Source organism: Pteropus medius, unplaced genomic scaffold (assembly GCF_902729225.1).
Source record: "Pteropus medius unplaced genomic scaffold, Ma_sr-lr_union100, whole genome shotgun sequence".
Taxonomy (NCBI): domain Eukaryota; kingdom Metazoa; phylum Chordata; class Mammalia; order Chiroptera; family Pteropodidae; genus Pteropus; species Pteropus medius.
The window spans coordinates 1,072,728-1,144,325 of record NW_024351732.1 but is presented as its reverse complement, the minus strand read 5'-3'; the positions used below and the strand labels follow the sequence as shown (position 1 = coordinate 1,144,325).

At 46.2% G+C, this 71,598-nt stretch overlaps 1 protein-coding gene across 3 annotated transcripts; it reads right to left on the bottom strand.

Moving 5' to 3' along the window:
- Nucleotides 1–36,598: 36,598 nt before the first annotated feature.
- TMEM92 (transmembrane protein 92) lies at nucleotides 36,599–43,948 on the bottom strand. 3 transcript variants are annotated; one of them, XM_039846302.1, is made up of 6 exons: nucleotides 42,872–43,948; nucleotides 42,174–42,424; nucleotides 38,687–38,712; nucleotides 37,778–37,852; nucleotides 37,420–37,615; nucleotides 36,599–37,200 (listed from the first exon to the last, which is right to left on the bottom strand). In XM_039846302.1, the coding sequence occupies exons 2-6, from the start codon at nucleotides 42,240–42,242 to the stop codon at nucleotides 37,087–37,089; spliced, it is 480 nt and encodes a 159-aa protein (XP_039702236.1). In that variant the 5' UTR covers nucleotides 42,243–42,424; nucleotides 42,872–43,948; the 3' UTR covers nucleotides 36,599–37,086. The 3 variants fall into 3 exon arrangements, with proteins under 3 accessions (XP_039702236.1, XP_039702237.1, XP_039702235.1); XM_039846303.1 differs by lacking the exon at nucleotides 42,872–43,948 and adding an exon at nucleotides 42,622–42,735; XM_039846301.1 differs by lacking the exon at nucleotides 42,872–43,948 and having other exon boundaries at nucleotides 42,174–42,735.
- Between the last annotated feature and the right edge of the window lie 27,650 nt (nucleotides 43,949–71,598).

Below are 71,598 nucleotides of genomic sequence, written 5' to 3'. Positions count from 1 at the left end.
CTTTGACTGACTGAAAAGAATCGGCCTGTATTTGGCAGGGCTTAACTATGTCCAGACTCTTGATGCCCTCGCAGAGTGGTCTTTGACCTCAAATGACCATCACTGGGAAAGGTCCTGATGTTGGGAAATTCTGTCAGGGTTGGTTGGGGCTAAAGCCTAGACTGGTACCCCTCGGTGTGGAGGGTGGCCTCTGAGGAGGGTCACCGGTTCCACCAGCAGGCAGGCTGGGAAGAGCTAGTTCCCACAGAGAATACCAGAGCCTTGGAGATGGGCCTAAAGCTGGGAGGAGGGGAACCTCTCCCCTCTCTGGGTTTCTGGACCAGGACTTCAAGCCAGGAGGATATTCAACATTTAACCTCAAGCAGCTTTTAATCGAGCACCTCCTATGTGCCAGGCACATTCTAAACATTGGGATACAGTGGTGAGCAGAACATAGTCCTTGCTCACATGGGGTTTACAGTCTACTGAAGAGAGATAAATAAATAAGAAAGCAGAAACAAATGAATAGGAGTGATTCAGATAGTGATAGAGGCTATGAGGACCATACAACAAGCTGAGGTGAGGGTGGGGAGCTGGGCAGCTGCTGTAGCACTGGAGCCCATGTGACCTGTGCCCATTTTGTAGGCCCTGGCTGGTGAGGCCAGGGCATGCTGATAACGTGACTGTGACAACAGAGTCCTCATATAGGTAGCTGTGTGTCCTAGCTGAGCCCGGCTGAGCTGTAGAATTGGTGGGCTGGGGAGTCTGAGGGCTTTCTTTGTCTGAAACGACCCATATAGCAGTGTGGGATTTTGTGCCAAAGGAGGAGGCAGGAGGATTTCTTAGATTCACTTTTTTTTTCAAGCATTCTACAAAATTTCTTGAGTATTTACCATGTGCTAGGCGCTATTCTGGGCACTAAATATACAACGGTGAATAAAATGGGCAAAAGAATCCCTGCCCTCAGGGAGCTTACATTTGTGTGTGTCCGCATGGGTGTGTATGTGTGCATGCATGCATACGCGTGCACACACACGCACACACAATCACGCACCAGCATGGCGGGAAATCCAGGAGAGGGAAGTGAGAAAGGAGAAGAGAGGGAATGCAGTGGCCCATGTCTCCTGGCCCCACTGAAAAAACTGGTTTAGAACCTTGCCAGAGACAGGTGCAAGGCCAGAGGCTGCAGGATGTGGGGACCCTCTGCCCCTTTGAGGTCCAGGTGACAGGACGTGGTGCAGAGCGGCAGAGAGGCCATCCTCCCTCCGTTCCTCCACCCCCAGGTCTCCACAGAGCTAGGCACCTTTCGCAACCTGAGGGCTCTGAGTGCCACCAGTAAAGCCCAGCTGGCCCAGCAGCATCAGGAAAAGCCTCGGTCACGGCGCAGCTCCAGAAGCAGTGGTAGTTTTGGGCCCCTCTTTGAGGAGGCATGTGGGCAGTGGCTGGCCAAGGAGAAGGCTCGAATGGGAAAGCTTGTCCTTGGGCACAGAGAGGCCTCCTGTGCAGAGATGCTGGGGAGGGGTGACCAAGCACCTGAGGTCCTGTAGGCCAGAGCAAAGAGCTTTTGTGATTTGGGCATTACTGACCATGTGGCCTCATTTGTACCCACAGGCTATTGAGGCCAGGGGCCTGGCGGACTGCGAGATGTGGATGCCCCTTCAAACAAATGTTCTCTAAACACTTGTTAATAGTAAATGGAGAATGCTCTGTTAATAAAATCTGTATATATATTCCTTTGGGTTAAACATGAGGGATTTATTGCATATCTTTGTTACGTGTTCTTTTCTGAGCCATTTAGACGATTTATCGGGAGGCATATTAAACTGTTTAAATATTAGACGATAAAATAAATCTCTCCTTCTGGATAAGCAGTCTTCCCCTCGTGTGACTTGGTTTTATAATTTCAGCTGACTGCAGCTGCTGTCTTCAGAGAAGCATATCAAGCTGCTGGCTGGTTCGAGTTGGGGCCATGCTCATGGCTATACCTAGTGATTTCTATGTTGGTGGAAATACTCAGCAGAAATTGTTTGGGGCTAATGAGCAGTATTTTAAAATTTGCACCCAAGGGCATTGCCCACTCTGGCAATGCTGGAGATAACTCACATCTTGCTTCTAAGGGTCACTTGTGGAAACCTGAGTTAACCTGCACCATCTTCATGATTATTACCAAGGGTCATCCCCAGGCAACTGCCATGCTGGCCTTCTTCTTAATTTAGCTCTTCCAAGAGATGTTTAGGTTAGAATCAGAAGGAATTAGTACTGGTTTAAACTGGAGGTAAGTATGACTCTTCACATTTGTAAGGGCAGGAAGGTAAAACCTTATTATTAGACATTCAATGGTACAGCCGGAGCCTCCAGAATGATATAGAAAAATTGACTCCTTTTCCCACTGAGCCCAACCCAGTAGGTACCCGAAAGCTCCCTCTCTGGTTTCTCCTTATTCTCTTCCTTTCCCCTATGCCCCTGCCCCCAACAGTCCCTGAGTCATTTTATCCCTGTGTTTCCCTGTCCCAGGCTCCCAGACAAATGGTTCTGGTTTCTCTCCTAGTGGAAGTGGGGGTGGTTTGCATATGAGGCAGAGAGTTTTAGGCCATCCAAGCAAAGCATTCATCATTCAAACAATTCTTTCTCTTACTAAAATGGATCATTTCTTGTAGCATAACTTCACTGGATTATTCTGCTAACAAAGCACCTGACCCTTCTTTCACCAAAATGCTTTCTTCTATATACTAGCTTGGCCTGGAGCCTTAAGATGGGGGATGGGGAGGAGCACTTCCTTGTGGGGTAGGAAGAGGAAACTCCCACCTGCTCCATAAGGAAACATGGTCAAAAGATTGCATGTGTCCAAAAGGGAAACAAGATAATGAGCATTCTGTTTGAAAGTCTTCAAATGGAGGATGATTAATTACCTTTTCAGTGAGAACCTGGATAAAATGATCTCTCAGCTCCACCTTAGAAGTAAGAATCTAGGGACATTTTCAAATAAATTTATTTCAAGTGTTTCTCCTTCTAGGTCCCTGACCAACCAACCAAGCCATTTGCCACTACCTCTGAGTTCATGTACATTCCTACTTCAGGTTACCTTTCTTTGTACACAAAGCAAATGACCAGATGTGCCACCTGAAGCTCTGCCCGTGGGGAGAATTCTCCTCCCTGTTCTTTCAGGCCACCCCGCTTCCGTAGAGCTATGGTTCTGCAGTAGTCCATTTGTTGTCACCCACATACCAAGCCAACTTACCCATGAACTAAACCTGGTCTTTTTCTTCTTCCATAAGCTAGTTATCAGCCCCCTACCTCCACCCCAAGGTAGCTTTAGAAGAGGAATTAAATGATAGAAATTATGGAGACCATCCTTTAGGTCTTTAAGGGTGGCACTAATCTCTGCCAGTCCCCCAAAATGAGATATGACTTTTGGTCGGCTGGGTTGAGAGGCAGTTTCAGAGGCTTCCGTTTCTCATGCCTCACTATGATGGCCCTTACCCCATAGACCAAAGAATCAATGCAAGGATTCTGTCTACTCTCAGCTATATCTTGCCCAATTATATATTATGAGACCAGAAAAGTGACTCCAGGTGAGTCTATGGACCTAGAGGACCTACTGTCAGGCTGGTCATGGGTTAGGACTACACTTATTATCTGACCCCATATGTCCTTACTCCAACAAGTGATGCTTCATATCCCCAGGTATCAATGTCATCTTGATCTTTGTATCTAACAGTTCTCAAAATGGAAGAGCTGGGGAACTTTAACCTATCCATTTGCCAGGTAATGCAGGATCCTTCTTTATTCAGTAGGTTCTAGGTCTTACCTTAGACTGGGAACCGGACAAGGGATCATGACTTTTTATTGGGGTGGCTGATTTTTTTTTAAAGGCAAGCAATGCTTTTTATGGCCACCCATCTATCTTGCCTCCAGGAACACTATGTCCTATTAACTATTTCCATGGCTCTCTGAGATTCAGGACCTCTGGCTGCCTCTCTGACCTTGCTGCTCATTATGAGAGTCATGACCACTTTCTGACAGCTACCACCTGGCTTATATTATTCTAGGTGGCTCTTAGCCCCATTACTATCATCATGTCCCACCCTCAGCCCTGGCCTACGGAGGATACAGCCAACAACAATAAACTCTCTCTGATGCTGGTGGTCCCTCCTTCCATCACCTGCCACAGCAGTTTGGGCTTTTCTACTTCACTTGGTTTGGGACCTTGCTATTTCCAGGCTTCTGAGAGCCATCGAGCACCTTCTCTTCATCAGGGGGTGAAATCCTGTGTCACAAGAGACTGTTCCCATATTCATAAATTCTCTCTTATCAAATTTTATGTTCTGCTTCCTTGGTCCTCATTCTCAGGATCCAGTCTCAGATCTACTTTCCCGATCCCTGCCACTACATGTTGGAAAGTTCTGGAGCTCTGTCAGGAGATAATACAGTCTTGTTCTTCCCCTAGCAGCAGGCCCTGCACTTCCCAGTCTGGGTTTAGTTGTGACTTTGTTCTGGTTCTTTGTCTGGTGGCCAGGAGATGGGTGCAGTACTGTCTTGCAGAGGCCCCTGCATCATCTTCCAGGAAGAGGGCGCATTAGCTCTTATCAAGGAGGAGGGGGCATTTCTGCAGGTGCAGAGGATACAGTGGAACCTGGAGATTCAAGATTTTCCAGTGCATTGACCCAGTGCTCCCATCCCGTCTCTGAGTCCTGATCCTTCTCTATCAGGGCATGATCTTGGCAGAGCAAACCTGTCCTGGTTGAGAATTTCACCTTCTCTGGAACTCCAGTCTTCTTTTTTTTTTTTTTTCTGGAGTCAGTTTTCACCTTTTTACTGAGGGCCACAGAGAGAGCCTCCTCCCTGTCAATGGAGGTGCTCTCGGCTTCTTCAGCCGTGCAAAGCTTGGGCCCTTGGGGTCCTTGGGGCAGCTGGACAGGTCGGGCATGTTTCCATCATCTTGAAGAGGCTCTGGGTAGAGTGTGGCCTGGTTGATCGAGATGATCTACTTGGTGTAGGGGCTGAGTCGGGGCAGAATTATTGTTGGGCCCCTAGTGGTGAAGGACACAAATAGCACAAGCTCCTTGGCCCAGGCATTCTTGAGAAAAGAGGCACGTTCTGGAGGGGTGGGAGAGGAGGGTCACCCTCGGGCCATCTTGTCTCTGCTGCGGGGACTCCATTCCTCCTACGGTTGAGTCCCATACCTGACCCTCCACTTTTTCTGCCCTCCAGCTGCAGAAAATGAAACTTTCTCTTTATACAGGAGACTTTCACATTTCGCCTTAAATTGATGATTAAGCACCCTCAAACATTCATTGTCTTTCTTTACATATCTATAGCCTCTAGTCACGTGATTCTACAGTCCTTATATTCCTATATCCCTTGAACTTCTCCAGTGCCTGAGAATTGGCCTCCACCAGTGCCTTCTCTTCCATTAGACTCCCGTCCCACCACCTCAGCATGCTCCACCTTCCAGCTCCAAACTCCTATTTTTAGTGTTTGCTCTCTAAAATCACTCTGAGCCCCAACTGTCACAAGTCTGGGTTCCTGAAAACAGATTCTGTGGTAAATATTTGCATTTATTGGGGAGTGGTCTCAGAAATGACAGTGATCTTAGAAAACAATAGGATGGTCAATGAAGCAGGATTGAGCAGCGGGAGAAGGTGAACTGTGAGGCAGTTGTACCGAGGCCTCAGCTGGTCCTACAGGGAGCTCTGCAGGTGAGATGGCCATTTAGAGTTGTCTCAGATTTAGGCAAGAGGACTCAGCCTTTGTACCCTTGCATTGACTAGTTATTGGGAGGCCACATAACCTCAGTCAAGGCAGAGGATAGTATTTGGATGAGAAAAAATAAAGCCTGAGAGAGGGTGGCTCCATAGTGTAGTGGACCGTCTGCTTTACATGCAGAAGGTCCTGGGTTCACACGCTGGGGGCATGCTGGGGGTGTGTGGGAGGAGACGCCCTGCCTTCAGAGATCCAGTTCTTAACAGGAAAGGGCAACATTCATAGGTCAGGGGTGGAAGTGTAGGGAGGAATTAAGAGGGGGGAAAAAAAGAAATAAAGCCTGAGAATTTTTAATAGGAAACGATGCCTACATGTCAGCATGAGCCATCAACAGCCAATCCTCCCTACAGCTGGGGAATGAGAGCTGGGGGAATGAGAGCTCTGGTCCTAAAGGGGATAGACAAGAAGGGGCTAGACAGGTAGTAGTCCCAGTATCCACTACCCTGAGGAAAAGGATGACCCAGCAGAGGTCAGAGAGGAGAGGCAGAAAGACACCAAGTTCTTGGTGGCATCCTGTGAGTTGCTGGATGAAACCTTACCTGAAGCCACATTTCCTTTGTACTTGTCATTTAAGCATGCAAGCAAATTCACCTGTTTAAGACAGGTGAGTTGGGCTTTCTTTCACTTGTAACATAAAGACTATCCATGATCTATGAATTCAAGTGCAAACATTAATGATTTATTGCCTTTTTAAAAATCAGAAGCTAAGATTAAATTTGTGAATTAGAAAATTTATTAGTAAAAAAAGGTTAATGTATAAATCAATGATGATTCTTTTTTTTTTTGGATTGCAATGCTACCTGAATATGGAGTGGAAATTACTTAGAGAAATATTTACAAGCTTATACTGCAGTATAATTGGTGCTTGTTTGAGCACTTCATTAATATTTAATTTTGCATCATTTCTTGAACTAATTTATTGGCACATTTTCAGCATTCCACTGAGAGACTTAACATACATCACATTAATAATAAATGGTTTGGGAGCTTTTTATATTTCTTTTTTGAGCTATCATTTAAAATTAATTTTCTATGACAGGGTATTCTAAATGTACTATTGAAGATAAGACTTGCTTAATGTCTGCTTCAGCAACCAACAGGAAATAGAATGTGATTTTAATTATATTCCTGTCTTGGATTCAGACACAGCGCTTTCTGTTATTAACTCTTGTGAAGTGAAGTTCTTCGTAAAGTGTTTTCAGCCATCCCTGGAAGAACAGGCTTGCTCAGACAAGTGCTTGAAGCTAGAATGAAACTGCAAAAGCAAGGTCATCAGATGAAGCGAGGAGTTTTCTGGTGGGAACTGGGGCAGGATAAGTTTGTCAGAGTGGCCAGGACCTACATTCTTTAGATGACCGGTATTTCTGTTGTCAGGCCATCATGCCTCACCCACCTCTTGAAAAACTGCAAAATTAACTCTTTAGATAAGTCACATTTGCCAGTAAGTAATGCAAACATTTTATGTAGAAGAGAGAAAATATAATAAACTGCTGGAAGCATGTTGAATTAAGAATTAACTTGCAGAATTTCAAAACAAATAAACCTGAAAATTGTTTAAAATTCTTAAAAACATTTTTAGCACAGCACATGGATATTAAATGCAAAAATGATTTTTTCCCCACAATGCTTCTGTAAAGTCAAGATTCTTTTGATTGCAAGTGACAGAAATCTGCCATAGAGAGCAATTCAAAATTAGAAGGACCAAAAATGTTTGTTTTGTTACAAAGTAAAAAGGGGAATTCTTCCTCCCCATCCCCATATCTCATTCCCACTTCCAAGGGGACACTATTGGCTTTGTGAGCTCAGCAGGCTTCTCCTGGAAATAGCACCACTTTCTTTTGGAGCAAATGCACCCAACTCTCTGTAGTCCTGGCAGGGGTTGCTGTCAGTCACAGTGCCCATCCCACTCCTGCAACTAGGGTAGGTATGTGACTTAGGCTGGGCCTAACTTAGCAGTGACCCTCCTGGACGCAGTGATTGTTCTAAGAGGTGGACATGTGAAAAACACTGGCCAATCAGAAGCCTCTCTCTGAAGGCCTAAGGCCTGGATCTAAAGGCTGGTCTTGGTAAGTGGGGTTTCCCGAGCAATGTGATGGAAAGCAATATACAGTTTGTGTTTAGAAGCCCAGAGAGAAGCCAAACCATTCCACAAAAGGAAGAAAACAATGGAGGAAGGTCCACGGTGACAATCAGGACCAAGGAAGCAGGATCCGGGGGGCACTGAGTGCTACCAGGGCTGCCTGGGGAAAGTCAGAAGAGAATCCTGGAGACCCACTGATGAGGGGCTGTGAAGAAGGCACGGAGGAAGAAGTATCTGAAGAGTTTGCTATTGAGTGAGCAAGTGATGTAAAAACTCTGCTCAGTTTTCTCTATGAAATGGTCAGTAAAATCTACGTAGCACACGAATGCCAGAGAATGCAAGATTGGCTTGGGGCAACGGCAGAGACGACATCCAAAGACAGCTGACAATGATGCTGTGACCTCTGACCCTCACGCAATAAGAAAAGAAGGCTCCTTCCTTAACATCTTAAATCTCATCCGCTTGACAACCATAGCCAAGACCATATTTAAAGGGGTCATTTTTACTGTTATGATTTAACATGGTTCTGGAAGTTCTGTCTTTTGTCTTTAAGGAGACGGACACAGTTGGCAGGGTTGGAAAGCCTCCTCGAGACCGTGCCCCTCTGGGGAGGGTCTGCCTTCTGTTTCCATGCTTGTACCCACCAGGTTAAGAACCACTGTGGGAAGATCACTGGTTGCCAAATTAATCTGGACATTATTGGGCAAAATTACCACCACCGTCATCTTTGCCTTATTCTACTTTTCTCCTTCCCTTGGGGACGTAGAGGAAAGTATTCAGCAGGAATCAATAAAGCCTGAGCATTTGCTAATATGAAACATTAGATAGTACAGTCTGGTTCTAGTCTAGAAGGAACTGGAGTTGAAGGGTCTAGCCACTAAGCTCTGCCCCCAAACGGGGACCAGGACAAGATGTACCTGCGAGCCTTCTCTTCCAATGCAGAGTGATACCTAGTAAATTAAAATCCACTGTATCTGTCATGCGTCCCCTGGGAGCGCACAAAGCCCCAATGGCAGCCAGCCAGAAAATAGCCATATGCCAAAAGAACTAGTTCGTCTCCAATGAGCTAACAATGGCTGAGCCCCAAACTACCCAATCGGGAGCTTCCATATGAGATGGTGACGGAACCAGGCAGTGAAATCCTCTCTCCTTGGGAAGGCTGAAGGTGAAGAGCAGAGAGAAAAGAAGAGGGTGCAGGGGAAGGTTGAAAGAGACCAGGGATGACGAAGAGGATTGAGCTACCCCGCAGCCTCCGCTTTCCTATTCCGACAATCGCTGCCTCCCCCACCAACCCACCACCATGTTTTTTAAATTTGTGGAGCCACAACAACGGCTCCCTGCAGCAAGGAAGAGTGGAAGCCACGCATTCCCTGGTCTCTCGGCCCCTCTCAGGAGAGGGCGGCAGCTGAGTTTGGCAGGGCTCATCTTAGGAGTCTCTCTAGCTCCGAGGGCTCAGTGGGCTTGCTTCTAAATGTGCACCCACCATCTGCTGCATGAGTCACGCCTGGCCGCATGCAAAGCTGGGGCTTCATTTGGGTCTTTGGACTCGAATTCCAAAATCAAAGGTGTCAAGTTTAGTGGCCTTAAAATTCTGGAATCCTTTTGGGAAAGGAGAACTTTGTATAATCTCTTGACCTGCCTACTGTTTTTATCAAATGTGAAGAAGGTTCTGAGAATCCCCTGAGATGACCCCTTCCTCATATGGACTGGGGGGCCCTCTGGACTAGAGACTGGGCACCCCTGGGCAGCTCCTGTTTACACAGTCACTTGTCCCCTTCCTGGACCAGCTTTCTTTCCTCCTTTCTCCTCCTCCTCCGTCACCGCCTCACCTCACCTCACGCCTCGAGTTTTCCTCAACTTCCCTCAGCAGAAATTGAGTTGATCATATGCTGTCATTCATGGCATTCTAGCATTCTAGTCTATGAGGCTCCATCTCTTGTTCAGAATATTTATCCCTTTTTATCTGCCCCCTTTGCCGTTTTCCTTCCACCTCCTTCCCCATAAACAAAGATTCCAGTAGAATCTTTTGCTCGTACGTGTTCTTATAAAAGAGTGTACAGCTGCTTCGTATTTCATATTCTATATATGCATACATTTTAAATGTACACAAATGGTATTGAGTTGTATTTCTCATTCCGATTCTCATTTGTCTCACCTGGCAATGTGTTTTTGAGATCTTTCTATGTGGCTCTGTGTGCATCTAACCCATTTCTTCTAATTCCGCAAAGCTCTCCGAGGTGCGTGTGCTGGGCGCTCCCCACTTGCCCCTCAGACCCACTTTCTATCTTGCTTTCTGCTCTGGGAAGCGACACTCTATGGACTGTATCTACCAGGTTCCCTTTCCTTCCAGCTTCCAGTTGGGTTTGGCCTTTGGAAGGTACCATCAGCCGATCAGAGGGTGAAGTCAGATGTTTATCTGATCTGATGGGCTGGGGGAGCAGTGGTCACATTCCTCTACCAACTGCCACAGGCCACGCTCAAGTCCAGAGGCCTCCCTGCCCTCGCCTTTTCGGGCACATGGGCTTCCCTGTCCCTTGTTGGTATATCTAGAGCTGCCACACCTTGTGCATTTTTCCAGCATCGAACTCCCCTCAGCTGCCCTGTTGAACTAGTACCTGATGGATCCCTCATGTACTCGTCACATTTGTTCCCTTGTTCACTCCTGCATCACCTATTCCTTGTCACCACAAATGTCTCCGGAATAGACCTCTCACTCTTTTCGCCTCTGGTCCTTTGCTTTCCCATTTCAGTGAGTTCCCCTAGCTCTTGAAGCTGCATCTGGTAGGACAGTAGTTCTTCATTGTCTTTCTGCTCTATGAACACAGCAGTTCTTAACCTGGGGTGATTTTGACCCCAGAGGATATTTGGCAATGTCTAGAGACATTTTTGGTCTTCATGATTAGAGATGGAAGTGATGAGGTGCTAGGGATATTGTAAATAAATTTCCTCCCTTGCACGGGACAGCCCCCTACAACAAAAAAATTAGCTGGTCTGAAATATCAGTAGCGCCGAAGTTGAGAATCTTTGAGTTAACACAACCCCACTTTGGACGTTAGACTTAATCTTTCCTTGGGGGCTTTATTTGTTCCAGGGGAGGTAGTGGGAGAGCTCCTCAGATCTTGATGCTTCTATGTGAAAAGAGCTTTGCTGGGTCTTCCTCTTGGCCTCTCTCCATCTTCTCCCTCTCTCCCCCTAAGGGAGGAGGAGCCAATGCCTAGGGGAAGCCCACGGTTGGCTTAGCTCCTCCAGACCCTACGCGAGTGTCATGCTCTGCTCCAGCTGGGAAGGACCATGTCCAGCACCGCCTATGATGGGGCGGGATGGAGGTTAAGTTGGCCTGATTCTGGGATATAGTATTAGGATGTTGTTCTCGTCGCTTACCTTAGCATGCACTCTTCACTGCCGCAGTAATAAAGCTGATGTTTTTAGTGCCATCTGCCTAACTTCTGTGCCAATCTCTCATTTGGTCCATTCAGAACTGCAGCTTCCCTCTCTGCTTCAGGCCAGTCCAGGCAGCCGCTCAGTGGGGCGATGGGATTAAGAGCACTGGCCCACTGTTAAGGCCTCAGGATTCTTTCTGTGCTCTTGACAGGGGAAGACTTCACCCAGTTGTGTTTAGGTGAAGAAGGAGAGTATGAGCTCAGTGTCTGACCAGTGCAGGTGGAGCTGAATACAGGGGCTCGGACTGTGTTGGGGACCAGCGCCTCTCTTCCCATGGCTAGGCTTCTTCTCTCTTCTGTGCTGACCAGGCTCTCGGGCAGGCTCTCCTTTCTGGGTGGCCACCGGCAGCAACCAGATTCTGCACTGCAAGTTCGAATCCTGCTAAAAATAGCAGGTGGCTTTGTCCAGCATCCTCAGCAGTGCTCTGATTCTGTGGCCTTGGACACTTCTCTCTCTTGAACCGATGATTGAAATCTGGGGAATGCACTTTGCTGGTCACATGTTCCTTCCCTAGGTCCTGGTGGTGGAGACCCCCAGGACCAAGAAGGCTGAAGGATGGATCCCCAAGTGAAAATAGGAGCTGGAGCTGGAAGAAGAGAGGAATGGATACTAAGGAGCATGGTCCACTATGGACCCACAGGTGTGCTTCCTCTCCTGACCTCCTACTAACTGACTGTGTCGCCTTGAACAAGTTACCGAACTTCTCTGGGCTTCCTGTTTCCTTTCCTGTAAAATGAGGATAATAGTGCCTATCTCAGAGGGTTGTTATGAGTACTATTTGAAATGATACATATAAAATACTTAGCATAATATCTGGTACATAGTAAATGCTTAAAAATGGTAGACGTTATGAATATACCTTCTAGATCCTGCTGGTGGTTCTCTGAGGGTGGGTATCTGGTGAGGGAGAACCGAGAGCAAGTGTTGTCATCACTGGGCCGAGAGGCCTTCGAGAACACCCAGAGTAAAAAGGATAGTATGAGTTTAATGTCATTTAGGCAGGAGGTCCTGATGCCATTACGAGGATATTAAAAGGGAAGTTCTAGATGAAGCACAGTTAACACTTCAAAGTTAGGTGTTTGACCAAGATACAAACATGGTGACATGATTTCTAAGGGTATATATAAAAGTGTTGGAAGCTGGATGAGAAAAACTTTTTAGAGGAAACTTTGGTGAGCCAGGAGTCCCACTCTCTCAGGAGAAGGGACTGCGTCTTACCCCTGGAGGACCCTTGGAAGTGCTAGCGAGGGAGTCGAAAGAGGAGTCTTAAAATGCATCCCAGGACCAGAAGGCACGGCGACTGGGTCAGCATGACAGCACCATCCTTCCTGCTCCCTTTCCTTATCTGTGCCCTTAAGCTGCACCCTTGATGGGTCCGACACCTCTGCCAGCAGAAAGGGAGAGGAGGGAAGGGCTTCGCGGGGGTGGCTTCTCTGGAAGCAGATGCTGAGGCAGAGTTTGGCCCGAGGACATTTCTTACAGAAATTTATCAGGGTAGGAACCTGAATGAAGGCAGGGAGAGGGAGCGAGAGTGGGCGGAGGGGCCGGATGCAGTGTGTCTCTCAGCGAGCCGATGGCCAGTCCTTCAACGCCCTCCTCTGTAGGTCACTGGATGTGGGAACGTGCTCCAGTGAGGCAAGCCCTGAGGAGGTGCCGGCGCTTCTACAGCCGAGCAGCCAGTCCCTGCCTGAACCCAGCAGAAATCAATGGACCTGCCTCTCTCTGGATGCAGGTTTCTCCCTGTCACAGACCCCGTCTTGGAGAGAAATCTCCTTAAAAGGAAGATCAATGTTTCCACGATTTTGTGATTTAGAGCTTTTAACGACTAATGTGACACTGTTTTTGCGACTTCAAAGGACTGGAGAAAGGATAAGAGAGCTGCCAAAGGGACTTCCTGGCCCTGCCACAGGGACTTCTGGCCAAGACGGGAAGAAGTTGGCCAGTGAGACTGAGAGGTGGTGGGAGACCACAATAAAACTGCTTTAGAATTATTGTCCCTTGAGAGGCTTGCTTGTCCAGTTCAATAGGAACAGTTAAATGTATCTTTGTGGCAGGTGGGAGGCTGTTGAGTGGGAACCCACCAGTGTCCTGAGGGATGACACCCCGGAGCCAGCCCAACTGGTCTCTCCTTACACGACATCATAACTGCCATTTAAGGTCGTCAGTGAGGACCCATTTTGACCAACTTCCTGGAATGGGGAGGCGTGGACATGAGTTGAGAAAGATAATATACTTCTACTTTCTGGAAGAAAATGGAGGGGAAAATCACTTAAATGTAAATATTTCTTTTAAAAATCTATTTCTTTTAAAAATTATTTCTTTTAAAAAATATTTCTTTTAAAAAATGTTTCTTTAAAAATTTCATAGTAGGTGGAGCACAGGGGATTTTTTAGGGCAGTGAAACTATTCCGATGATACGATAATGGTGGATCCGGGTCATGACGCATTTGTCCAAACCCATAGAACGTACAATACAAAAAGCGAACCCTAACGTAAGCTATGGATTTTCATTAATAATGCATCAATAGTGGCTCAATTATAATAAATATACATGACAACCCAAGATATTAATAATAGAGAGACTGCGGGTGTGGGACGCAGCGGGAGCACGTGAGAACTCACGTACTTTTCATTCAGTGTTTCTGTAAATCTGACACGGCTCTAAAAAAACAAAATCCATTAATTAGTTAGAGCAAAATAAAACAAATCTATCAATATAAGGTCATATTTCTAGTCTCTTCCAATTAAGAATCCTAGCGCATGAGTACATCTGTATTTTCTGCAAAGAAAACCATTCGACACAGAGAAAAAAAAAATAAGGTGAGCTCCAATTTTATCTCTGTTAAAATCAGTTATGTATACACGAGCTTTAACTGACACAGACCGCCCCCCTCAACTTACATGCTAAGAATCTTTCAAAGTTTGCACAAGTGCTCATTTCCACAGTTTAACAATTCAATTATTTATCTTAAAAAATACCAGAGCCTTGGACAAATAAGCCGTATTGAGAGCTCTGAGGAACGAATTCACCTACAGATCTCCATCTCAGTCTCCTTCCCCAAGAGAACATTCTTTGCCAAATAAGTCCTGATTCCAACTTGGAAACAGGGAAGTTTATAAATACACATAGGCAGACGCACAAATGCTTCCTGGTATCGTACAGTTCACCGATTAATAAGTCCGGGGTGCTTTGCTGCTGCTCCCAGATCTCTCCCCGAGTTGCATCACCCCACTCATTTCCCCATGTGTTCCAGTCCCAATTCTAGGGCCCGCTCCTCCAGGGAGGCAGTAGGGGTGCTGCTGCAAGGGGAGGCAGCCCCTCTGTTCTTTGTCAGCATGCCTGTGCCTCTCACAGCCCGGAGTGGCACCTTGCTCTGTGTCCTCCTGGGGCACAGTACCCTGCTCCCAGCTGTCACACCCACGGTTTCAGTGGTTCCCCAGCTCTGTCCATACCTGCCTAGCTTGCTCTCCACCACTCATTTGGGGCCCACACAGATCTGCTGCTACTAAAACAGCCCTCTTCCAGCTCTGCAGAAGGGCAGAGGAGGTACTTGACTCATGAGGTCTGAGTCGCCACATCCCTGCATCCCCAACCAGCTCTTCCGTTTTAGAATCAAAACCTCCGATGTCAGGCCCCTCCCCCAGGTACCAGACATCGAGGACCCAGTCCTGCCTCACATGTGCCCACCCCTAGCCTATTGATTCCTTCCCTCCACCACAGCCCAGGAGACCACAAGGCATAGGTTCCCCTCATGGGTTCTAGAGCCAGGCAACTTGGGTCCGGGTCCTGGATCCCCCCAGGTATAACTGAGTGACCTTGGGCAGATAACAGCATGTCTCAGCCTCAGGTTCTTATCTGTAAGGTGGAGTAAGAGCTGCACCTAAGGTTAAGGAAAACATTTGCTCAGCGCCAGGCCTGGCTCCTGCCCAACACCTGGGATTTATAATAACACCATTATATTCTGACTTGTCCCTAGAAGAATGTAAAAGACTCCCTTCCCAATGTCACCTTGCTGGGCTGAGGGCTGGGCAGGCCTGAGCTACACTTTTATTGACGTTACCACCCCATTAGCTTAAACACTGTACTCTGCCCTTGAACTTGTGTGGTTTACAGGTGTCTTTCTGAACACTAAAAGCTGCTTTTTCTCACAGTCAAGATGGGACAGCCAGTCAACGAGCCAAGGATGCCTGTGGATGGGCTTCACCTGGGACAGCTGCTGTATTGTACCCCCGTTTTGCCCATATTCTCATGACAGGGGTGTGGAGAGGCATGGTAGGACCAGAGCTGTCTGGTCCTGTCCTCTATGGAAACTGACATTAGGCTGAGACCCTCAAGAATGCAGCCACACGCTTCAGTTGGTAACACCTTCTCCTTGCCCCACTGGTGGGTTTTGAATGAGAGAGAAGGTGATTGCAGCCTCTTTTGAGACCTAACGAAGACCACCTGGGCACATCCCACCTTGGGCTCTTCACAGACACTGCTCTCTCTGTCTGAAACCTCTCTTTGACACATTTATGCACGTGCACACACACACAAAGCCTGGACTTGATAAAACTACTACTCCATCCTTTAATTCTTACCGTAAAAGCCAGTGTCTGGTAAACGGTAGGCTCTGACCTGCTCTCCCTTGACATGTCCTAAGGCATTACTATTTTCCTGGCTCATTAGGAAGATGGTGAGCACTGTCAGGGAAATGCTAGCCTGAGAATCCCATGCCCATACTGCCGCTGTACCTGGTCTTGCCCGCCTATGTAACTCCCTCAGTTTAATCAAGGTCATCAGCTTCCTGTTGCTTCTAATCTGAATTCCTCACACTTGGGCACTTGTCAGGCACCCGCTCTTCTTATAAAACCTCTGGAACTTTCTGTGCATCAGGCCACCGAGAAATCCCCAAAGAAAGACAGACTTATTTGACTACATCAAAATGTAAAACTTGTGTAGTTTAAAGAAACAATAGACAAAGTTAAAGGCAAACTACAATCCAGGGAAAATATTTGCCACTAATATGGGAGATAAAAGATAGTACGTTCAACAAATATGTATTGAGGGCCTACCATTCCCGGGGCACTGGGGAACGGAACTAAAGGTAGGAATAGCAGTTTATTCAGTAGTGTCGTTGTGCTCACAGTCACTTAAATGCGTGTGGCAAATGTGTCTGGGTGGAGTCCATCGGAGGGGGCCGTATCTGTTCAGAACCCCAGATGGGACGGAGTTTGGCACTCAGGAGGGGCTTAAAGAAGAATGACGTGGCTGGATCACAAAGAATGAGGTGGGGAGGGGACATCGGCAGGGGCCAGACCACCTGAGCCTCTACACCTTTTTTTCTTGTTCTGTTTTTTATACTTTATGCAAAGAGTCACGGGAAACCATGGGTGGATTTTAAGCAGGGGCTACGGGGCTGAATTTTCCTTTTTCCAAGCTCACCCTGGCTGGTAAATGGGCGAGTGATTGAGAGGAGGGTAAGGATAGATGGAGATGAGGCCTGATAGGACAAATGGCTATTGTATGAGGTCAGGAGAGAGACGGTGATGGCTTAGAGTAGGAGGTGACGCAGTCTTCAGATGACCACATTCAGTCAACAGCTTGACTGCGATGTCGTGAGAGACTGGGAGCCACAATCACCAGTCTAAGCTGCTCCCAGATTCTGACCTGCAGAAACAGTGTCAGATAGTACATATTTGGTTTTTTTAAACTGCTAACTTTTGGGGTAATTTGTAATGCAGCGATAGATAACTAATACACCCACGACTATTGTTTTACTCAATGTTTTCGTTTAGCAAATATTCATTGAGCAACTACTATTTCAAAAGAGAAATCATCCATAAGAATCATAAGCAAAGTCTACAAGATAATGTGGAGAATAAATCTGACTTTTGTAAAAATGTGCGTGTGCACATAGAAAACGTTTAGGAAGATATTTAGACACCACTATGTTGGTCGCTTTCTGCTTTAAATATTCCTATATTGTCTGAATTTCTTTGCAGTGATTCTAGGCAGGAAAAAACAATTTTGTGATTTTCACTTGGGGAAATACTGTACAAGCATCTTAATGAGCCCTTCTAGGAAAGTCGGAAGGCAGTATGTTCAAAATCAGTGCTTCACAAGCTCTGACACACATACCAACTACCTAGGGTCTGTTAAAACACTGATTCAGTAGGTTTCCGGTGGGGCCTGAGGTCCCGCATTTTTCTAACAAGCTCCCAGGTGACAGAGACTGCTGGTCCAAGGGCTACACTCTGAGTAGCCAGGCTCTAAAGCAACCCTGGATTTAGAGCTCAGGGCTCAGGGTTCAAATCCTGACTCTGTCCCTTGGGGAAAATACACAACTGCCTTGATCTTGGTTTCCTCTTTTGTAGAAGGTGAGACTAAATCTGTCACGGTCAGAACTTCCTCTTTTGACCTTGAGCCCTCTCAGCGTGCTGAAATGGGCCTGGAAACTAGCTTTGCAAGCCACACCACCTGCCACATCAGGAGAGGTGCACTGCTGGCCTCTCAACGGGAAGGGGTCTGAGTCCCCCCACTGCATGACTTGCTGTCTTTCCATGTTCCTGTACTCCCTCTTTCTTCCAGGCGATGGCAGCAGAGGACAAGAAGTCTCAGAGGGTGGCTTCCTGCCAATGGAGGGTGACAAGTGGGCATTTGTAAATGTTTTTTTCACATCCTTTCAAACGGTTACAAGACAAACTGCACCAGTGCAAATTCATGTTTTTATTTGTTTAGGATTTAGGCTCCAGCTTCACCCCACTCCCCAAGATTTGAAGATTATACTAAGTGAGAGAATTCAGGATTAAAACTAGAACAGCAACCATGCAGAGATCTTACTGGCAACTGACTTGAACCTCAAGTCCTAAAGTTGATCTTGAGTTTCAAGATAAGTGAGGTCAAAGGAGAAGGTCATGGGCATTCGGAGCCAGGAAAGGAGGGGGCGATCACATGCTGCACTAGCCTGAGCTCCAGGCTCCTTGTGGACTGGAGGTTTATTTTTGCATTCTATCCTCACCATCCTGGAGGTTCATATCCCCATTTCATATATGTGGAAAAAGATTCAGTGAGGCCAGCATCCCTCAGCATGAGTGGCAGAGCTGGGTAGGACCTTTTCCCTACATTCTTCTACCTCCCTTGGGTGATGCGATTTTCACTTTCTGGCCCAGCTGCCATACTCCTCTTTGCAGAGAGGTTTGTGTTATTTTTTCTTTGAGATTAAACTCATCAGAGTGTATTGAGGTGACCTGGGACCACAATGAGCAATGGTTTCCAAGACAGTTGTTCAGGCCCCAGACTCTGTGTCACAGATAGGCGTTGTGCTAAACCACATCAAAGGTTGAGGAAAACAGGAGACTTTGAAGCCATGGAGACTGAGAGAAAGTGGCTCCCTCCTGTCGGGTTCTGATGATTTCTTCCACTCCAGCCACGCTGGCCTCCTCAGCATTCCTCCAACGCACCACACATGCTGTTTCCTTTGGGCTTTGCACCTGCTCTTCCCTCTGCCGAGAACACATTTCCTTGACATCATCGAAGCTCATTAAATCGCCTCCTTCAAGTCTTTGCTCAAATGACTCCTTAAGGGGCCTACCCTGACCCCCTTATTTACAATTGAATCAAATCTGCTCCACAGCCCCAATCCCCCTGACTGCGCCCTATTTTTTTCATAGTACTCATCATCTTCTAGCATACTAGATAATTTATTTATGTGTTATGCTTATTGATTTATATGCTTACTATGTTATTATTACATGGAATAATAATAGTTCAATAGAAAATTGAATTATTATTATTATTGCATTTATTGTCTTTCCTCCATGAAGGCAAGGCTTTTTGTTTGTTCATTGTCGGATCCACAGAGCCTAAAATAGTGACTTCCACAATGTAGAAACTCAAGAATGAATGAACAAATACATGGGTTATCCTGATGGTTATATGTCAAACACACACTGGACCTATGAGGAAAATATTATCCAATGGACAAGTGACTTACATGTGAAATTCATATGGAGACATGCAGCTGACATGTGGGGGACATATGACCCACCATGGCACACGTTGAACCAAAATGTGACAGAGCTTTGAAGGGAGTGTGCGATACATGTATAGACACATGTAAACCGAGGGAGGGGGTGTAACAGACATGAGATGGAAATGCGAAAGCACAGGTTGAGCGCACTGAGGGACACATGACAGAGAAGGCAGTACCGGTGGCAAACACGTGGAAAGGGAGGCTTGTCACAATCCCACAGGAATGCCACTGCCTGGATCTCCTAGGTCTTCTTCATTATAATGCAGAGATCTCTTTGCATAAACAGAAGCTCCTCCCAATCAAACAACTTTTGCTTGTCCTAAAAAAAAAAAAAAAAAAGGGCAGAATTTTTTCTCAGAAATATCCTCATGCCTGGACCCTCTCTTCACAGTTCAGAGACACTTAATTTTTATTATCATTTCCCCCACCTAGGCCTGTTTGGCAATCTCGTGAAGTCTATGGAGCCCTTCTTAGAATAATGTACAACTACATGTTAAATGTATAAAATAGAAGACCTCAGAACAAAGGAAACAAACTTTTAAAATGTAATAATCAAAATATTTGGGAAAATTGTGATAAAATAATGCACGTGTTTTTTACAAAAATACCAAATGAGGTCTAGCATTGAGTCTAATAACTCAATGCTATTAGAGTTATTAGCATTTAAAGAGTTATTATACTCAGAACGACTTTAAAATTCTATTTTAAAATTCTATTTTAAAGTCATTCTGAGTATAAATGGTATGTCAAGATACTTGCAATGACTGTAAGGTGATAACTAATACCTGTGGTTTCTAAGTGACAAATCCACAGGTACTGTTATACTAACATTGCCATGGCTTGTTGCCTACCTTCTTAATAAAGGAAATGTCAAACTTCAGTTAGAGGATTGTGAAAATCAAAATGTAATGTCTTTCCCATTTCAGTTCACAGACTCCCTGAATTCTGTCCAGAAAGCTATTGGAGGTCCATGGACCTCATAGTTTGAACTTGTCTGCCAGCCACACTACAAAACTGCAGGAAGCTTATGAAAACAGTCTATCTTGGTTACAGAAATTCATCTTTAAGATTCTTTTCCATCCAGGAGGTAAATCTTAGTGAAGAGAAACAGTGGACTGGCAAGGATTGATTTTGGTTGCATCTGGAAAGAGAAAGAAACAGGTCTTCATTACCAGTCAGACATTTTGCCACCTGCTCATAGGCTATCTGGACACCGCTCATTTCAGGAGGCCAGAGCCAGTCTGTGGCATCCTATCCTTTGTGGCCAGGATTGGAAAGGGCCCCCAAGTGGAGACAGAACTGGAGTCCTCCAAAAGCTTTGTTGGTCTATTCCAGAGGGCCTGGTGGAACTGGCACCAAATAGGAGCTAATAAGGAAGGAAGCTCCCCGCAAAAAAGGTGGTTTGCCACACAGGTTGTGTCTGGGGGCTCTGAGGAACCTGGCTGGGACAGATAATTGTCACTGAGGAGTTCCGAGGGACTGCTAAGCACTCTTGAAATAAAACTCATCTAATGATCACGGCTTATTCTTAGGATTCTAAAGGCTCTCCCAATGCTTTATTCTGCAACTGAGACTCTGAAAAGCTCTCCTGGGGAGTCCCGATGTTTCCCAGGTAAAGGAGAGTCAAGGAATGGGTCCATTTCAGGTGTGAGCGGTAGATACATAGAAACTAGATTTGATGTCAGTACATCCTAGATTTTCTAGGATAGTTCTGATCTTGAAGATGCTGTGCCATTATCAGAATATATGCACCAATTTTGAGTCTGGGTCATAGAGTAAGCATGCACATGGATCAGGTTAATATTTTAGAGATGGGGACCTTTTTTGTTATATCAAAACTTTTGCTAGGGTTTCTGAATTGCATTTGTTGGTCCAGAATCAGGCAGAATTAGAGAGATAATTACTATTCGGATTAGGAAAAGCACCCTGAGGAACAAGTCTGTTCATGGAAGGCAAGACCTCAGAAGAATGGAAAGTCTTAGATAAAAAGAGTTAACATGCTCTTCAGAGTAAGCTGCAGGCTGGAGTTTGGAGATCCTTTGGGAGCACAAGGAGTAGAAGAGAAACCTAGCTGTAGGCAAGCCCAGGGAAACACCAGGTGAGGTGGGTATACCTGAGGTGGGAAGGCTGCAGTCTTGAGGTCAGAGATGATTGCCACACGTCATGCACATGTTTAAGATGTGACCTTCTGGAAGGTTCTGCAGAGGGTGGAGTTTGGGGCTACTCAGAAGTTGCCCTCTGCCCCAAGAACCTACCAAAGTAGTTTGACTGTGGGAGGCTCTGAGGGTACCAGAGGAGAATGAGTTGGGAGATGATATGATTGTGGCTTCTTGGGTCCCCCCTGGGTGATGACAAAGGGATTCTGCCTATCCTGGGTAAAGATCTTCCATGTCCCAGGGCTCATCAAGCCACTTGTCCTCCAGCTACATGTTCCTGAAATTCCATCATAATTACCTCACAGGGTTGTAAAACCTGCTTTTAGTGAAGCAGTCACTGGGGTCCAACTAACACTATGGTCTTGGAGAAAAGTCTTACTTGGCATTTCCAGTCCAGGCTGTTGAGTCACCTATTTAGAAGTGATCACTCTGTTATCCTCATATGTCACATTGCCGAGGAGGAACTAAAACTCCTGCAGACCTGCCAGGGTCCATCACCCCTCTCTGTTACTCCCAACCTTCGGGCACACACACACACACACACACACACACACACACACACACACACACACACTTTGTCAGCAGTGCCTGAGAGGTGGGAAGCCGGGAGGAGGGCTGTGTCTAGGGCGGAGTGAGAGATCACGAGGAGACTGTCAGCTGTGGGACCCTTAGCTGCACAACTATACAGAAAGGACATCTGGACCCTCCCTTCAAAGTATCATATTTTATATTAAATATAATGGTGACCTCAATGGGCTTGGGAACCCACAGGCAGCTGACACTTGAGTGGGTCTCTGATTTCCCTTTAACTTTGGTTAGGAGGATATTTATTGGCTTAGTTTCCTCTGAATCCTACATGAGAGTTTTGCACAAAGGTGAAGAAGATCTCCTTTGATCTTGTCTTCCTTGCGTGGGAGCTCAGCCACAAATAGTGTGGTGGCCCTTTAGTTTTCACCTCTAAAAGTCTGACTTTGTTCTTCCCACTCTCAATTTCCTGTGCCAACTTCGCAGGTCCCAGGTCTCCAGTTATGTTTCAAAGGTCTTCTATTTTTATCCTTCCCTTTTGTTTTGTAGACAGGAGGAGGTATGAATGCATTTCCCTCCAGCTGAAGACTTTGGAAGTCTCTGATGGGCTTTGTAAATGTCACATGGCACTGCAGTAGCAGCCCCTGTGCAGGAACACGTGGGAGCTACAATAGGGAAGCTTGAGATTTAATTCTAACCTAGCCACTTCGCTATCCTTGCAGCCTTAGGGAAGACATATTCTTTCACAGAATCTGGTTCTGCATTTGTAAAGTGAAGGAATTGGTCTAGTAGGCTATTCTTAGCTTTTTTTTTTTTATTGCAAATGACAACAAACCGGCTCACACCAGGTTGAGAAAAATGGGTGATGTATTAGCTTTTGGTTGCCAAAAATGGATGAAGTAGCCAGTCTATGAGAAGGCAGCTGGGCCTCAGGACAAAATGGAGTCAGGCATTTGATGGTCATCAGTACTTTCTCTCTGTCTCCTGTCTCCACTGTCCTCTGCATATCAGTGTCTTTATTTCTCACTCACCCAGATGTCTTCACGTAGTGACTAGCATGGGCCCCAGTGGCTCCAGGCTCTCCATCTAACAGCCTTGCGACCTGAGCGATCTAGAGCTTAGGCAGTCTCACTGAGTTCCAAATCCAAAATTATCATGGAAGGGCTCTGATTGGCCCACATTGGATCAGTGCCCACCTCTGAACCAGAGGTGTGGCCAGAGAGGCAGAAACGCTTTGTGAAAAATGACTGCTTCCCAGTCCTACAGCCATTATGTGAATGGGAAGTCGGTGGGGCAGGTAGAGACAGTTCAAAGAAAATCTAGGAGGCTGGACATATGGAAAAATGTGCAGGGCAACAAATTTGGAATTTAATTGTTGGTGATTCTACTATTACTGTGTCAACTTGTGAAATTGTCTTCTTGAGCCTCTGATCAAAGTTCTTAACATTCTTTGTTCTGAGAAAATGTTGGCAGGAAACTAAAGCAAGCTTTTAAATAAATTATTGGTCAAATCTCAGCTAACACAACTGAATCTTCTCCAATCAATACAATTAAAATATAACCGTGATGAGAGACTTCTAGGAATATGATAGAATAAGAAGTACCATGAATCTCTCTCCCCATTTAGATAACAATTTCACTGGCAGAAGCTATCTGATGTAACTATTCCAGAACTCTGAAGTCTATTAAACACTCCCAACTTCCAGGAGAAGGCTTGGACAGTAATTGCAGTTAATTTTAGTCAATTTTACCTCTTAGCACAATAGCAGCTACCCAGGTGGCAAGCAGTTGTGCATGGGTTCCTGGATTGGCTTGCACACAGCTTGCTGAAACCAGAGTGGGAAAAAAGGACCCTGTCCTCCAAATACCAGGGATCTCTGCTCTGCTTGCTGATTGCTGCTTCTGATCTTAGAGATGAAGACAAAGAGGAAGGAAGCCATTGTTGTTGTTCCCCCTTCCACCCCCTCCCTCACTGAAATGACTTTCAGGGGGTTTAAAAGGCCAGTACCCTTTCCCCTCTTGTCATTTTCCTTTTTTTACCTTTGAGAGCAAGAAATTAAAGATTAGGACATTCCAAAGCAACTGCGTATACAGGGAAAATTAGTAAGTGACCACACATGCCTGGAGAAAGACACAGACTCATATAAGACCTGAGAAGATCTTAAGTTTATACCTCAGTCTGATCCTTGGCACAGAGACAGCCTACACTAATCAAAAAACCAAAATAATAACAAAAAACAGAAAGCCTTGTGGAGGGAGTAATCTGATTTCCAGAGTTACCACATTACTAGATTCAGATGTTCAGTTTTCAATAGCAACAAAACCACAAGGCATACAAAGAAACAGAAAGGTATGTATGGCCCATTCAAAGAGAAAAAAATTAACAGAAACTTTTTGTGAAAAAGAGCTGATAGCAGATCTACTAGACAAAGACTTTAAAACAATTGTCTTAAAGATGCTCAAAGAACTAAAGGAATTTGTGGAGAAAGTAAAGAAAATGAGGAATAAACACAACAGAAATATCAATAAAGAGACAATAAAACTAAAAAGAAACCAAAAAAAATTCTGGAGCTAAAAACCATAATAATTGAAATGAAAATTTCACTAAAGAGATTCACTGACAGATTTGAGCTGCAGAAGAAATAATCAGTGACCTTGAAGATAAAACAATGGAAATTATCAAGTCTAAAGAACTAAAAGAAAAAAGATTGAACAAAAATGAACAGAGTTTAAGGGGCCTATGGGACACCATCAAGTGGACTAACATATGTACTGTTGGAGTCCCACAGGTAAACAGAGAGCAAAAGGCAGAGAGAATATTTGGAGAAATACTGGCTGAAAATCCCCCAAATTTGATGAAATATACATGACTATAAATATCAGAGAAACTCAATGAGCAAGTAAGATGTCAAAAAAACTTACTCTAAGATACATCATAATCAAACTTTTGAACAACAATGACAAAGAGAAAATCTTTAAAGCAGCAAGAAAGAAGTGACTTGATACAGGAAGACCCTCGATAAGATTCAGCAGTTCTCATCAGAAACTTTAGAGACCAGAAGGTAATGGCTGATATATTCAAAGTGCTAAAAGAAAAAAAAAAAATCTCTTCACCAAGAATCCTATATCTGGCAAAACTGTTATTTGAAAGTGAGAGAGAAATTAAGACATTCTCAGATGAACAAAAGCTGAGAGAATGTATTACCACTAGACTTGCCCTGCAAGAAAGGCTCAAGTGAATCCTGCAGGGTGAAATGAGGGGACACTAGACAAAGCCATGTAAAAAATAAAGATCTTAATAAAGTCAAATACATGGGCAATTATAAAAGCTAATATTGTTATAACAACAGTTTTTACTATATTTTTGTTTTCTCCATAATTTAAGAAGCTAGTACATTTAAAATAATAATTGGCTTATGTTTTGGGCACACAGTGTATAAAGATGCAACTTTGTGACATCAACAACTGAAAGAGGAAAGGACAAAGCTGTAAAAGAGTCGAGTTTTTGTATGTTATTAAGGATAAGCGGGTATAAATGCAAATTAGAGTATTATAATTTTAGGATGTTAAATCTAATCTCTATGGTCACTACAAAAAAAATATGGCTACAGAGAGTATACAAAAGGAAATGAGGACTGAATTTAAACATTTTCCTGAAAAAAAAAAACCCTAAAAACAAAAGAAAATAGTAATGCAGGAAATGAGGGACAAAAAATCTATAAGGCATATAGACAATGAATGACAAAACAACAGAAGCAAGTCCTTTTTCATCAGTAATTATTTTAAATGTTAATGGATTAAATCCTCCAGTCAAAAGATAAAGATTGGCAAAGAGATTACGAACGAATGATATAACTATGTGCTATCTACAAGAGACCTGCTTTAGATTCAAGACACAAATAGATTGAAAGTGAAAGGATGAAAAAAGATATTCTATGCAAACAGTAACCAAAAAGGAGCTGAGGCAGTTATACTATCAGAAAAAAAATAGACTTTAAATCAAAATAGTTTATAAGAGACAAAGAAGGACATTATATATTAATAAAAAGTTCACTACAGCAAGAGGATATAACCAATTATAAACATTTGTGCACCTAATACATAAAGCAAAAACTGAAAGAATTGAAGGGAGAAATAGTTCTATAATAGTAGCTGCAATAATAACAACAATAATAATAATAAATATTCAGCAGGTAAAAATAAATAATTCAGTAATAAAAGGAGACTTCAATACCCCAATCTCAATAATGAATTAAACAACCAGACAGAAGATAAATAAGAAAACAGGACTTAAACAACACAGTAAGCCAACTAGATTTAACAGAAATGTACAGAACATTCTTCCCAAGGATAACAACAACAACAACATACACATTCTTCTCAAGTGCTCACGGGAAATTGTCCAGGATAGGCAATGTGTTAGGTTACAAATTAAGCCTCAATAGATTTTAAAAGATAGATATCATACAAAATATCTCAAACTACAATGACATAAAATCAGAAATCGATAACAGAAGTAAATTGAATAAGTCACAAATTTGTGAAAATTAGACAGACTCTTAAACAACAAATGGATCAAAGAAGAAATCACAAGAGAAATTAATCTTAGAGATGAATGAAAATGAAAGCAACATATCAAAACTTAGAGCATGCAGCAAAAGCAGTGCTAAGGGGAAAATTTATAGCTACAAATGCATTAAAAAGGAAGAAAGATTTCAAATCAACAACCTAATATTATAACTTAAGGAACTGGAAAAAGAAGAATAAACTTAACTCAAAGCAAGTAGAAGGAAGGAAATCATTAGATTAGAGCAGAGATAAATGAAATAGAGAACAGAAAAACAATTGAAAAAAATCAATAAAATTAAAAGTTGATTCTTTGAAAAATTAAACAAAATTGAGAAGTATCTAGCCAGATGGACTAAGAAAAAAGAGAGAAAACTCAAATTACTGGAATTGGAAATACAAGTGGGAACATTATTACCGATTTGTAAGAATAAAATAATTATGAGTACTGTGAACAGTTAATTGCCAACAAATTGGATAATCTAGATGAAATAGACAAATTTCCAGAAGCACAAAATCTACCAAGACTAAATCATGAAGAAATAGAAAAATTTGAATAGACTTATGACTACTAAGGAAATTGAATCAGTAATCAAAAATCTACTGACAAAGAAAAGCGCTGGACTCAATAGTTTCACTGGTGAATTCTACTAAATATTTAAACAAGAACTAATATCAATCCTCAAAGATTTTCAAAAAACTGAAGAGGAGGGAACACTTACTAAGTCATTCTATGAAGCCAGCATTACTCTGATACCAAAGCAGATAGGCACTGCAGGAAAACTACAAACCAATATCCCTTATGAACATTGATGTAAAAATCCCCCCAAAAATACTAGCCAACTAAAATTGAGCAGCATATCAGAAGGATTGTACACCATGACCAAGTGGGATATTTTTCCTGGGAAGCAAGAATGCTTCAACATACAGACAGTAGTCAATGTAATACATCGCATTAAAAGAATAGAGGAAAAAAATCACACATGATATTCTATGTCGATACAGAAAAAGAACTTGACAAAATTCAATGCCCTTTCATCATAAAAACACTCAACAAACTAGGAATAGAAGGAAACTACCTCAACATAATAAAAGCTATATTTTAAAAACCCACAGGAAACATCATATTCAATGGTGAAAGACTGAAAGCTTTTCCTCTAAGATCAGGAACAAGGCAAGGATGCCTTTTTTTTTTTTTTTTTTTTTTTGCCACTTCTATCCAATGTAGTACTGTAATTTCTAGCCAGAGCAGTTAGACAAGAAAAAGAAATAAAAGGCACACAAACAGGAAAAAAAGAAGTAAAATTATCTGTTTTGCAGATGTAGAAAACCCTAAAGATTCCACAAAAAACCATTAGAACTAATAAATGAATTCAGTTTCATAACAGGACCCAAAGTCAACACCCTAAAATTCATTGTATCCCTATGCACTAACAATGAACAGTCTGAACAGGAAATTATGAAAACCTCCATTAACAATAGTATCAAAAATAATGGGAATTAACCGAGGTGAAAGACTCGTACAATGAAAACTATAATATGTTACTGAGAAAAATTAAAGAAGACATAAATAAATGGAAACACATCCCATGTTAATGTTTATGAACTGGAAGACTCAATATTGTTAAGATGTCAATACTACCCAAAGTGATCTACAGGTTCAATGCAATCTCTATCGAAACATCGATAATATTTTTTGCACAAATAGAAATTTCTATCCTAAAATTCATATGGCATCTGAAGGGACTCCAAATAGCCAAAACAATCTTGAGAAAGAAGATCAAAACTGGAGGACTCACAATTCTTTATTTCAAAACTTATTACAAAACTATAGTGATCAAAATAGTTTGATATTGGCATAAAGGCAGACATACAGACCAATGGAATATAAGAGAGAGCCCAGAAATAAACCCTTGCATATATGGTCAAATGATTTTAGACAAGGCAGCCAAGGCCATTCAATGGGTAGAAAGGACAGTCTTTCAACAGATGATGTTAGGAAAATTGATGTCCACGTGCAAAAGAATGAATTTGGACCCTTACTTAACCTTACCTGACATAATAATACAATAACTAAAACATGAAATCACCCCAAATGTACAGATGAATGGATAAGTAATGTGTGATCTACACATACCATAGAATATTATTCAGCCTTAAAAAAGAAGGAAATTCTGACACATGCTACAACATGGACAAACTTTGAGGACCTTATGCTAAGTGATATAAACCAGACCCAAAAGATAACCACTGTTTCCACTTATATGAAGTACTTAGATTGGTGAAAATCACAGAGACGAAAAGTAGCATGGTGGGTTCCAGAAGGTGGGGGAGTGGGGGAGGGGAGAGAGAATGGAGAGTTCTTATTTTTAATGGATACGGTTTTACCAGATAGAAAGAACGGATGGAGGTGATGGTTGCACAACATCACTAATGTATTTGATATCACTGAATTGTATACTTAGAAATGGTTAAGACGGTAAATTTTACGTCATGCATATTTTACCACAATAAAAAAAAAACTGAAAAAAATTCAGAAAACGAAACAACAATAAAAACAACCAACTGCATAAGCAAGCTGGGTAGGCAATAAGCAGTAGAAAAAGAAGACTTATCTATATGTTTTAGTTCAGAAGTTGACAAACTATGGCTCCTGAGCCAAATTCAGCCAGTTCCCTGTTTTTGTAAATAATGTTTACATTTCGCCAAAAATATATAAATATATAATCCTGCACCAAGGAAGTACATCTAAGAAACTCTCATCTCAAAGCCAAAATTCTCTTCCTGTTGTCTCTGTGTTTCTATAGGAGCAGAAGCCACACACTTGGCTACAAGAAAGTCATGGTCAGGAGTGAAGGAGGGAGAAGATCCATTCAACTTTGCCTTCACCACGATGGCAGAACATGTGTAGATTACAGCCCTCTACATCCAAATTACTGCGGTTTAAATAAACTGCAAACTATAAGAAGTAATAAACCGTGCTTTGTTTAGGGCCCTGGGCACATAAACTGAATCTAAATTTGATTTAATGAACTTTAACCATAAAAAAATCCTCTTGAACCTGGAGACAGGATCTTGAATTTTTAAAACCCTTTTGTTTTGAAGTCATTTCAAACTGACAGGAAGTTGCAAAGATCATACAAAGAGGTCTCAAGTTCCCTTTGTGCAGCTTCTCCCAATGGTTGCATCTTATACTACATAACGCCCAATAGTTACTTTACATAAGATGCAACCATTGGGAGAAACAGTATCAAAATCAGAAAACTGATTTTGGTGCAATGTGGGCGTATAGTTTTATATCATTTTATGTGCAACCACCACTGCAATCAAGATACAGAATTGCTCTATCACCACAAACATCTCCCTCCTGCTACCCTTTATAGTCATACCCACTCCCTCCCCACATCGTCCCTAACCCCTTGGCACTCACTAATTTGTTCTCCATCTCTATCATCTTGAGGAGACTGAGTTTTAAATCCAACTTCTAACCCTGCCAGCTGTGTGACTTTAGATGAGTCATTTCTTTTTTTTTTTCTGGACAAACTGGGGCGACATCAGCATTTTTCTCAAATTTCCACAGGATGAAAAGATCTCAAAATTCCACAGGGATTATGAGAATGATGATGACGGAGTTTATGGTGAAATAAACTAGGGAAATGCTGCTGTAAATAATGATAAGGTGGATTCTTTACTGTGAATTCTCAATCCTTTGATATGCTAAGGTGAATTGTGAATCTACCAGTGGGAGTTGTATACACAACATTTTCCTAATTTATTTGAAACCGGAATGCCAGTCTCCTCCTTTCAAAAGTATCTTCTAGAACTAGTTATTTAGGAATTATACTTTGAGGTAGACTGTTCAGAGGATCTCTGATGTGCCTTCCAGACGAGAATGTCTAGGGGTATACCCTCTGTAGTGGGTTGACTTGTGTCCCCCAAAAGATATGTCCACCTGGAACCTCAGAATATAAACTTCTTCGGAATAAGGGCCTATGCAGATATAATTAAGGTAAGGATCTTGAGGCAAGATCATCCAGGATTAGGGTGAGCCCTCAATCCAATGAAGAGTGTCCTTAAGACACACACAGACCCGGAGAAAAGGGGCAGTTGAAGATGGAGGCAGAGATTGGAGGGCAGCCACAAGCTAAGAAACACCGAGGATTGCTGGCAGCCCCCAGAAGCTATGAGAAGGCATGAAATGGATTCTCCCTCAGAGCCTCCAGAAGAAACCAACCGTTCCGACACCTCGATTTCAGACTTCTGGACTCCAGAACTGTGAGAAAATTAATTTCTGTTGTGTTAAGCCCCCCAGTTTGTGGTATTTGTTATGACAGCCCTGGGAAATGAACACGCCCTTGTTCAGAATCTTGGGGATTTTGAAGCAGGGAGGGGTCTCCTTTAAGTTTCCCGAGCCCCTGAGCTCCTTCTCTACTCAGGGCCTTTGCACATGCTGGCCCCTCTGCCGCGACCACTCTCCTCCATGCTCTTTCCCATCTGTCTACTTCTCTTCCTTCAGGAATTAGTTTACTGTCGGCTCCTTAGAGAGATCATGCCTGACCACTCAATCTTATGCAGTCCCCGGCCCCACCATGGTTCTCTGATATGGCGTGTATACTTTTTCTCCCAGCACTTAGCCCACGGTGTAACCACAGATTCACTCGTTGGGTTGTTTGATTGGTGTCTGTTTTCCATGAGGGCAAGAATGGTGTCTGTTTTGTGGGCCTCCTTTACCCAGGCCCTGGAATAGTGCCTGACACATGAGAGGTGCTCACTAAGTATGCAGTGAAAAAAAAAGGAAGGAAGGAAAGAAGGAAAGAAGGAAAGAAGGGGAAGAGAAAGGAAGGGAATGGAAGGAGGGAGGGAAAGAAAGAGCACAATAACTCTTTTTGGATCGAGGGCCTGGTATCAACAGATGGCACTAAGGGGTGTTTGCAGGGTCTGAGAAACTCCTTTCCCGGGCATTTCTCTTGCAGGAACTTTTGGCCTTTGCTTTCCAGGAGGCCATGACCACTGTGGCTCTTGGGAGTGTGTGAGTCAACAAAGACTGATGCCTCCCATGTACTAGGCATTGTTCTTGATTCTGGATGAGACAGCAAACGTGGAAAATCCCAGGTCCTGTGGGGTGTGAGTCCAGAGAGAGGGAACAGACTGTGACTATGCAAGCACGTAAATAAATAAGGCCATTCGCAGCTCTGGGAAGAAAATAAAATCGGATTGTGTAATAGAGCAGGACTAGAGGGGGGCTGCTTTGTGCAGGGCAGGCTTCTTTGAGGAGGTGACAGCTGGAACCAGAATGATGGAAAGATGGCAGCCATGTGAAGACTGGGAGAGAAGTGGGCGGGGCAGTGGGGGTGGTGGAGATTCCAAGCAGAAAAGCCATCAAAGGCCCTGAGCCAGGCTGATTTGGGACAGTTACGGCTCAAAGAGATGGCCACTGTGGAGAAAAACCAGGGAAGGTAGCCTCAGAGAAGTCCACAGTGAGAAGGGAGAAGACAGGAGGGGCCACACCTTAAAGCTCTGCAGGCCGCAGTCAGGGGTCTGGAGCTTATTTCCAGCACAATGGAAAGGCCTTTAAGTGGGGTGGTGGGCGAGGGGGTTGTGACTTGCATTATTTGTGCTTGAGAAAGACCTCCCTGGCTGCAGTGTGTAGGACGAACTGCAGGGGGCGAGGTGAGACAAGAGTAGAGTCGGGGGAAGTCAGGCTGTCTTTAGGATCGCCTAGGCTAAGACTTGAAGGCGACTTGGTCTAGGGCTGTAACGGTGAAATAGAGAAACACGGACATGGGTCTCTTTTGGAGGCAGGATATGGGGGTGAGGGGAAGAGAGAAATTAGAAGAACTCAGTTTTTTGGCCTGAACAGCTGGCTGGCTGGTGGTGCCATTTATTTATGATGTGACAATTTGAGAAGAATTAGATTTGGGGTGTGGGGCGAAGAGAAATTAGAGCCTAGTTTTGGCTGTGAAATGCTCACGAAGCATCCAAGTGCAGGTGATAGGTAGTTAAATATAAGTTAAATATATAAGTCTGGAGATCAAGGGAGAAAGTCTTGGCCAGAGATTAAGATTTGAGGTTCAGACAATAGATGGTCTGTGAAGCCACAGAACTGGAGGAGACCCACTACGAGGGTGAATGAAGTAAAGACAAGAGGGCCAAAGACGAAACCTCTGCATTGACTCCCATTTAGAGATGGCGGAGGAGGCAGGAGGGGAAAGGTAAAGAGCCTAAGAAGGAACAGCCCGCGAGAAGGAGAAAAACCAGGGAAGGCAGCCTCGGAGAAGTCCACAAAAGAAAGTTTTTCACGAAGGAGGAGTGGCCGAGTATGTCCAATGCCGTTGAGAGACTGAGTAAATGAAGCTAGAGAGTTGAGCTTTGGCTTCGGCAAAATGTAGGCCACGGGTGATATGGACAAGAGCCAGTTCATGTGATAATGGAGACAAAGGGCTGATGGGAGCCAGATGGAATGAGAATGCGGATAAGAAAGCAGATGCAAGAGGAAAAGCGAGTGTCAGGGGAGAGTTTCTCTACAGTGAGTCATAAGGCCTATTTATGCACAGGTGACGATAAAGATCCAATAATGAGAGGGAAATTGCTGATGCAGCATTAACTGCAGGAGTGAGGTTCTCAGAAGGTCCAAAGGGGTGGAACTGAGTTGGAAATGTGGGATGCGGCTTCCACTGTAACCAGAGGAGGTGGTTGGGGGTGGGGGTGTTCTTGTATGATTGCTTCTATTTTTTTTTTCTCTGAAATACGTATTGCCATCATTAGTTGAAATTGAGGTTGGGAGTGTGGAAGATTCAAAGAGAATAGAAGGTATATATTAGTCATCTCAAGAGTGAGGAAGTAAAGCTTCTCAGGCATGATGGAGGAGTTTGAGATTTACAGTTTTGATTTTCAAGTGCATTCAATCACACAGGTATGCTGATTCTTGAGCAAAAGTTGGTTCCAACCAGAGTCTGGGGTTTTGCCAGGTGAGCACGATGAATGGAGAAAAGGGTAAAGGAATTAGAGGCAGGGTCATGATTATTGGGATGGATCAAGGACCTCAAGCTGGATAAGGAGGGCAGTGAGGACCTGGCTGACGGCACTGCAAAAAGGCCAAGGCCAATGGCTTGGAGGTCTCAGTGGGTTCAGGAATTGCTGATATGGAGTTGATATAGTACCTGAGCTGGAAGAACAGGAAGTGATGTTCAGGGCATGAGGTTATCAAGATGACAAGATCAGTTATACCATTTGATTATGTGGCTGAGGTGGGGTGGGAAAAAGGCTTTCAGAGTCAAGGAGGTTCTCTGAAAGCTCTGACCTCCTTAGTTCCTCGCAACTTGGGAAACAGAGAACTACGTCCTACCAGAGCTGGAAGGGGGTAAACCTCTTCACTGCACAAATGGGGAATCTGAGACCCGGAGATGTTGGGTGCAGAAACTAAAATGTCAGAAGCTGAAGTTCTGAATCTCAGTCTCAGGGTGAGGTAAGATTTTCGTTGGTGTCATCCTCCTCCGAACTTCCTCCCGCAGCAAAGTTCCACTCCCCTCCTCCCTCCGTCCCTGGAGCCCAGGATCCTTCCCCACCTCCTCAGCATGTCCACTGCCTAACAGTTTTCCTGCACTCTCCAGTCCTCTGAAGATTAAAGTTCAAGTCCACAGCCACAAGATATTAACTGAGTTGTAAGTGTCTTTACAAACCTCTGGTGGCAGATCTTCACATTTATTCATTCATTCACCCATTCAGTCAATCGTTCATTCATTCAGTGATTTCATCTGTCATTACTCATTCTTTGTATTTGTCCAAGCAAAAGGGATGAATTCTCAGTCATTGTGAAATTGCTTATCCACCCAACCAACCAGCCAGACATCTGATAAATACTGAGTGTCAGTCATAGTCCTGCATAGGTTTGACATACAGGCATCGCCTGTCCACATGTCTGGCAGGTGTCTAGGCTTTCCCAAGTCCATTCTGTGTCTATTCCCTGAGTCACACACACAGTGTGTCTGAGTTCTAGCCTCCTCCTCATAGCAGGGCTGATAATACATAAGTTGTCATTAATCAAAGTTCACAAGGTGTGTCTTTATTTTTAAAGCTGTCTGTGTCTTCCATTAAAGATTTTTTTTTTTTAATTTGCCAAAGCCATGCTTGCTCATGGTAAAAAATATAGACAATAACAAAACAAACAAAATAAAAAAAACTTCCTCACAACTGGCAACTTCCATCCCTCCATCTCACGGTGCCAATCACTGTTGAAAGTATGGTACGTGTGGTTTGGTTCATATCCTTCTATATCTTTTCTATACATTTGTAAAGGGAAAATATTTATATTATGTATGATGTAGTATATATTTACAAATTGAGATCACAGGCTATTATTCTGCAACTTGCTTTTTCTCTGTAATTATAGATGATAGACATCATGCCAGGTCAGTGCTTCGGATCCACCTCTTTCTTTTTAGGGGCTGCAGCATTCACAATATGGACGGACCTGGTATATTTAACAGGCTCCTGTCAATGGACAATTAGGATGTTTTCATTCAACGCTTCTCCCGCTTCCTGCTAGAATGCTGCCGTGGACATCTCTTTGAGCTCTTTTGTAGGAACACTTCTGAAAGCTATTTCTAGAAATGGAATTGCTGGGTCATGTGCATTTTAAATTTTATTGGATACCCAGTGTCAGGCATGGTGCCGGAAACAGTAAGATCTTTGTAAATATCTGTGGCATGAATGGATACTGCTAGGTTGCCCTCCGGGAAGATCACACTATGTACATTCTCACCAACAGTGAACGGAGAGCCATAGAACTGGCCATTTCTGCCATGAGGCCCCAGCAACGCTGGGTTTCAGGATGACCACTTTCCTCCAGGTTACTCTGGGAGGGTTTAAAGGCCCCCGTCATCTTTGATGAAAGGAAAGCAATGTCCAGGCTGAGGGTGACCTCCTCCTTCAGGTCTGCAAAGCTCACTGCTTAACACGCTCCCACTGGGGTGGGAGTTTACTACAATGAGGGCAACATCTGGGACTTCTCTCATCAGAGCTAACCGGGTTTACACAAAGCCCCCACACGTCTTCCTTCTGCTCCTCACTGATCGATCCCTGAAAACTGAAGGAATCTTTCTATGGTTGGGCTCACTCTCCTACTAACAACCCCGGCACTATGTGGTCAGTAAGCAATGTCCTTCCTCTAGGGCCATCTCCAGTAGGAATCCCCAGCCAGACAGCCCCTGTTCCTAGCATCGTTAGGGTCGGCTGTGCCATCATCCCCTGCCACATGCCTGGGTTCTGATGTCCCAAGGCTGAATGAAGCTCTAGAGGAGACATCATGGCCAGCACACCAGGGCCATCTACCTCCATCCTCCCAGGAGCTTTGGCCAGTGTTGCTGCTGTGCCCTCTGCCTAGGGAGGAAGGCCAGCATTCATGGGCTGCAAGGTCCATGGTGCAGAGGAGGAGCCCAGCCCTGCCTGAGCCCCGAGATACTGGCATGGGGGTCTTTCTCACTCTGCATGCCCCATGCCAGGCTCTGACAAGACTGACACCCTGGGAAGACTCTATGGTGAATGCTTCTTTGCTCTTGGGGTTAATCCCACAGATGGGGCTGAGATGGCAGTGCCCCAGAACCATGCGGGACGATAGGACTGGAAGAAAAAGTGGATCTGCCCTCTCCTCTCCTCCCTCCCAGGACAGTCCAGGGTGGGGCTGATCAAGATCTCTCGAGGCCCTGCCCCACAGAGGCCAGCCTCCCAACTCCCCTCCCCCATGGTGAGTCAGGAAGCTGAGCTGTCTCCCCAGGACAGCGATGGGAGGATGGGATGGGGAAACACACAACGATCACTCCCATCCCGTCCTGAGCTCCCAAACCAGGCTCTTTAGCACCCCCAGACCTCAAGGTACTAGAGGTTGAAGCATCTGTGAAGATCCTTTCCTGGAGGGTGGCCATGGACCTACTGTCCGCCTATGCTCATTGTCCACACAACCCTGGAGGACTCGTCAATGGCAGGATTTCGGGTGCAGTGATGACCCCCTCTCCCCTCCAGTCCCCCAGCAAGGCCTAGACTCATCTCCCCACACAGCCTGAGGCAGACTCTCAGCCACAATCAGCTGAAGTTTAGTGAGTACAAGTGTTGGGGGAGTAGGGTAGGGCAGAATGGGTTCTTCTCTCTTCAGGTAGAACTGGAGGTGGCCCAGAGCTCATGCAGTCCGATCTTAGTGCCTTTTATATCTCAGAGCTGGCTGTCCAGTCAAGATTTGTATACTTCCAGAAACGGAGCTCTCTTCCCTCCTCAGAGTAGCCTGTTCCACTGTCAGGCGCCTCCAACTGATGACATTTTCCTCTTGGCAGCTTCTAACCTGGGTTAGGGGTCGGGGGATGGATGGATACTGTCACTCTAGCCCAGCCCTTGGGATAAGAGAAACAGTCGAGGTGGAACAGGGGCAGGAAAAGCAATAAATTAAATACAAGAATGCCCAGAGATGTGGCGGGTTGGGTGGGAGTGTTCCAAGGGTCCCAAGCATCTCTGGCTCGATCCAGGAAGCACTGGGGAGGAGGTGGCTGTGGCAGGATTCCAAGCAGGAGGTAGCTCAGAAGGCTGGGTTGTCGATGCCTCTGTGTACCCTAGAATATTCTTCAGGCCTGAAGCTGTAGGGAGGGGGTGGCTCCATGGGGGGCAAGCCCAGGACTGGCTTCAGAATAATCTGCAGGGAAAGGAGGAGACAGAGTCTTCTTATGGCCTGGCACTGGCCATCACTACCCATGTGCTGGAGGTATACAGGGAACAGGGGTGACCCAATGCTGGCTGCAGAGTCTTCCCTGGGGTAAGGAGGCCTTCCATTGTCCCTGTTGCTCCAACAGTTGGGACAGTAGGGAGGTACAGATGGCCAAGGAGCAGAGCAGGGATTGTGATAGACACCCACCTCGCTGTAGGGAGGTGGAGGCTCAGAGGCGGACACCCTGACCCTCTCTGCTGGGGAAATGGAGGGTTGCTCGGAGGGCCCCTCGCGGTCCATCTGGCGGTCCTGTTCCTGCTCTCTGCAGCTGCGACAGAAGCGCTTCGCCAGGCCGCAGATGCACAGGATGGGCAGGATGATCAGGAAGACGATGACAAAGATCCTGGGGTAAGGAACCACCACCATCACCCTGACAGTCCAGGCTATCCTTACTGCACCTCCCTCCCGCCCTTTACCCACACCAACCCTCAAGGCAGGAAGCCCAGTCCTGTGCGAACCAGGCCCCTTGGAGGGCTGTGCCCAGAGGAGCTGGCCCTGGACTCACCTCATGGGGCCAGAGAAGAGCTCATACTCCTGGCAGCAGTTGTCACCGCAGCACTTGAATCCTTCAGGGCAGGTGCTGGGGTGGGGGCAGATAGAAGCTGTTGGTACCAAGGTTGTGGGGCAGAAGGATCCCAGCCTCCCCAAAATGCATCCATATACTCAGGGCACAAGCCACACTCCTAGCGAGGGGAGGGGAGGGGACTCCAGGTTCAAGGGGAGGAAGCTGGGGCCAGGATCAGAACCTGATTTCCAGACGCGTCTCAGTACTCTCCTGTGCACTCAGACCAAGTTATGCTCCTCACTGGGCCTCACCTTTTTCCTCTATAAACATCATGGCAACCTCACTGGGCAGGTGTGGGATTGAGTGTTGTAGTGGCTACATCGCCCTAAGGAGATGTAGTGGGGAGAAGGGGGCTGGGGACTGTCCGGGAGCTAAAGTGAAGAGGAGCGAGCCCTTGCTGGTGCCCAGAGTCGGAGGCGGGAAAGAGAGGGTGTTCCTGGCACTTCCAGTGCTGACTTGATGCAAATACTCTTCTGCCCAGAGACCATCTCCTTCAGCCCCTCCTCATCATGCTCAGGCTTCCTGGCATTTATATATTAAGGTCGAATACCCTTTGCCCCACCTCACAGGGGCCCTCTCAGAGGGAAGATGGCCTGAGACTGCAGTAAGAAGGAGGGGATTAGGCTTCAGATGGCCCACAAGTGTGAAACTCCCCTTGGGGTGGCTGGTGGGGAAAGGGAGGGGGTGGAGTCTCCTTCTTTGGGTTGGGGAGTGTGGGGATGATTTATAGTTGGAAGGGGAGTGAGCGAAGATGATGGATAAGGTGCCTCCCTCCCATGAAGGCAGGCAGAGTAGGATTTGGGGTGTCTCCTCCCTGATTGGAAGTTACAGCTCAAACCCCAGACTTACAAGAAGATGCCACATTTGGCTGCAGTCTGTGGAAGAAAAGAAGCAGAGGTTAGGGGTCATAAATTGGGTAATGGTGTCTCCACTCAGAACCTGCCCAGGGACCTGACAACCAGGTCCACAATGGATCAGCATCTTCCCCAAAGCCTGCTCTCTACCTCACTCCATCATGTTCCTCAGGTCAATAACGCGGGCTCCAGCTGCCAGCTGGAGGCTCCCAACCCTCTTTCATCTCCTTATACCACCCCCTACACCATATTCCCTCCTCCCCAGGTCTGTAAGCCTTCTGTCATCTACAGTCCAGGATGCCAACAACTCTCCTCCTGCCCTCCTAAGTCACTCCCCACACTGCAGGCAAGTTCCTACCCCCATATGTATGATCACCAGCAACCTTGCTAGAAGCCCCCTTTAGCGGCTCCCTGGGGCCGACACCCAATGACCAGTGGTGGCCCCCCTCCTTCCTTGCCCTTTTGCACACACACCCTGAACACACCTGGATGTTTTACACTTGCATGCCGGGGCAGGCCCTCTTCCCCATGGTCTAATGAACTCAGTTCATCCTTCAGATCTCTGTGGGGAGGGGGAACCTCGCTCTGCGAAGCTGCCCAGGCCCTCCTCTCTAGAACCAGCTCCTCCCTCCCCACCTCTTCTAAGCTAGTTCTAAAGGGTATAGGTCCAGAATTTAACCCAATTAATAGCAATTACGTGTATATGCCCTGCTTGGAACATTCTTTCCCTAGGTATCTGCAAGGCTGGTTCCAGCAGCCCCCTCTCAAATCATCTTACCTAAAATTACATCTCTTGTCTCAAAGAGCTCCTCTTCCCCTCATTGTGCTCATTTTTTTCTGCATAGCTCTTATCAACATCTATATATTTTCCTTTATATATATAAAGGAAAATATATAATATATAAAAATTGGGGGTTGGGAAGAAGCAGCTTAAAAATTCTAGTCTTATAAAGGAAAATATATAATATATAAAAATATAAAATATATAATATATAAAATACTATATATTTTCCTTTATCTTATTAATCGTCTGTCTCCTCAGTAGAATATAAACTCCACAGGGCAGAGATTTTGGTCTGTTTCATTGCTGTTGAAAACCCAAGTCACAGTGTTGGCAGAATGAATGAAAGAGCATTCATTAATTACCTGTTTTCATTTCATCCAGACTGGGGGATGGTGGCAGAGGAATGCAGGGGGGGAAACACAGTGGGGAACAGGAGGGTACATGTCACCCAGCCTCCTGGGGGCAAACAACCAGGACTCAAGAATAAGAAGCTAACTTTGTGAAGACCACCCTATCTTCATACCTTTCTTGAAATAATGCAGTAACATTTCAATTGCTAATGACAACAGTAAAGCTAAGAATACCAACAACAGTCAATAATAGTTGTGCTGATTCCCCTTTTCTGTGTTCAGTCCCATGTGAGTACCCGCTTGTCACAAGCCTTGGCCAGGGGTGCTGGAGCAGCACTAAATCCCTGGGGCAGGTTGGCCCAGAGAGGGCCACACAGCACAGAGCGGGGCCACTGTAGAGTTGAGACAGACCAAGGAGTCCAGGCACTCAGTGGCAGCCTCTTCCCCCTCAGATCCCAGACCCTGTTCTTCCTCCCTCTCCCGGGCCCCAGGTAAGCAGGACCGATAAAAAAGGTTTAATAAGTTCGTCCTGAGCTCCTGTTTGGGAGGGACAGAAGATCTCCTAGATTCTCTACCCCCATTACACCAGGGGCCATCTTGTCTGAGGTGGTCCAGAGCCTGAGTTTTATCAAATGTCAGGATGATCTTGGGGAACCTCGGCTGACAGTCCTGCATGGCATAACCACGTTTCCATTCCATCAACGACAGGCCACATATATGACGGTGGTCTCGTAAGATTACAATGGAGTTGAAAAATGCCTATTGCCAGTCATATAAAAGTATATCATATACAGTTATGTATGGTCTATCATACTTGATGATAATAAGTGACTATGTTACTGGTATTTACTATCCTATACTTTTGATTGTTATTTTAGAGTGTACACTTTCTACTTATAAGAAAAAAAGTTTGGTGTAAAACAGTATGTTACACCAGAGCAGCCTCATACATCTCATGTTTACAGCATCTCTTGACTGCATCATTTTCTCTTGTGCTTGATTTAATCTTGTGTTGTTCTATAAATTTAGTGTAGCCTAGGTGTATGGTGTCTAGAAAGTTTACAGTAGTGTACAGTAATGTCCTAGGCCTTCACATTCACTCACCACTCACTCACTGACTCACTCTGAGCAATTTCTAGTCTTATAAGCTCCATTCATGGTAAGTGCCCTATACAGGTGTACAATTTTTTATTTTTTTATAGCATATTTTGGCAGTACTTTTTCTATGTTTAGATACATAAACACCATTGTGTTACAATTGCCTACAGGATTCAGTACAGTACAGGCTTGTAGCCTAGGAACAAAAGGCTGTACCATCTAGCCTAGGTGTGTAGTAGGATACACCACCTATGTTTGTATAAGTGCACTCTATGATGTTTGCACAACAAAATAGCCTAACAACGCATTTCTCAGAACGTCTGTTAAGCGGTGCCTGACTGTTCTTACAGGTGAATTGAGGACATAAGCAGTGCCTGCCCCCTGGAGTTGTTGGGAGGAATCGAGAAGAGGATGACGCTCAGCCTAGTGCCGGCACAGACTGATGGCCTAGGGACTGAGGAGTACAAGAGCTTCAGGGGCACAGCCGCACAGTCGTGTGAATGTGCCCCATTCTGGGGAGCCAGACTGGGACTTCCCTTAAAACAGAAGTTAAAAATCTGTGTTCTAGACTCACGTCAGTTTCCAAGATAATCTCCCATCCCAGGACTGGATAGAACTGCCCTATCAATGGGAGAGGGAGGAATGAGGGCATGCCTGTCCACTGTCAGTGTCACAGATTTCAGAGGTGTGACCCCAGTCTTGGGTCAGGCAGCCAGATTAAATCCTACCAGGGGCTGGAATCCTACCCCCACTCCTAGAAAAGGACTAAGGGGCCTCTTTTGCCCTAGGACATAAGCAAATAAACACAGCCCAGAGAGGGCCGGGCCTTCCCCAAGGTCACGCAGCACTGGAGGAACATAGCTGGGGTGACAAGCCGGCCAGGCATCTAGATTCAGTCCCAGATAGTCCCGGCTTTCTAACGCAGGGAAGGAGCAGGAAGGACTAGCCAAGGCTAAAATGCGGGTCAAAGTCCCCAGTCACAAAGAAGCGCTAGGTGTCACGATGGTGGTGGGCGAAGGCCAGTGTCACTACACAGTCCCCCAGGGTGAAGGAACCCCGGCCTTTTCAGGGCCTTCCTCTGCTGCCCCCACCTCCACCTCCCTAGCCAAATGAGAAAGGAAGTTGCTAATTGCGTGTGGTCACGAGGAAATTCTAACAATGGAAGGTGGTGACCCGGCTCCAGAAGCAGGCCCCTGACCCACAAGGGTAGGGCCCTGAAAGTTGTACAGCTCTACCTCCCGAGCTCTCACCTGTTGGAGGCCAGCAAGTAGGCCGAGCAGCAAGGTGGGTACCAAGCCGAGGACCCAGGCGTCGGACATCCTGGCGTGGGAACCACTGAGCTTCCGCGTGTAAGGGGAGGAGGGGAGAGGCAGAGAGAGGCGGGGCGGCGACCTCTCCCACGTCTCTCCACCTATGGGGCCCCGCCTCGGGATGGGGGCGGAGCTTATGCACCGGGTTGCGCGGGACTTGGGGCAGGGACGGGGAAGAAGTACGGGTCGGGCTTTGGAAAAGGGGAAATAGAAGACATTAATTGGTAAAAATTGTGGGGTCAGTTCAAGACTGCTAAGCTGTTCTTCCCAACCCCCAACTACTACTCCACCCATAAGTGGCCCCAGGTTTAAGGGAGGGAGTGCTGAGTCTGGCGAGGGAAGAAGGGATGCAGGCATTGGGAGCCGACCACTGGAAGTTCCTTCCCACCTGGACTTCTGGGGCTCAGAGGTTGAGGGAGAGGAGAGGCGAAGGTCCTGGAGTGGGTTGAGGGGTCTGTATGGGGGAGGTACCGCACGCACGCACGCGCGCGCACACACACACACACACACACACACCCTCACCCTCTTTTTTTTTTTTGCCAGAAAGGGAGGGGCAGGCCGGCTGATTTCTGAGGAAGGAGAACCAGGAGCACAGCACCGGTACATCGAGTCCCCTCACCCCCCCTACGCTCACACACCTCCCTTGTAATCTTGAGAGGAGGTGTTGGTACACTTCCTCCTTTTGGCTATAGGGGCAATTAAGGCCCCAGGGTTCAGAGACTTGCCCCAGGATCTAAAGTGGGGCGCAGCGGCAGCCAGTCGAGTTTCCGCGCCGGCGAGGAGGCCTCTCCAGATTCCTGGAAAGACCCCGCGGAGGCGGTCCCAGCCGGGAGGGGGCGGGATCCCAACCCTCAGCCGCCGCACCCCAGCCCTGGGGGCGCACTGTGCTTACCTAGTCCGGCCAGCAAGTGGCAGCATCACTCAACGCGGGATTCCCCCGGAGCGCCGGGCTGCGGGGCTGGGACACGAAGGTGGTCTCCGTAAGCTCCCTCCGAGGGAAGTTGCTGGCGGGCGGTGTGGGAGGCCGCCTCGGAGGGCGGTAGGCGCAGGATGACAGCCGGACGCCCAAACTCGGATGAGACAGGTGGAGACCATGCCGGAGCTGGAGAGCTGGAGCCCGGACGCCTGGGGAAGGGGCGCAATGGCAGTGGTGGGCGGGCTGCTGCTCCCTGGCCTGGGGGCAGGGGGAAGGCTCCAGGAGTTCTTAGGTTGTCAGACGTCTCCTACTGTGCCTTAAATATCCCCAAGTTAGTACGACAGGATAGCGGTCTCCTCTGGCTCCTTTTCTTCATTCTTTCACCGCTTTCTCTTTATCTGTTTATCTCTCCCAGTGCTGTTATCTTTGTCTTATGCTTAACTGCTCCGTGTCCCCCCCCATTTCTCCCAGTCCCTCTTCCTGTTCCAGTTTCTTCCCATTTCTGTCAGGTTCTCTCCCTGTCTCTGTGTTCCCCTCTGTTTCCCATCTCTGTCTCTCCTTTCTTCCTTAATCTGTTTATCTCAGTCAAGGAGTCTGGTTTTCTCTTTGCGCTTCCATTTCCCTGGCTCTGGTTTGGTCCCGTGTCTCCCTGTCTCTGTGTCTGTTTTTCTCACCAACTTCGTGGTCTCTCTCTCTCTCAGTATATCTCTCCCTAGTCTCTCTCTCTCTCTCTTTTTTCCCTGTCTCTGTTTCTCATTATCTCTTGGCCCTTTTCGGCCCCTAAGGACAGAATCTTCCAGTCTCAGGATCCAAATGGAATTGGGGTCTGGCTCTAGAGAATGCCCTCTCTATTTGCATTTCTTGGTGACCCTTAGCTTGTAGAAGGGAATGTGCACCTCCCCCCCGCCTCCCCTGTCCCCCTTGGGCAGATGGCTGTGCTAAGGGAAACCTAGTCCAGAGAATGCTAGAGTTTCCTCCCAGCAGTGCCCATTCTGCCACCTCATTAGTGAAGTCCTTGCTAATCTGGGCTTCCAGAGCCCTCTCACCCCTGCCCTGGCCCCACTGCATCCATATCTAAGGTCAGGGGTATCGGCCACAAACCCTGACACTCGGCCCAGGCCTCGAGCCCTACAGAGGCGTGGCCTTTATGGGAGAGGAAGATGGGTGATCTTAGGGGAAGAGAGTGTCCTGGGGAGTGAAATGGGGATGCTGAGAAGGGCATGGAGGAGCTTGAGGGGTAGGTGTGGGAGGCTTGGGGGAGACTGATGAGAAGAAGGGACCAGGGAGTCACCAGTGCCCTCAGGATGGGCAGGAGGAGGCAGGAAGCTAGCATCACTCCCCTCTGGCTCTCTGGCATCCACTTGACACAAATCTTGGATTGCCAGACAAAATACAGGACACCCAGTTATATTTGAATTCCACATAAACAATAGATAATATTTTTAGCATGACTGTGTCCTATGCAATATTTGGGACATACCTATCCTAAAATTTGTTATTTGGAATTCATATTTAACTATATGTCCTGTATTTTTATTTGTTAAATCTGGAAATGCTACCCCCATCCCTTAAATGTCATAGGAATAGACATTCGAGAACAGCTGCTCCACCTGCTGGCCCACATCTCCCCAGTGGGAAAAGAAGGCTCAGCAGGCAGAGTCCAGAAAGCCTCTGGAACCTGCCTCTGGGTCCCCAGTTTTTTTTCATGAAACCAAACTACTCTGCTATACTCTTTCCTGCAGATGAGGATGAAGTAAGAGGTGAGTGGTCTCAGCTCAGGCCAAGAACACTAAGCCCTGTTGTCAACATGTCCACCATGGCTCCCAGGGCCCCAACATTCTTGGTAGGTGAGGTCGGGTGGGGGCGGGTTCACAGTGGGGCAGACTGAGCAGACAGGGGCTTTTTTTTGTAGAGGCAGGAGGGTCCTGGACACGGATGACATCTGTTCAACACCTCTTCTGGCAGTAGAGGGAAGTGTGTGCATGTGTGCATGTGTGTGCTCGGGCATGCAGGGGCCAAGGAGGCCCAAAGACCTCATGCAGTCAGTGGGTCCCTCTAGATTCCACACCAAATTCCATCTGGGGTTTCCCAAGAGCAGCATAGTCCAAATGTCTTCATACTCGCTCTCCACCTCCCCAGGCCTTTCACTAAAGAACAAGCTAATTGTGCATCCTGCAGGGACCCAGCTGGAAGGGCCTGGGAGGTCAGCTGGTCCACCCGCCCCTTCTCAGAGAAGCTAACTGGAGCTCAGAGGGGTGGGAAGGCCAAGTCACATGGGACATTGGGGTTGAGTCAGCACCAGAACCACGCAGGTCTTGAGACCCTACACCCAGAGGCAGCCTGAGAGGAGGGAGCCGCTGCTCCAAATACAGAAATCTTCCCTGGGGCTGGGGTGGGAGGCCTTGTGCAACCTGGCTTAGCCCAGCCCAAGGGGCCAGGCCCTGGGCAAGGGGGAAGAGCCAGGCTAAATTCTGTTCCTCTCAGCCCCTCTCCCTACCATACTATGGCGGACACTGATACTGATAATGAAATGGCTTATGGCGCTGGGCCTGGATCTTTCTTTTCAAAGCCCACACAGCATTCTGCTTTAGCCCAGCTCTGACTGGAGGGACAGTATTATGTCATGTTGGTAAGTGTACCCCTTACTATGGTGTGCCGCGTGACCTTAGTCAAAAAACTAAACTTCTCTGTGCCTCTCTAAACTCATCTGTGAAGGGGGGGTGGGGTGGATAACCTTCTTTATCACATAGGGTCATTATGAGGATGAAATAAGCTACTCAATGTCTAGAATACAATAATAGTAAGTAAATGTTAGTTTAATAATAATATGCAATGAATGTTTCATTCCTGGCAGAGGAAAGGAGCCATAGCTCTTTCTCTCCATTTCACGTAGAAGCAGAGTGAGGTGATAAGGAATTAAGGATCTTGCTTCTCTAAGAACTGCTCTCTCCCTCTATATAGGTCAAGTCCTGCTCCCGTTTCCCTAGAATGCTGGCTCACTAGCCCCCTCTGCTGTGCATTAGGTGCTCTGCCTACCACCCTTTCCTCCAAAGGGCCAGGTCAGAGACTTACCTCAGAGGATGACCTGGTATTGACCACTCCTTCTAGACGGTCACAGGGGACCCAGTGTGGCACTGGTGCTGGGACTAGACATTTGAGCAAGTCCCTCTATGCCTGGTTTGCCCACCTCTTCTGCTTCCCCACTGCTCAGAGTGCTGCCTGGGCTGGGCTTATGGTGGGCACCCAATTCTCTTGCAGGCTGAGAGCTCGGGGAGACTAGAGACCGTGCTTATCACAGGCATCCCCACTGCCACTGACTCCATGCAGTATGGCTCCCCAGGGCCATCACAACCATCTTCATAAGGCCTCCAGCCTAGTCTCCCCATTGCCTATGTTAGGACATGTCACTCTCTTGCTCCCTAACTTTCAGAGGCTCCCCATTTCTGCCTGATAAAGTTCCATCTCAGGGAGACCTTTGGGGTCCTTCATGACCAGCCCCCACCTGACCTCCCAATGTGCTCTTCCTGTCCTGCCTGCATGTTCTCCAACCACACACCCGACCATCTCTTCCCTCCTTTCCTCAGCTTCGGCAGCTCTCTCTACTTAGAATACCTGTCCCTAAACCCCTCCCCGAAACCTAACAAATTCTCAACCATTTTTCAAGGCTCAACTCCAATTCCACCTCTTCCAGAAAGCCTTCTAGGACTTGGATCTTTGAGTAAGACGTCACTGTCCCCCTCCTGCTCACCCCCCACCCAGGCCTTCTCTCTGGGCTTCAATCTCTAGATGTGTGCACATGTCCTGACATTCCCACCAGGCTGCGGGGGCTGGCCGCATTCTGATTCAGCTCTCATTTCCCCATGGTGCTTTGTTCCAAGTAAACACTGGCTCTGTTGTCACTGATTTGAAGCTGGTTGGAGGCTTCCTGGGGTCAAGGGCCACATTTCTCTAGGATGGAGAATGAATTCCCAAAGGCCTTGGTGGGGGTTCTTGGTTGAGGGAGTTGTTCCTGACTGACTAGGCTCCACTTGCTGTGTGGTTGAGGAATCCACCTCTTCTGCTTCCTATTCCTCCCAAGTGTACAGTACCCCCCAAGTGAGTCATAAGGCTCCCTAGGGATCAAGCAAGTCCTATGGGGTGGGCTGCAAGGAAATCTGGCTTACTGTCCACCTGCCAGGAGGAGGTGGGATGCATGTTGGGTTGCCAAGTGGAATTCTTGGCCATGAGACCAAGGTCTGAGTCTCCTTCTCTGGAACATTCCTCTGGAAATTGAAGCCCACCAGCCCCTTATTCATTCTCAAAGTGATGGGCGTGAGGGTGGGGAGATGACTTCTGGAGTTGACCCCAGGTCTGAGCCGCCAACCTGTGGGCCAGGAGGGTGGAGAGAGGCATGCCACCTGCCAATTAACGGTGCAGGGAGCTTATTATCCTAATGAGCGGTTGGAGGAGCACGACTAATGCTCACCTTCCCGAGGCTTAGCAGAGACAAAAACGGCGTTTGGGAGCCATTATCCTTCCAAAGTGTAGGTTTCCGGGCACGGTGGAGAAGGAAACACCTCCAAGAGGTGGGTGGGGAGAGACAGGGGGAAGGTTAACCTAGTGAGTTTGGCTGTCTGGGGCGGCAGGTAGAGCAAAGACCAGGTTAAGGGTCTTGAGAGCCCCGGAGCCCCTGGTCCCTCCCTCTGGTGCTCTTTCTCCCCACGGCTTCCCTGCCCTCCCATCTCTGCCGCCCACTCCCACCCCCACCCTCACTGTTGACTCTTTTATTGGGTGGACCCAGTAACCAGAGAGAAGAAATAGGTTGAGAGTTCCCTAGGACCCCCACTTTCTAGCTCTGCTCTTTTTGGCCCCTTAAAAGAGGACTCTACTGCACGGTGCTGTGGGTTCCCATGTCTCAGGTCCAAATGTTACAGGGGATCGGTATTGGATTTCAGAAGAACTTTGCAGACCCAAAGAAGCTGGGAGTTCAGGGCAGCCAGTGGAAAGGGTAGCCCTTCTGAGGGCTGGACATATCTAGAGAAGGGCCTCTAAAGGGTCTAGCGGGGCTCAGACTAAAATGTGGAGAAAGTACAGCTTGAGACATCCCTGAAGCTGATCACTTCTTAGGGATCTGGGAGTCAGGCAAAGAATGAGTGTGAGCCGAGGGGCGGGGGAAGTGAGGCGGGTAGAGATCACATTTTTCCACAAATCATAGCTCCTCTAAGCAGCCACATCATCTGGCCCCCAGCCAAGGACAGACTTGGCTTCTGTTATGCGCACGCATGCATGTGTGGGTGTGTGCAGTGTGTCTGCTTGTGTGTACATACATGTGCATGTGTATATGCACACAACCCAGCCTCCCATGGTGATGTGGCAGCCCCCACTCACCTCCCCCGCAGCTTTCATATCTCCAGGCCAGCCTTTGGGGGGCTCACTCTAGGATCCCCCTCACCCCAGTGGCCCTGTTAGCACCTCCTCCTTCCCTTGTTAGCGCTTCACAGCCCCTCTCCCTCCTCTGGCCCTTGCTGTCCCCAGAGAGAGGCCTTGTGGCTTGCAGCCCAGTTCTCTTCTTCCGACTCCACTTCAGCTTCTATTTCTTTCCAAAGTTTTGTTTCCCCCACCCCTAAGCCCCCTTACCCTCTCCATCCCGCCCTTGTCCATGTGGAGAGGTTCTTTCTGAACAAGGGAGCCTGGGGGATGTAGTCGGTGCCCCTATAATTTAGCACACACTCATCTTCCAGGCTGGGGCACAAAGTGTCCACGGCCCCCCCAGCCCCTCATGCCTAGGGGTGGGAGGGGGCGAAGTTGGGAAGGAGCCCTGGATTAGAGGTCACAGATAAGTCCTGGTACTGGCTGTGCTACCCTGATGTGGGCAAATCACTATCCTCTGCAGGACTGGAGGGGTTGGGGAGACATCGGAGTAGAAGTTTCCTCTTCAACCCTCCGCCTTCGGAACTGCTGTGCCCACCTGAGCCCAGGCTGCCGAGCGGGACAGGGTGGTCCCGTGCTCTGAGCCAGGCTGTCAGGCCTCCAGGACTGCAGGTTTCCTCTACCGAAGGGCCCCTTCCCTGCCCGCTTTGATGTGTCTGCGAGGTTAGAGGAGGATGTTTGGCTTCAGGGCCAGGTGCCAGGATAAACTGCTCTGCCTGCCGGGCCAAACCACTGCCTCCTCAGCGCCTGGCTTGCCTGCCTTCCACGGCCTGGGCCTGGCCTCCCCCAAGGCCAGCGCCGCCCTGCCCATCCAGTGGGGTGGGCACTGAGTGGCTGAAGTTACTGCTTCTGGGGAGAGGCCCTGTGGCTGATGGATGTCCTGTCGTGGAGGCTGTCACTGGGGTGCCTACCTGACTGCTAGGTGACTAGGGGCCTTGCCTAGGTGGGAATTAAGGGACCAGACCCCAGCTGCTAGTGGGGGGAGGGATGATATTCAGTATGGGGGAGGGTAACCACGGAGCTTCCTTGCATAGGCTTCCGCTCTTCCAGATGTGCAGAGGCTCCAGATGTGGGAATGACTCAATCTGGAATGAAGAGGGGGGGCATCCAGGTCCATGGTAGAGAGAGCAAGCAGGGGGAAGAGATCCTGAGCAATTGCCAGCTGCCGCCCCCCTTTCTCTGGAGCCTGTGGCTGGAAGAGTGGTAGCTGCCGGGGCTGCCCAGATGTGCAGCACTGTGTGCAGATAGGGAGAGAAGAGACTGAGGCCTCAGGGCAGGGGCGCACCTGGGAGGTCACCTAGAGACTGGAGAGAGATGCAGAAGGTGGGGGGCAGTGATGGAGAGAGGAGCTCCTCTGGGCAGAGGAGGTGGGAGAGAGGATGGAGAAAGGGAGAGGCAGGGGGAAGCTCAGGAATGAAATGTCAGACCCCCCCTCAGGCTTCCTTGGAAGTGTGATGTGGGGAGGAGGGTGCATGGGTGCAGAGTACTTGTATGTGTGCCCATGGGTGTGGCATGGTGTGTCTGACACATCTATGAAGATTATGTGCATGTTGGATGTGGCAGCTGTGGGGATATGGTTTCTATGGTCTATATGATAGATAAAGAATGTGGAGACAACTGTACAGTGATTGGCTCTGGGAGTGGGGGCTTGTGATGGTGCTCTCTTAAACAAAGCCATGTGTGCCTTTGGGTGCTAAACATGGGACCCTCGAACCTGGCGAGGCGTTCAGGCACACCAGACCAGGAATCCAAAGTCCTGGGGTTTCCTCCACCTCCATCAGCCTCCCTGCTTCCTGGGAAGCTTTGGTGGTGGTAGCGGGGGAGGTGTCTAGAATCTTTGGAGCATCAGTTTCTTCCTCTGGGCCTCAGGCTTCACTTTCTTTTGTAGGGCAGCTGAGGGGCCACTGAGCTTTGGCAGATAGTGCCCTGTGGGCTACAGTGTGAGCACCACGTATGTAACTGGGCCAGATTCCTCTCTATGCACCCCTCCCCCCGCTCCACAGAGTCTCTGTCCTGGCCTCCTCTTTGGCCTCCAGGTGGGTCTGCTGGCCAGGCCTCGGGCCGCTCTCTGGAGAGCCCCACCTGTGCCAGCTGCCCGCGCCAGGGTAAACAGGGCACTAAGTGTCTGGGCTGGTGCCGCGGTGCACTGGGCACTGCTTCTCCACAGAGGCTCGGCTCTCGCCTGTGGCTTCGGTTGCCTCCTCCAGCTAAATGACAGGTCTGATGCCCCAGGCCCCATGAACAGTGTTCTCTGGGGGGCATGGGGACCCGGTTAGCAGACAGATAATCCAGTTTAAGCAGGAGGCAATGTGTCACCACTTCTGAGGGGGGGCTGTGGAGATTCGAACCCCCGCCCCCCATGCTGCAGGGGTCTTTTCCCTTCCCAGGCAGCACTGGTGGAACCCTTTATTCTCCCCTGACACCACCCCCCACCCACACACACATTAGCCTGCTCTTCCAGGTTTCAGGCCCAATTCTTGGCATTCACTTCACTTGTGAGTAAATATTTCTCCCTGGTGGTGGCTGGGACCCGGTCAGCTCATCTCATGCTACCCTGTTCCCTCTTTTCACAGTTTCATGGTGGAGCTCAGAGAGGCCGAGCCCTATCCCCTAAATTATCTGCATGAGATATGAACTTGGATGTGTACATGGTCTTCCAGACAAGGCAGTACCACCACCCACCTGCTGTCCCATCCCTGGCCATCTTCGTTCCTCCTCCTGGGACTCAGGCCTAGTGACTAGCTCCTTCCCAGGCTCTCCCAGCCTCTCTACTCCCTCCTCTTCCTTCTCTCTTCCTCTCGGCTTCCTTCCCCACCCCTCCTCTGGGGCTGAGTCCAAGTGAGGGGGGCACTTAGTTCTCTGTCTTGCCTTAGGACTCATAGCTGCCCCCTCCCTCAGGGCAACCAAGCAGGAGAAGGAGACTTGGTCCCCTTGAATCTCCCCTGAGGAGCAGGTAGTGGCCAGGCCTCTGGGGGCTGGAGCAGGCTCCCAGGGTAAGCAGAGGGGCACTGAGCAGGGGTGGGGTATAGAGGAACAGGAGTGTCTCCTTCCTGGGCAGCCTGGAGGCCCTTTACCCACACTCCTGACGGGCAGGAAGACGGGCCAAGGAGCAAGTGGGCAGTGGGCAGGCGTCCAGGCCCGTGGGTGCCACGTAGAAGAGACGAAGTGATGCCAGGCCTGGGCTCTGGAAGCACCCCCTCGTCCTTTCCTTCTCCTCCATCCCTCTGTCATTATCCGTCACTGCGTGTCTGTGTCTGTTTCTTTCCATATTTCTGCTCCTCTGTGTTCATGTCTCTGTCTCCCACTCTTCTCTCTTTTCTTCTTTCTTGTCTTTCCCCTCCCACCCCTCTAATTAATTTCTGACAAGAGAAGCCCCAGTAGTAGAGCCAGGTTTCCAGAATGGACAGTGACTTTGTCCAGGGAGGTCCTTGGCTTAAGTCCATGGCCTCAAAATAGCCATGTCCAGCCACCCACTCTGTGCCTGGGGTCCTTGGAGCCAGAGCCACTTGCTCTTCTCAGGTGATGTGGGAAGGTGTGCCCTGGATTCAGAACTGCTCCCCTGGGAGCCTGGGTTAAAGACAGATCTCTCTCTCCCTCCCTCCCGCCCTCTCTCCCTCTCTCTCTCTGTCTCTTCCTTGGGGAGGCAGCACTCTGGGAGGCTGGAGGCTGGGACCCATTCCTGGTGCCCAGGACAATCCAGATCTATGCTGTTTCCGGAGTGTAATTGTTAGCATTGCCCCAAAGCATCCTGATTTGGACTATAAATTCCTGGAGAGTGTCACAACCTCCCCGTTCCTTTCCAATTCCTAAGAGAGCTATGTAGCCTGCCTGGGCTTTGCCCAAGGACACCAGGGCCAGACGGCAAAGAGGGGAGCTATATAAATAGCCCATTTGGGGAAGGCCCCCCTCCTCAGTATTGGGTTAAGGGTGGATCTGCTTGCTGGAGAGGGAGGAAGGAGAGTTGTGGTTGCCCCCAGGCAGCATGTAATTTAGGATTTATTTTGGGGCTCAGGGTGGGGCTGAGGTTAATTTAAGGGTTTAATGGGGTGGGGGATTGGATGGGGAGGGAGAGAGGGAAGCCCTTCCACTCAGGCCTGTCTGGGAAGGTGGATCCTTTCCAAGATCCTGGCTACCCTCTGTCCTTAGGTCTCTCCTTGGAGGCCCTTCTGGACCCCTCTGTACCTGCCTCCTCTAGCAGCAGACTGAAGTTTGCCGTTTCCTCCAAGGTCTGGGCTCCAGGTTATGGTTCCCAGCCCTCCTCACAACACCTGGCACCAGGAGCAGCTGGTGGTTGAGAGAAGTAATGGTGGCTGGGGAGGGAGGGTGTCAGTCAGCATGGAGCAGAGGATCCTGCTCGGGGCCTCCTTGGGCTGGGGAAGCAGCCATTCCTGTGAGCTTTCTGAGACACCTCAGTTCTTGCTTCCAGATGCTTCATGCCCTGTCCTTCCCTAGCGGTGCTGGGCGTCCAGTCTGGTAGAGGAGACTCAGGCTCTCTCCTCAGTAAGTCCTCCGTCTGAGGGGGAGACAGGCTCTACTTTCAAATGGCCGGTCATTATTTTCTTCACAACCCCTATCATGATCTTAATTTTTAGTCTTTATTTATTTACAACTTTGTAATCTGTCTCTTCCTGGAACTTAAGTTCCATGATGGCAGGGACTTTATTTTGTCCTTTACACTTGCCTAGCACAGAACAGGAGCTCAATCAACATTTCCCAAATGAATGAATGAATGAATGAATGAGAAGATAGCATCCGATCCCAAAGCCCCTGGTCAAGAGGCAGCCATGCACAAAGTCTGATGTTTTCTCCTTTGGTGTTCCAAGCCCACATGATCTGACCTCTTCATTATGAAGTCCCTCGCCCCTTCTGGCCCCACTCTGGGATCGCCAGCCATCCTGAGCTGCTGCCCAAATGTTGGGCCCCCTTTTCTACCTCCATGCCCTTTCTCACCACATTCCTTCTTCCTGCAATTCCTTTTGCTCCCATTGCCTCTTGACCAAATCCTGCTAGTCATTCAAGGCCCCACCCAGAGTCACCTCTTCCATGAAGCCTTCCATTGGTTCCCTCTGCCAGATATAAATGCCCAGCTCATTTTCTGGGCCTGTCCTCTCACGCTGCATGGATGGGCTTGGGTCATTGTTTCCCTTGCCTTTAAATCATAAGCCCCTGGAGGCCACGTATGCCTAGAGCTATCTTGGAGCCTGGCACCCTGTGGGTGCTCAATCAGAGGAAGCTGTGAATCATCCAGGGGCTGGATGATGGTGAGTGCTCCTCTCTGCCCCAGCTTCTGGGAATTCTTGGTGATTCCATCACGAGAGGTATATGTGATAGGTGGTGGTGGAGGGAGGTGATTTCAGGAGCCAGGAGAGCAAACAGGACTCAAGCCGGATAGGAGTGGCATGAAGTTTCCCTTATAAAGATGCTGAGCCTTTGAGTCAGAGAGAAGAAGAGGGTGCAGAGAATAGGGAAGAGTGGGAGGGGTTGGGGTAGGGAGGCTGGGGGATAGACAGAGGGGTAGACAGGACAGAGTGGGCAAAGCTAGGGGTCCGAGAAAGAGAAGACTGGGGGTCAGAGGAAACAAAGGAAAGTGGTCCCTAGACTACATGTCCCTTCTCAGGCCACAGCCTGCTTCACCTCCATAGCCGTCTATGCTGTCAGCCATGCTTCTTTTAAGAAGACCTCCTACCTTAGGGGCTAGGCAACCCCTTACTCTTCTGGTGTTCCTCTTATCTCTCTGGCCACTCTTTTCCACCTCCTCTGTAGGCTTCACTTCTCCATCTTCCCTTAGGTTCATGCCTGGCCTCTTTCCTCTAAGCTTTCTCCAGGGGACCTTCGCATATCTGGCAGCCTGGTGGGCATCTCCACTTGGCTGCCATACAGGTATATTGACGTCACCGTGTTCAGCAGTGAACCAGCCAAAAACTCAGAGCCGGCCCTATTTCTCTGCCAGTCAGTCACCAAGTCCCATGACTTCTACCTCCTAAGTCTCTGTCAATCTGGCCATCTCTTTTCATCCTGCTGCCAGCAGCCTGGGCCTGGCCACCATCGCCTCCCTTCTGGACTTCTGGAGCAGCTTCCTAGTGGCCACCCCACCTCCATGCTGATCACTTTCCTACCCGCTCGCCGCATTTCGCCCAGGAATCTTCCTAAAACACAAATTTGATTATGTGCTCCCACCTGCCTCCACCCTGAGGGCTCCTGCAGCTCCCCATGCCATGGCCAATCCCCTCACGGCACCCACTCTCCTGTGGGTTCTGCACTAGGCTCTCTCTCATCGCTGGGCCTTGGCAGGTGCTGTTCCCGTGGCCTGCGATGCTCTTCCTCAGGGCTCCTCCTAGTTGTCATTCACTCTGGAAAGTCTTCCCTGATGCTCTCCTCACCAAGTGTGGGTCAGGAGTTCCCTACCAGGGGCTGCCATTGCCTTAATGCCCCCATCACAGCATTTGATGTGTTGAATAGCACTTCACTTTTTACTTTTGGAAGCTCCACTGGAGCCCAGACCGCTACCCATAAGGCCAGATGCCAACAGGGTAGGTGCCCAGGAATCATTTGTTGGTGGAACATTTATTTAGAAGAGACTTACAGGGTAAGAAGTAAAAGACAGATGACTTCCTCCTCCTGCCCTCCCCCTCCAGCCCCCGCAGGGCTGAGCCTCTGGGGCAGTGGGCTTGGAGAGGTTTCAAGGCCTGTAGGTGGAGCAGGAGGCCTTGGCTGGGGTTAGCTGGCGTGCTGGCCCAGAGTTGAGGGTGCCCTGTGTGTGCTGCTTCCCCTGGAAGAAACACAGAATCAGCAGAGAGCTTCAGCCCCAGGCCTGGGTGTGAGAGAAGGCCTCTGCATCCCAGGATGGGCCAAGGCTACCCACTGGCACCCACTAGCATCTTCAACAGCAGCCTAGGTTCCAGACAAACTGGTTACAGAGATGGCCAGCTTCCTACCCCGGTTCATAGCCAGGCCCAGGAGGAGGATGCTGCTCCCTGGCATCTGTGGACAGTCCTAAGTGGACATCTTCTTTGAAAACTTGTTTTCTACCTGAAAAATTCATAGGCATTTTACTTTCTACCCCATTCTACGTCCTTGTATGTTTTAATATCAAACTACTGTTTTAAATCACCTACCATTGGGGGGAAAAAAAAAACACAAGGAGATGAGGCAAATAATCAGGCATGAGCCATTCTTGCCTTCTTCCTGGGTTTGGAAAGAATGCAGGACCAGGAGTTACAGGCTCAGGTCCCAGGCCCTGCTCTGCTCACGCTGAGCATGGCTGCGTCGTCCACAAAATGGGCGGTGAGCCGGTCATGCTTTGGCTTAAGACGGTGGCCACTATAAAATGGAGCAGTGGGTGTGCAGACTTAATGATTCACACATGGAACCCGAGGTGCTAGGCTGGATGCCTGGGAGCTCCCCAGGCCCCTTCAGGGTCTGCAGAAGCAGAAGGGGGCAGCTAGACCAGTGCCCTCAGCCTGCCCGCACCCCCCCATCCCCGTTCCCTGGAGCAGGCTGGGGGCTGGGGGTCCAGGCAGCGGCCGCCCCCTCCCAGACTAGAGGAAAGGGTGAGCTCAGCTTCTGGCCCAGAGAAAGCAATCGGGTAGGAGAATAATTAAAATGCCAGAGGTTAGGAGGTGAAGTTACAATGGAAAGAATGAAGCCCCAGCACTGCCACCACTCGCTGCTGCTGCTGCCGGCTGCATCTCCCACCCTGCTCCCTCTGCCAAGCCCACACCCCGCTCCCTCTGCCAAGCCCACATTTGATTTTTATTTCGGGAGCCGCCAGCGCAGCACTTGGGAGGGAGTGGAGAAACCTCACTCCTGCTCCCCTGCCACGTCTGGAGCTGGGGCCCTGCGAGGGGGAGGGGGCTCCTGGGACCCAGAAGAAGAACCTAGAGACCCCACTCCAGGACCCAGCCATCCTCAAGGATCAGGCCCAAGGGAAGGGTGGCATGGGGGACAAGAGCAGGTTTGGGAAGCGAGGAATGGAGACTCAAAAACAATGTAGGCTATTCTTTCCTGTTCTCATTGGCCTTTGCCCCTCTGCTTCACTCGTTTGAAGCTGAGGGAGAGAAAACTCATCCAGTTTCTATCCTGCCCCCACCAGCTTTTGCCCCTCACCCTTCCTCTGGGGACTTCCAGCATTCATTGGTATGTGCATATACAGGGAAGGGTTCTAACTCCAATTTTGTTCCTCATGACTTGCTGTGTGACCCTGGGGAAGTCACTATCCCTCTCTGGACCTCAGTCTCATCCGTGAAATAGGAAGGTGGGTAAGACAAGCACTTTCAAACCGAACTCTTCAGAGGTGTCTGGAGGCATGAGCCCTACCTTCCCCAGGCCACTCTGTCCTGGGCACACCCCTCCTCTGCCCCATCCAAGGACCAGAAAGGTGGGAGCAGCTACTGGCCCATTCCCTGAAGAGCACTGAGCCCCTCTTCCTGCAGAATGGAGCCACAGGGGCCAACTCACATTTTCCTGCTCTCAGCTTTCTCCACTGCTCATAATACACTCCAGATGGTTTCTCCATCGAAAGCGGAGGCAGCAGATTCCAGAGGGAAAGTGGTTGGGCTCCTCTCTGGGCTCTTCTTTCCACCAGGCTGGAGAGGGGGCCGGGCCGGGGACTGGGGCAGCTGGAAATATGGAGTGGGAGCAGCACGACCTCCGAAGAGGAGGGTGGGAGGAGGAGAGACCTCCTTGGCCACGTCTGGGGACAATGGGAGAGACCAGGGGTCCGTGCTGAGGCAGGGCCACATCCCCAAACCCCTCATGGATTCCTTCAAGGAGCTGCTTTGCGGGTGGCCTCCAGTGCCTGGGGAGAAAGTCTCCCCAGCATTTCCAGGGCTGGGAAAAGAGCACCATCCAATGAGCCAGACATAACGGGGTTCAAACTCTGGCTGGCTCTGCCACTTCCAGACTCTGCATCAGGTTCCTCGCTTGTGAAATGAGGATGGCTGATGCTGCTTGGGGTGATCATGAGCGGATGCAGATAATGAACAGAAAGACTTTGCATGTCCTCAGGTGTTCAGGAAATGCCCAGCAGTTCCCTGAGCACACGGCTTGTCTCCTCCCTGTCCTGGTCTGACTCCCATCCCTCCTGCTGCACCTTCCTAGTGGTTCCTTCTAGGAGCCCAAGGGAATTTTAATTACTCTTTGAAGCCTGTTTTGGAGACATGCCTGGGGAGAGAGGGTGCTATGGGCCTGAGGCTGAACCCAAGCCAGTGTTTGCCTCCTCTCAGGCCCTAACCGCACCCCCCTCCCCACCTCAGCCTCAGGACTTAGCCCTGGGCCTGGAGAGCCACGTAGAAACAGAGGGGGCTGAGAAGGGGGGCAGTCTCTCCCAACCAGGCCCCGCCTGCCCCTCAGCATCCCCGCCAGGACAGCCTCCCAGCCACGCTCACCCTCTTCCCCTCAGCTGTACCAAGGGGAGTGCCTCGATTTTTCCACCAAAAGAGCCAAGAGCAAAATGAGAAACAAATTCAGCCGGTCCCCCTTCCTGCTTCCATGGCGAATGAAGCGATGGAGCCCGTTCCCTACCCCCACTCCCACACTCAACCCAGGACCCCAAGGGCAAAAGGCTTAGCTGGGGAGGGAAGGGGAAGATCCTCACTTCCGCACACCCACCGTGAGGCAGAAAGTCTGGGGCTCGCCCTCTCTGCTCCCCACTCCCCAGCCAGGAAAAGAATAAGCAAAGTTTCCTCACTTTCCCATTCTGAAACTGTGAGCCCATTGTCGGAGGAGAAAGGACAGTCACTGCTCTCAGGTACTCGAAGGGAGTCCTTTGAGACAAAGAAATAAGACCTCTGAGCTCCCTCCTACTTAATAAGTCCCCCCTCCCTACCCAGCCCTTTTCCTCTCATTGACCTCCCTCCTTCCACCAAGCCCTTCTCCCCTCACCCAGCCACGGTCCCCCCACTGCATCCCATTCACTGCATCCCACTCTTTCTCCGCTCCTCTCCCCACTGTAGGCCGCCGTCTTTGCAAGGACCTCATCTCCAGCTACTCCCAGAGACGGCAGCCCGTAGGGAGGCAGGCTGTACCCCACTGCAGTCCTGTATACCTGGTGGCCCCAGCATCTCCTCTCCTCACCCCGTGAGGTGGTGTTCCCCTCCTGTCCAAAGCCCACCCTCCACAGGCTCAAGGACTCTCTCCTGCCCCTGGCCCCCAACTTGTTCTCCTGGTGCTGCCCACACCTCCCACTTGACGGCCTTCTTCCCATCTGCCCACAAACACATGCCAGTGTTTTTCACCACCCTACACTCCCAAACCCCAAATCACCTTCCTGGCTCTCTCCTCCCCTTCCCAGCCACACTTCTCATAAGGGCTGTCCCAGCTGACATTCACTCTTCGACTTACTCCAATCTGGTTTACAGTTGAGACCCTGGAAAGAGCCACACCTAGGAATAAGGGCAAACTGGAACTAGACCAGCTTCACGCCATCAGGACAATTTACCTGCATTCTGTCTGGCTGTGGAAGGACATTCTCTGTGGAAAAGATGACATCACCAGAGCTCTAAACCTGTCACACACCATGTCCACCTTTCAACGAAAAATTGCCAGGAAGCTCTCTTCCTTCTCCTCCTCCTTCTCCTCTTTGTTTTTCTCCTCCCTTGTATTCTTTTTGACAATTTAGTTTAAAAGCCTTTAGATGAGCCAAGCAAGGTAGGCATCCCTGGGGTTGGAGAAGGAGGGAGGGAAAATGCAGTGGCCCATGCATGGTTTGGGGGCTCAAGAGAAATACAGAGGATATCTCCCATGGAGGGCAGTCAGAGCAGAGAGGGAGAGAGAGAGAGAGGGAGAGAATGGGAGAGACAAAGCTTAATCATACAGGCAGATGGCCTCGGCCAGAATGTCGGAACTTAAACAGAGAAAAGAGGGCATCCAAGTAGGAAGGCAGCTTAGTATGGAGTGTCGAGACAAGATAAAGAGGATGTCCCCATTAGGGCCAGATCGGTGAGGGAGATTGGACCCTGAGGGAGTGAAGGAGACATCTGACCGGGGTAGTAGCCAAGCACCAGAAGTAGAGTCCATGTGGGAATGAGAAGGGCACCTCTAAAGGGGCACCGTAGGGTATCCAGAGGGTGTGGGATGTCAGAGCCTGTTGAGGTGAGTAGCAGATCCAAGTGGGGAGAGGGGTGGCGGGGGTAGGCTGAGGCAGGCTGTCAGCGCCCAGGAGGGCTGAGGAGGGTCTGCATGCAGTGGGGAGCAGTGGCAATGGGACATCGGTTACCCGCAGTGGGACTGATCCAATAAGGTGATTTGTTGAGGAAATGAACTAGGTTTCTCACTGTTGACAAAGGGGGTTATAAATATGGAAAGGGAGAAAACTAGAATGAGCCCTTAGTCTGAAAAACTGTCATAACTCAGAAGAGCCTGAGGAAACATGATGATGAAATGTAATGTGGTATCCTGGGTTTGGATCCTGGAATAGAAAAAGGATATTTGGTAAAAACTAAGGCAATCTCCCAAGTGTTCATTAATGGATGAATGAATAGACAAAATGTGGTATGCACATACAATGGATTCTTATTCAGCCTTAAAAAGGAAGGAAATTTTGACACATGCTACAACATGGACGAACCTCAAGGGCATTATGCTAAGTGAAATAAACTAGTTACAAAATACAGATACTGTATGATTCCACATACATGAGGCATCTAAAGTAGTCACATCCTCAAACAGAGACTCATGGACATGGACTATAGACTAGTGGTTACTGGAGGGTAGAGGGTAGGGGGAAGGGGGAGGTAGACGGGGTAAAGAGGGTCAAATATGTGGTGACAGAAAGAAATCTAACTATGGGAGGTGAACACACAGTGTAAACACATATATGCCTTACTGTTAACACTGAAACTTACTGGATTTTGTTAACCAGTGTCACCATAAAAAAATTAATTAATTAATTGATTGATTAAAAATAAATAAATAAAATAGTCACATCCTTAGAAACAGAAAGTAGAATGGTGGTTGCCAGAGGCTGGGGTAAGGGGGAAGCGGGGAGTTGTAGTTTAATGAATAAAGAGTTTTAGTTTTGCAAGATGAAAAGAGTTCTGGAGATTGATTGCACAGCAATGTGAATATATTTAATGCTAGTGAACTGAACACTTAAAAATGGTTCAGATGGTAAATTTTATATTATGTATATTTTTCCACAATTAAAAAATAAGGAAATCTGAATAAAGTATGGATTTCTGTTAATAATAATCTATCAATATTAGTTCATTAATTGTAACCAATGGACCATACTATAATGTAAGATGCTAATAATAAGAAAACTGGGCACAGGATTTATGGAAACTCTCTACTATCTTCACAATTTTCTGTAAATCTAAAAGTGCTCTAAAAAATAAATTCGTTATTGAAAAAAATTATTTATTTCATGGACCATATGCTGACACCTGTGCTAAAGCAACCACTGGAAATATTTTTTAAAAGTATAGATACTGGACATTAATAAATATATAAAGAATATTTTAAAACAATTAATTTGAAAGAAGGCCAGGAAAAAAAGAAATAAAGAATACATAGAACTAATAGAAAACAAATAGAGAGATGGTAGATTTAAATCTAAACATACTGATAATTACATCAAATGTAAATGATCTGAATACTAACAACTGGATTTAAAAAAAAAAAAAGACGAGCCCCAACTATATGCTATCTTTAAGACGTAAGACCGATATGTAATATTTCCACAGAAATGATGGAAACCAGAAGACATTGAAATGGCATGTTTGAAGTGCTATAAAATAACTAGCAAACTAGCAAATAAGTGAAAATATCTTTAAAAAAAAAATGAGGATGATTCCATCTGGCATGTAAGGAGGTTGGAAGTTATAACTCCATCCTAACAACAACTAAAAAGCTGAACAGACTGAAAAACCAACAACTCTTCTTGGATTTATCACAGGGCAAACTGCTGCCCCAAAACAGGAGAGACAGAGAATCACGACTTACCCTAGCAGAAGCCTCTGCAGGAACCAATGCTGGGGCAGGAAAACCTAAATTGTAATTGATGAATTGCTAGAGGCTCAGTGTGGACAAGTCTGAGAATTAAAAATCTCAGGGGACCTAGTCATAAGGAACCCCACACTTTTGTGAGTTTTACTTCTAGGAGCTCTACATAGTTCTCAAAGTAAATATCCGAGAAAAATCCCCTCTGTAAAGGGGAAGAGAAAAGCAACCATTTTGAAATAGCCAGGCTTTCTGTTCTTAACAAGGCCTGTCCTCAAGAGAAACTATTTTACCAGACCTTAAACAGACTTGGAGGAAGGTAAATACTAACTCCAGCCCACTCTAGCCAGCCTATCTCACCTAAGGAGTAGAGGGAGACTGAGAAGTACTTGTAAAGTTCACAGTCCAGAGGCATAGGCTCATTAAAGACTGAGATCTAATCATAGGACTATATGGAAATGCTTCCCCTCCCCCCACCTCACCACCCTATTACTTAAGGCAGTTCCTTCTACCAAATACATCTTGTCTGGCTATCAAGAAAAAATTCCAAGACATGCTAAGAGGCAGAGAACACAGTTTGAAAAGACAGAGCAAGCATCAGAAGCAGACTCACATACGGTAGGGATGTTGAAATGATCAGATCCAGAATTTAAAACAACTATGATTCATATGCTGTGATGGTTAATCTTATGTGTTAACTTGGCTGGGCTGAGGGATGCCCTGATAGCTGATAAAACATTTTGGGGGGTATGCTGAGAATGTTTCTGGCAGAGATTAGCATTTGATTCAGTAGACTGAGTAAAGAAGAATTGCCCTCACCAGTGTAGGCAGGCTTTGTCCCAGCTGTTAAGGGCGAGAATAGAACAAAAAGGGGAAGGAAAGGCAAACTCTGTCTCTCTCTTCTCCAACCCGTAGATATTGGAGCTCCTGGTTTTAGGGACTTTGGACTTTGGGCTTATACCAATGGCCCCCCAGTTCTGGGAGTTACACCATTGGCTCCCCTGGTTATTGGACTGCAGATTCAGACTGAATTATACCACTGGTTTTCCTGGTTCTCCAGCTTGCAGACAGAAGATTATAGGACTTCTAGGCTTCCATAACCATGTGAGCCTGTGTGTGTGTGTGTGTGTGTGTGTGTGTGTGTGTGTGTGTGTGTATTCCTATAAGTATATTCCTAATATGTATTCCTATATACATACGCTAATACATATGCTAAGGTTGTAATGGATAAAGTAGACAGCATACAATAGAAGATGCACGGTATAAGCAGAAAGATGGAAATTCTAAGAAAGAATTTTAAAAAATGCTAAAGATCAAAAACACTGTAACAGAAATGAATTATGCCTTTTGTAGAGCTTATTAGTAGGCGGGACATGGCTGAGGAAAGAATCTCTAAGATTAAGGATCTCAATAAAAACTTCCGAAATGAAAAAACAAAGAGAGAAAAAGACTGGGAAAAAACCCTAGAACAGAATATCCAAGAATTGCAGGACAGCTGCAAAGGGTATAACATATGTGGAATGAGATTATTAGAAGGGTAAGAAAGAGAGAAAGAAACAGAAGAAACATTTGAAGCAATAATGATTGAGGATTTCCCTAAATTAATGCCAGATCCAGAAAGCTCAAAATACCAAGCAGAATAAATGCCAGAAAAAACAAAACAAACAAACAAACAAAAACAAAAAAACACCTTACCTATAGAGGTGTAAAGACAAAAATTACATCTGACTTCTCCTCAGAAAAAAGCAAGAAAAGAGTGGTGTGGTATATTTAAAGTATTGAGAAAAAAACTTCTCCAATCTAGAATTCTGTACCTTGTGAGATTGTCTTTCAAAAGTGCAAAAGAAAGAAAAAATTTTTCAGACAAAAAGTGGAGGAATTTGTTGGCAGTCGATCTGCCTCACAAGTAACATTAAAAGAAGTCCTTCAGAAAGAAGGAAAATAATATAGGTCAGAAGCTGAGATTACATACAAAAGGAATTGGAAAAGGAATAAGTGAAGGTAAAATAAAAACTTATTTTTCTTATTCTTAATTGATGTAATGGATGACAGTTGTTAAAATAATAACAACAATGTATTTGGTCATGTAGGCCCACATCTATTAGAAAAATTTTCAGTAATTAAACATCTTCCCACAAAGAAAATTTCAAGTCCAGATAGCTTCACTGATGAATTCTTCTAAATGTTAAAGAAGTAACTCCAGTCTTACACAAACTCTTACTGAGAAGGGAGAGAAAGAGAGAACACTTCCTAACTTTTTGGATGAGGGCAGCATAACCTTAATATTAAAACCAGACTAGGTCATTACAAGAAAGGATAATTACAGAATAATTTCTATAAAAACTAGATATAAATTCTAAACAAAATGATAGCAATCAAATCCAGTGTTATATAATACATCATGAAAAATTCAAGTTTGTTCCAGGAATGTGAGGTTGGCTTGACATTTAAAAACCAAGTCTGTAATTCCCCATATTGAAAGTATAAAGGAGTAAAGTCATATTTCAACAAATGTGGGGGAAAATCTGATAAAAGTTCAACATTTATTCATGATAAAAATTCTCAGCAAGCTAGGAATAAAAGGAAATTTTCTTAATTTGATAATATTAAACAAAAAAAGCTACAGCGAATATCACACTTAAAAGTAAAGTATTGAAAGCTATTTCCTTGAAGATGGAACAGATGAAGATGTCCACCACCACCACTCCTATTTAATATCATATGGGAGGTCTTATGTAAGGCAAGAACAAGAAATAAAAGATACAAGATTTGAAAAGAAATAAAAACCTGGCTATCATCGATGGCATCATTATGTATATTGGAAATTTTTAAAATCTGCAAATATGGTGTAAGGTCAAATAAACGTAGCAAGTTACTATAAACAAAGTCAATATACAAAATTAGAGTATTTCTGCAAGATGACAATAAGCAATTAGAAAATGAAAAAATATTTCATCGACAATAGCATTTTTAAAATTAATAAAACTAATATTTAGGAATAAGTCTGAGAAAATATGTTTACCATTCTACATAGAAAACTACAGAATATTACTAAGAGGAAAAGAAAGAGGCTTTTTAAAAAAATAGAGCTATCCTGTGTTCATAGATTGGTAGTGTCAATATTATAAAGCAATCAATTCTTCCCTCAATTGAACTACATATTTAATTCAACCTTAATGAAACCTCATCCACTGCTGATGAGAATGTAAAATGGTGCAGCCTCTTTGGAAAACAGTCTGGAAGTTCCTCCAAAGGATAAATATAATGTAACCACATGACCAGCAATTCCAGTCCTAGGTATATACCAAAGAGAGATTAAAACATATGTGCACACAAAAACTTGCACATAAATGTTCACTGTGGCATTATTAATAATAGCCCAAATATGGAAACAACCCAAATGACCATCAATTAATAAATCAATCAATAAAATGTAGTATATCCATACAACGAAATATTATTCAGCCATAAAGAGGAATAAATACTGATACATATCACAACATGAATGAACCTTGCAAACATTATGTTAAGTGAAAGAAGCACATCACAAAATACTACATATTTTATGATCCCATTTATATGAAATGTTGGGATAGGCAAATCTATAACAACAAAAAACATAATTAATGATTGCCTAGGGTTAGGAGTGGAAGGGGAAGACTGCTAATTGGCACGGGGTTTTTTCCTGAAGGGTGATGAAATTTTTCTAAAATTTATTGTAGTGATGTTTGCACAACTCTGTGAATATACGAAAACCCACTGAATTATACACTTATTTAAATGGATGATTTGTATGGTATGTGAATTAAACCTCAAAGCTATTATTTTTCTAAGAACTCAATAAAAAAATTTCTTAAACAATTTTTTTGGTGAAAAGTGACAAGCTGATTCTAAAACTGAAAATTCAAAAAGCAAACAATAACAAAGATAGTCTTAAAGAAGTACAAAGTCAGAGGACTTGAACTACCTGTTAGTAAAACTTATTACAAAGCTACAATAATTAAAACATTTAGTACTGGCAAAGTTATAGAAACACAGACTGATAAAAAACAATGGAGAGTCCAGAAACAAACCCACAGGTATATGGCCCAATGGTATGATAAGGGGGAAAGAATGATCTTTTCAATAAGTGGTACTGAATAAAAATATAATATCCTATAACGTGGGAGAAAAATTAACTTTGACTCCTACCTTACACTATACGGAAAAATTAGTCCTAGATGGATTATTAATCCAAATATAAAGAACAATAGAAATGTGCCTTCGAAATTTTGAAGGAAAATTTTTGGTCACCTAGAATTCTATATACCCAGTAAAACTATCAATCAAGTATTAGGGTAGATTAAAGATATTTTCAGATGTTCAAAGTTTTAAAAATTATATCCCCTTCGCACACCTTTTTAAGAAGCTATTAGAGGATGCGTTCCTAAAAAAAAAACAAACAAAAAAAACACACGAATAAAACAAGAAAGAGGACGATGTGGGCTTCAGGAAATGAAGGAATTAAATGTAAGAAAGGGGCAAAGGGAATCCTTAGGAGGATGGTGAAAGGAGATTCCAGCAGGAGAGCTATTTATGAGGTCTAGAGAGCAAACAGATTGGGGTAGATCAAAGTTTGCAGAAGAGATTGCTTCAAGAAGAGGAAATTGACAAAATTTTATAAGAAACATATAAAGATTGTCCCCAGTTTTTGCCCAACTGACAAAATACTCAATGTGTCAAAATGTCTTGACAGGGGATTTGGACACCTGGTGTTGAAATAGTGACCATTACATGGAATACTAAATGGACATAAACAATGGAACAAGATAATTATTAACTTCAGGAGAACAAAAAGCAAAAGTGATCATAGTAACCTATACAGTTCAGACACAAATATCAATGATATAGACATAATAAGGTAAACACTGAATATTGGATTAACCAAAATTATCATTTAACCATATTGGGAGATTGGTGGGACTCGGAGTGTGACTGAGTGTAGTGGAGATGAGGGGGTAAAAAGAATTAAATCCTCATAATCTATACCAGGAAGTGAAAAGAGAATTCCCAAAACTGAAAAAAACAAAACAAAACAGAACAAAACAAGAATTGGCAACGAAAGCTTGTTATTTAGAGATATGAAAATTTTCTCTCTCAAAAAAATTAGCTGATTGTGTTAAAAAATCACTGTCTCTGGTGACCAGGAAATAAGCATAAAGTGGTATAGGACTGCTGTTTTACTTTGCATGTCCTATAAATTCTTGGCCTCTTAAACCATGTACATATATACCTTTAATAAAACTTAAAACTACATCTAAAAGAAAACTAAATGTGGACAGTAAAAGAAAAAGAAAGCTTCTAGAAGAAAACAAAGAATAGCAAAAGAAAATAAATTTATTATTTTAGAATTAGGCAAATAATTCTTGAACAACACATGCAACTAACCATAAAGAAAAGATTAATAGCTTTATTTCAGTAAAATTAAAGACTTTTATTGATCAAAAATACATCATTAAGTATAAAGGCAAACCACAGAGTGAACGATATTATAAATGACAAAGGACTTGTAGAGAATATATATTTAAATTATCCTATAACAAAAAAATAACAGAGAAAGAATGACAATCCAATTTTTTAAATGAGCAAAATCTTAACAAGCTTTTCATAAAAGAAGATATACAAATAGCTAATAAACACATGAAAAGGTGTTCAACATAGTTATCAGAGAAATGCAAATTAATACCACTATGTAATCACCAGAATACCTAAAATTAAAAAGACTGACAATACTAAATGTTGGCAAGGATGTGGCCACTGGAATTTTCATACTACTGAGTGGAGAGTAAATTTGTATAAGCACTTTAGAAAATAAACTCTGGCAATAGCTACTAAAGCTGAGCATATGCATTTCCTATAATCTATTAGTTCTACTCTCAAGTACATAGCCAACAGAAGTGCACATATATGTGCACCAAATGGGCATTGCAAGTTTGTTAGTAGCCATGTTACTCCTAATAGTGAAAACTAGAAAGAATCCGAATGACCATCAGTAATAGAATGGGTAGATGAATAGTGGTATATTCATTCAATAGAATACTATACACAATGCCAAAAAACAATCTACTGCTACATGCAACAACACAGATGAATCTTACAAACATAATACTGAGTAAATGAAGCCAGTCACAAACAAAAGAATATTCTATATGTTTCCATTTATATAAAGTTTAAAAATAAGCAATATTAGCTTATACTGATAGAAGTGGATTATCTTGGGGAGGGCAATAACTGGATGAGGTATGAGGGAGACTTTTAGGGTGTAAAAGTTCATGAAGTATACACTTAAGATTTGTTCACTTTATAGTAAGCATGTTATATTTCAATTTTTAAAATTCTTCTCTTCTTCCCCTTCCATCTTTCCTTTCTTTCCCTTTTCTTTCCTTCCTCTGCTTTCCCTTCTCTTTCCTTCTTTACCTAAACAATCAGCCCTGAAACCTTTAGGTTGCCCAGAGTGAGGTAGATGTCCATGATGGTTGTGGTAGGAGCCATGGTGGCGAAGAGCAAGGTATCAGAGCCAGAGGAGGGTGATGAGGGAACCCACCCAGAGGAGAGAGTAGCTGGCATGGTTAGTCAGGTTGATGGGGGTAAGTATATCCATACACTGGAATGGCTCTGTGCAGTTTATTAGAGCCTGGTTGAGGAGGGTGTCCCTGCATGGGGATGACCTGGCATGAGAAGTCAGAACTACAGTGTTTAAGAAAGATTGTATGCACATGGGTAAAGAAGTATGGATTTCAGCCTTGGGGATCATCCACACAAGGAGATGGCTCAGTGTGAAGAGTTCAGCCTGAGTGACGTGGGAAGGGCATCCATACAGAGGAGTGACCTGGAATGGGATAACAGAGCCCATGGAGAGTGAATGGGATCCACATGAGGAGGAAGTGACAGCAGAGATGGAGAGTGGCTACAAATAGGAGAATTAATCAGATAAATAAGTATATTAAGAAAAATGGAAGCCAGGTTTATCACTGTTGGAGAAGGATGTTACAAATAGGGAGAGGAATAAACTAGAATGAACTCTGTGATGTTGAAAGCAATGCCATTCCAATAGCAGTGAGCACCTAGCATCCACATCTTGGTTTCTAAGTACCACTTACTAAAAGGAGCCAGAACTCTTTAGAGGCAGACAAAATACAAAATTAGCCCAGGTTGGAACATCTTGTGCCAAAAGGTAAAGAACTGCTCAAAGAATTAATAGGAATTGTATTAGTTTGTTAGGGGTGCCGTAACAAAATATCACAGACTGGGTGGCTTAAACAACAGAAATTTATTTTTTCACAGTTCTGGAGTCTGGAAGTCCAAGATTAAGGTGTTGGCAGGTTTGATTTCTCCTGAGGCTTTTCTCCTTGGCTTGCAGATGGCCACTTTCTGGCTGTGTCCTCACATGGCCTTTTCCTGGCCATCTTGATGTCTCTTCCACTTACTTATAAGTCCTTTTGGATCAGGGTCCCACCCTTATGACCTCATTTAACCTTAATTAAATTTTTAAAGGCTTTATCTCCAAATACAATCACATTGAGGGTTAGGGCTTCAACATGAATTTTGAAGAGACATAATTCAGTCCAAACAAAGACAATAAAAAAGACAGAGATGCCAACTTGAAGAGTCTCCAACTGACAGAATCTGAACAATTTGGGCATCGAAATAAATAATAATGTTAATATTGACATAAATAAATGAAGAAATAAGTGAAGAAAAGATAAAGCTTTTTCCATAGAGCAGAATGACAGAAGGAATGATAGAATTAGATAATCATGATTTGGCAACCATTATCATAAAAATATTTCATTTGAGAGGCATTGGTGGATGCTAAAATGGGTTCAATTTGGATAAAGAATGAAACTTTATATAGTACTTTACAAACTACTTCCCCCCACACACAAAAAATTATTAATTCCAGTGGGTAAAGGAGTAACTTTACAATAGATAAACCTGGTGGACAGACATCATCTTAATCAAAAGATCAACGTTAACATTGGTAATGGGACAAATTGAAATCATGCATCATCTGATAAGATGCAATGAAAACACAGCATTGCTTCTGTGATATTCCTGTCCAAAATACATAACTTAAATCTAATCATGAGAAAACATTAGACAAACTCAACTGAGGGATACTCTACAAAACCACTGTCCTATAATCTTCAAAATTTACAAAGTCACAATCATTAAGGAAAGACTTAGCCATTCCACGTTGAAAGAGAATAAAGAGGCATGGCAATTAAATGTGATGCATGATATTGGAATGGGTCTTTTTCCTACAAAGAACATTATTGGGACAAATGGCAAAACATGAATAAATATAGTAATACATCTATAATTTTTATGGTTGCCATGTGGTTATTTTAGAGAATGTCATTGTAGGGTTTACATACGAAAGTATTCAGGAGTGATAGGTCATCATATGGGCAATTTACTCTCAGATGCTTCGGAAACTTTTTTGTAAATTTGGAATTATTTCCAAATAAGAAAAAAATAGTGACAAAAAAGCTTATAAATATTAGATGTGTATGGAAAAAGTAGGTGTGTGTATATATGCTAGCAGCCAAGGGGTGGAATGCTTTGGACATCTACTATTTCTGCCTTCCCCAGCATTCATTCCTCCTTCTTTCAGAAACATTCAGATTTTGTTTTGGAGAACTGCCCCTCTCTACTCTTGGTCCATGCGTCACTAGCATGGGCATGTCCCCAGGTCAACTAGCATATTTCATTCGCCTGGCCACTGTCATTGGTGTAGGGAAGGGCTCAAGTCAGCCCAATATAGGTCAACATTAAGATTTTTTTCTGAAACTATTGTGAAATAGGCTCTGTTTTTCTCCAGGGATTGCTTAGCTTTTACAAAATAAACCTGGAACTGCCTGAGACCACCACATGGAGCCAGACCGTCCAAGGAAAAAAAAGACATTTCAGAGAAAAGTAAAAATAAGAAAGAAACTGAGTCTTCTTGATATCATTTTAGCCCAAAGATCCAGCTGTACTTGGACTTTTGGTTAAATAAGCCAAATATATTTAATTTTCTGCTTAAGCCACTTTGAGTTAGGCTGTTGGCACTTGCAACTGAAAGAATCATGACTAATGTTAGGAAATTCCTAATTCAGCTGGGCTGGAATTCAGGGCGGGCAGTGACGGGGAGGAGAGGAGAGAGTTGTAGCTGACAGCCAGACATGGCAAAGCCTCTGAGCATCAAGATTCAGTAGGAGTCTTGGGGCCCTCAGTGGCACTTGAAGTTACTTTTGGAAAAGAGGCGAGAGCGGGTGGCCGGGAGACAATGACCAAGCAGAGGTCCTTGAGTGACTTTGAACAAAGTTTGGGCTTAGGTCTATCCCAATCAACCCTACCTCATAACAGCTTGCTGCCCAGCCCAGAGCCCAGGGGCCACACCCTTGGCACAGCCCTGACCAGAGATGCTGCAGGCCTGGTCCTGGTCTCCACTTCCAGCTTCGTGGTAACTATGCTTGCATTTCTTCACACTGCCTCTGTTTACAAAGCACCCTGTCTCTGGTTTGTGTGATTGAGCATCAGGACAACCCTATGAGGAGTCAGGGCTGGGATTGTTCCCATTTTACAGATGTGGACAGTAAGGCTGAAAGAGGTAAAGCAACCTCCCCAAAGTCACACAGCTGTTCAGCAGCAGAGCCAGGACTAATGGACCAGCTCTTTCTAGAGCTCCCTGTATTTTGGATTTTCAGAGCCCAGGCTGAGGGATGGCACATCTACCCTGGTATGGGAGGTGTGGTAGAAGAAGGAATCTCTCCCTTTGGGTTTTGAGACTACCCTTTTGGATTTTGAGTGAGTGGGCAGGGAGCCAGGCTTCCTGGGCACATGAGCCCTCAGGAGAGGGGAGTGGAGAGGGAACACTGTCAGGGGTCAAGATGCTGATTGAGGGAGAGAGAGCTTCATGGAAGAATACTCAGTTCCTGGGGCAGGACCCAAGGGACAGCTGAATATCAGGCATTGGGCAGAGCCCTAGGGAGTCAGGAATTGAGGAAGGATTAGGTTGGATCACACTCAAAGAGCCTGCTATTTAGTGGGAGACATGTAGAGGAAAAAGTAAACTAA

Bases quoted from the DNA above. Each gene is read 5' to 3' on its own strand.
- TMEM92 (XM_039846301.1), bottom strand. From the start codon at position 42,590: ATGCCTGCATCCCTTCTTCCCTCGCCAGACTCAGCACTCCCTCCCTTA. The intron at 38,713-42,173 runs GTGAGAGCTCGG...TTTCTTCCACAG, and splicing joins TACTTGCTGGCCTCCAACAG to ACTGCAGCCAAATGTGGCAT. The intron at 37,201-37,419 runs GTGGGTGTCTAT...CTTTCCCTGCAG, and splicing joins CTCCACCTCCCTACAGCGAG to ATTATTCTGAAGCCAGTCCT.